The sequence below is a fragment of the Notamacropus eugenii genome, chromosome 5 (genome assembly GCF_028372415.1).
Source record: "Notamacropus eugenii isolate mMacEug1 chromosome 5, mMacEug1.pri_v2, whole genome shotgun sequence".
Classification (NCBI taxonomy): domain Eukaryota; kingdom Metazoa; phylum Chordata; class Mammalia; order Diprotodontia; family Macropodidae; genus Notamacropus; species Notamacropus eugenii.
In genome coordinates this window covers 21,367,822-21,431,172 of record NC_092876.1, presented here as the reverse complement: position 1 = coordinate 21,431,172, position 63,351 = coordinate 21,367,822, and the positions used below count along the sequence as shown (strand labels likewise).

At 40.3% G+C, this 63,351-nt stretch overlaps 1 protein-coding gene, 1 long non-coding RNA gene and 1 pseudogene across 12 annotated transcripts; 1 reads left to right on the top strand and 2 right to left on the bottom strand.

Annotated features, from left to right (window-relative positions):
• Positions 1 to 12,635: 12,635 nt before the first annotated feature.
• Positions 12,636 to 43,355, bottom strand: LOC140508356 (uncharacterized). Of its 11 annotated transcripts, none has more exons than XR_011968390.1 (8): positions 43,140 to 43,355; positions 41,706 to 42,743; positions 35,961 to 36,087; positions 34,935 to 35,030; positions 25,502 to 30,311; positions 16,021 to 18,736; positions 15,191 to 15,300; positions 12,636 to 14,543 (listed from the first exon to the last, which is right to left on the bottom strand). XR_011968390.1 is itself a non-coding variant. In XM_072616206.1 (6 exons), the coding sequence occupies exons 3-6, from the start codon at positions 41,736 to 41,738 to the stop codon at positions 28,207 to 28,209; spliced, it is 2,361 nt and encodes a 786-aa protein (XP_072472307.1). In that variant the 5' UTR covers positions 41,739 to 41,858; positions 42,644 to 42,743; positions 43,140 to 43,355; the 3' UTR covers positions 19,274 to 28,206. The 11 variants fall into 11 exon arrangements, 4 of the variants coding, with proteins under 4 accessions (XP_072472307.1, XP_072472306.1, XP_072472308.1 ...); XR_011968389.1 differs by having other exon boundaries at positions 15,191 to 16,152; positions 18,678 to 18,736; XR_011968388.1 differs by having other exon boundaries at positions 15,191 to 18,736.
• On the bottom strand, positions 26,404 to 27,031 carry LOC140508379 (large ribosomal subunit protein uL1 pseudogene; annotated as a pseudogene).
• A 180-nt stretch (positions 43,356 to 43,535) lies between the features above and the next one.
• LOC140508386 (uncharacterized) lies at positions 43,536 to 46,483 on the top strand. Its single transcript, XR_011968418.1, has 2 exons — positions 43,536 to 43,676; positions 43,928 to 46,483. It is a non-coding gene; the product is annotated as an uncharacterized lncRNA (long non-coding RNA).
• The last annotated feature ends 16,868 nt before the right edge of the window (positions 46,484 to 63,351 follow it).

Genomic DNA, 63,351 nt, shown 5'->3' with positions numbered 1-63,351 from the left:
TAAAAAAATTCATTTTGTACTTTTCTCTGCTATCTCTTGTTTGTCCACAAATTGTTCACCTGTCCATAAGTCTGAATGGTAATATGTTCCATCATGTTCTTTTAATTTCCTGTGATATCTCCCTTTATATCTAGGTCATGTGTCCATTTTGACCTTATCTTGGTAAATGTAGTATTATATTGGTCTCTGTCCAATTTCTGACAGACTACTTTCCAGCTTTCCCCACAATTTTCACCAAATCAAGAATTCTTATCATGAAAACTTGTCATTTTACAAACAAAAGATTACTGTAAGCATTTGGTATTATGTCATATATGCTTACTTTGTTCCACTGATCCATCTTCCTATCTCTTGGCCAGTACAGACAGTTATTTTTAGTATTATCATTAGTTTTTTAAAATTTTAATCAATTTTATGTTTAATTCAAGCATTTCCATAAAGATGACAGCACATGAAACAGCAAATTATGTACAGCTTGTCATTCTTTTAAAATAGATAATAAGTTTATGGTGTAAGTTTCTTTTTTTCTTTTTTTTCCTCCCTGCTTTCTTTGCCCTAGAGATGGCTACCATCAGAAACAAATATGTACATATGTTTAAAATCATTCCAAACATACTTCTATTTATCAGTTCTTTCTCTGGAGGCAGAGAGCATCTTCTTCCTTCATATGTCCTTTGTATTTTTTTGGTTGCTTATAATAGTGAAAATGGCGTAGTCACTCAAAGATCTTCTTTAAAATATTTTGCTATTACTGTATCCAGTGTTCTCTTGGTTCTGCTCCTGTCCCTCTTCGTTATTTTGTCCAAGTCTGTCCATGTTTTTCTAAGATCATCAAAATCACTTTTTCTTATATAGTACAATAGTATTTCATCTCAATCATCTACCACATCTGGTTTAGTCATCCCCCAATTGAAGGGCATCCAATTCTTTTCCACTACAAAACAGGTTGCTATAAATATTTTAGAACATATAGGTTCTTTTCCATTTTCCATAGTTCTCTTCGGAAATAAACCTAGCAGTGCTATTGATGGGTCAAAGGGTATGCATACATCCAGATTGCTCTCCAAAATGGTTGGATCAGTTCACAATTCCACCAACAATGAATGTCTCACTTTTTCACATCCCCACTAACATTTGTCACTTGCCCTTTCAATCATTTTTGCCAGACTGATTGGTGTGTAAAAAGTGAACTGAACTTCTGTTTCCACAAGAAAATATGTAATATGCCAGAAGTCTTGTATTTGCTGGGGAAGGCAGGGAAACGAATTAGAAATTAGAAATCCACAAGGATTTGGGAGCCTACTTATTAACATATCCAAAGGTCAACAATTTCTTTCTTGGCTTTAGATAAAATCCACAACTTCAAAGGCTGGAAAAGAATTTCATTACACTTCTTATATAAATGATGAAGAAACCTTAAACATCCTGAGTTTGGCCTTTTATCAATTAAGTGAATTCTTATAAAAGAATTTATAACATCTTTCTATAAAGAAAATAAGGAATGTGTCAGGAATGTAAACCCATGTGGAGTAGGGTTTAGTGAACCCTGAAGTGCCTACCTAATGGGAGGCAGGTGGGAAATGCAAATTGGAAACAGGGCAGAAAAAGACTTGGACAGTCCATTACCCATTCATTCAGGGAGGAATGAACATAAAATTAAAATCTTTCCTGACTTCACAAAGATTGTTGTCCTTTTTAGAGTGATTATATTTCTCACAGGTATAAAATGATATCTCAAGGTTGTTTTAATTTGCACTTCTCTAATCAACAGTGATTTAGAGTATTTTTCCATATGACTTGTTTTTTCTTTGGAAAACTGCCTGTCCATTTCTTTTTGATGTGGATGCAAACAGTGCCCTAAGAGTTGAAAATAATATTAAGGATTGGCTTTGTGAAGCCCCTGGTTTCTTTTCTAACCTGAAGGTGCCCTAAAATCTATCCCCCTTATGTTGAAATACCATAAAACTTCCCCCTTATCCTGGACCATAAAATTCCTTGTCTTCTCCCATCCTGGCTCGGAAGGTTTCCCCTATCTCCCTTATCTTGTGTCATCTATCTTCCTCATTCTGTCCCTAAATCTCCAACTCCCATTAGAAACCCTAAAATTACATCATCATCCTATAGGCTGTGTATATAAGTCTAGTCTTTTCCTATATCACTGCCTTTTGTTTAGCTCCTTGCTAAATCTCAGGCTTGCTGCTTTTGTGTCAAAAAAAACTCCCAATGGCCAAAGAGAATGTCTAAGTGGATTCATTCACATCTGAACCAACTCTCCCATCCCTCTCTTCAACATATTGGTGCTGAAACCCAGGAGTCCAAATATGAATTGGCCTCTGATGATCTTCTCCTAGCCTCTGTGATAAGAGGTAAGTGCCCTTTTCTTTGTTCTCTCTCCCAGATCTTTTTGCTCCCACTGTCTCTCTAGCAGAAAGATCCCTGGAGTGTCCAGTCACTGCCAGTGGCATCTGAAGCTTCACTGACTTCTGGGCAGTCAATCGGACTGTGGACTCTCGTATAAAGACACCCTTGTGCTGGGTCGGTCACATTTTTTTCTCCCCTCTCCCCGGGATACTGGGAAAAATGGCGACAGGCTGCTTGGAGACTGCTGGAAGGGGAATTTGGAGAGGAGAGCTTAAGGAAAAGTGGCTGTTGTTCCACTGTAACATAGCCTGACCTCAATATAATCTAGAAAAGTAAACTGTGAAGGGGATTTCTAAACAAAACAAGCTTAGTAAGAAGTTTGGTCTCCAAAACTTAAAGAAAAGCCTCCTTGCTCTGCTTGAGGAGACTTTTTACCCTGTGTTGCTCTCCCTGCACCTTGGTTTCCCCTATATTATTCCTTCCCCTCCCCCGAGGGACATTGGGTGGGCCTGTGCACCTGGTTTTCTTTGGGGGTCCCTGCGATGGGGTTCAGACTCTGGGAATTTCCTTGAGCTCCCCTGGAATCTCCTCACTTAACCTGGCTTTTCATACTCAAATTGAGCTCTCCTTGTATTTCCTCACAGAATCTGGCCTTTCATACTCAAGTCTGTGACCATTGTCTGTTGCCCTACCTGCTTCCCACCTAGGCGTCCCCTAGTCTGATGTTTGTTGATTACCTCCAGTTGTTTCCAGCCTTTGATCCTCCTTGGAGTCCCTTCCTGAACTTCTCCCATCACTCTAGACTACCAGACCCCCCCCCCCCCATACTCTTTTCTGTATTTAAGTCCCACCTTGCCTCCATGAAGGCGCTCAGATGCAATCCAGCTCAGACTTTGTCTAGCTGGGATTCTATCTGGCCCGCTTGTGAATACAAGCGTTACAAATACTTAGGCTCCTTAAGAGGCAACCCAATTAGGCGAATCCTTAATAAACTTTGTTTTCTTTGGCTTTAAGAAGGCTTGAGTCGAATTCATTCGAGCACAACCCAGACTGTCGGTATTTTGGGGTCCCCCATCACCCCTATAACCTCTTCAGGTCCAGCAGTTGGAGGCCATGGACCTGGGTACACCTTCCGATGCTCTATCTGGAAAGGTAAGTCCATTTCTCTCAATTCTCTCATCGCTAGGGAATTGGGAAAACTGGGTGCTCCCTTCTCTCTGTACCCCAAGACTCCTTGTCCCCATGCCCATGCCTGCAGGATCGCCCTGCTCTCCTGGCCTACTGGGCACCAGATCCTTGCAACTGGATTCAGCTGGACTTCCCTGAGAGTTGCCCCTGGGTTAGCAAAAAAAAATGTGAATTTATGTATAATAATCTTTTCTTTTAAAATGCTACGAGTATTGGGCTTTAGAAATTAAAATATTACCACTACTGGTTATGAATCCAGATTTGATTTGTTTATCCGACTAAGTTACAGTCACCTGGTTAGTAATTAATTGGTTCTGTTTCAAGTTTTAAATACATAATATTTGCTTGTGGTATAGTTATATTTCTGAATTTTCTTAACTGTAATTTGATATTTCCTATGTCATTAGAAAAGCAATTTCTCTTATAATCTAGATGTTGTTAGATTAAGAATTGTACTCTCAGATTATGATAAGTTGTTAATTAAAACAAGAATTTTTGAACCATCTAGTCATAAATTCTTATCAAGCCTGTGAAGTCTTTTCTACGGCAAGAATTCCTACTGAGTAAATTTTTAAAGGACTGGTAAACTGTTACTATGATAAGGCTATTTGATTGGGTATAGGAAAAAACTGAACTTCCTCCCCAAGGTAAACACTTTTTGGTACTTAAGAATTTGTGATTATTGAAAATTTTGGTTTTATGGCACTTTGGGGACTTGGGATACTTAAGAGACATTTTGCACCAACTTGGTTTCTATAAATGCCAATCTTTAAGGTTTCCAGCTAATTTACTTAATGAAAGTTTAGTTATGACCCTTTTAGCATCGAGAGTGAATTGTGAGCTTTTTGAGAAAGGGAAATACTTTTTACAAAGAAATGCTTTGCGCATCTTTTTGTGTGTGATGCTAAAGGCCTGCTAAATTTCCATTTGCAAGTTAATTTGTTTCAATAACTTGATTGATACTAATAACAATTATATCCAAATATACCACAAGTTTTCTAAGATTCACTTCTAGGTTTGTTGGATCAGCTTTAAATAGGTGCTTTCAGAGAAACAGAGTCATTGGTTTGTGCTTCAGTTATCCTAAGAAAGGGCACTCTTGTGAAGTGTATGAAAGGTTCAATGCCCCACTCTAAATTTTTAAGGGGTGGACACAGAAGTGAAAAGTTGGAATCTTAGGAGATTCTGGAGGTTTTTTTCATTGATCTTTAAGGAATTTTGAAACACCTCCTTACAACTCTGGTCACTCCCTTCCTGTACTCTCTTCCCCTGAATCAAGAGGGTGAAGGGATAGGTCAAGATAAAGAAGCCAGCCAGGCTGAACTTGATAAAATAGACAGCCCATCCTTCTGGCAATTATTGTTATATGATTTCGAAATGCAATTGATGTCATCTGAAGTTTATTGTTTTTCTCTTCCTATGTCTTCATGCAGGGTTTTGCTGGTGATATATAGGAAAGCTAATGACTAATGTGGGTTACTTTGTATCCTGTAACTTTGCTAAAATTATTAATTGTTTCAATGAATTTTCTAGTTGAGTCTTTGGGATTTTCCATGGATATCATCATATCATCTGCAAAAAGAAATATTTGTATTACGTCATGCCCTATTATGATTCCTGCTATTTCTTTTTCTTCTTATTCCTGTTCCAGGATTTCCAATGCAATATTGAATAATACTGATGATATTAACTCTTATCGTGAAGGTTCCAAGCTCATCCCCATTATAAGTAATGCTTGCTGACAGTTTTAGGGAAATGCTTTTTACCAATTTAAAATAAAATCTATTTTGGCCTCTACTTTCAAGTGTTAAGAATAGAAATGAGTGTTGATTTTCATTAAAAGCTTATTCTTCACGTATTGATATAGAAATATGATTTTTGTTATTTTTATTATTAATGTAGTATATCATGTGAATAATTTTCCTTAAGTTAAGGGATTCCTGCATTCCTGGTATAAATCCCAATTGATCACTATGTAGAATCTTTGTAATATATTGTTATTTTCTTAGCTAGAATTTTAATTAAAATTTTTACATCCTTATACATTCATGAAATTGGTCTATAATTTTCTCATTTTTTTCTTATTGATGTGAATATCAATTTATTTGTTTCATAAAATGAGTTTGGTAGACCCCTTCTTTGCCTGTTATTTCAAATCATTTATTTAATAATAGAATTAGGAGATGTTTAAATGCTTGGCAGAATTCCCTTAGAAATCCATCTGGTCCTGATACTTTATTTTTAGGTTTTATGACTGCTTGCAATTGTTCAAGGAATATACTCATGCACTGTGTATTTTATTATAGAGAAACGAAAGTAACCATATGGGGAAAGGAGAGATCTTTGTTCAGTAAAAATGTAATATTTTATGAGCTGGGGTTGGAGATTGAGCTAATGTATAAAAAAGACACTGACACTGAAAAATAAATTATTTCAGTAGCCACTAGAACTCAAGAACTTTGGTGATCAGGAGTCAAGAGACTGATGGATATCATACAAGAGTGGTGACATCTGTAAAGCCTTTCACACTTAGGATGGTTCATTTATTTATCCAACCTGCTACATGTAGAACACATTCAATCAATACACTTGGCAACCTGATGCTCTTCCATTCCATTTTATTTTTTTCCATTTCTAAGGAGAATATTTCACTTTTTCTGAGGTTCTGTTGTTTTAAAGCAATTATCTTCCATGTAGATAAAAAACTTTTTTCCATTTTTAATTTTGATTTAAGATCTCTGATTTATGTTCTATTTGTAATCTATATTTTATTTTAGCTTCCTCTTTTTCTATTATCAAACTTCTGAGCAATTTAAGAATTCATTAAACTTTTCCTGATTCTTTCCATTCCCAAGAATTTACAAAATTTACTTTTTACATGGTGTTTTGAGTCCTGATCCTTCATTGCATTCTATTTATTCGTAGGATGATCAATCACTACAGGAAAGCTAAGCTTTTCTTAATTTGTAATTCATCTCTTGAATCCCTGAGTTGTTCCTATCAGAAGCTCTCGCCCATCTCTTTCCTTCCCCATCCTTACTAGCTGTGTGACCCTGGGCAGGTCACCTTAACCTGTTGGCCTTAATCCATTGGAGAAGGAAACGTTAAACCAGCCCAGAACAGTTGCTAAGAAAACCGGTGCGCTGTGCTCACTTGAGGTAAGGGAGAAAGACTGACCTACAACCACGTGCCAGGCTCCGTGCTAAATACTGGGGATACAAAAAGAGGCAAAAGACAGCCCCTGCCCTGGGGAGCTCACAGCCCCATGGGGAGACAGCGTGCCAGCGCTTAGAAGGTGAGCTGTGGAGAGGATCAATAGGGAATAACCAACACTGGGAGGAAGAGAAGCTTCTTATAGAAGGGGGGTTCTAGCTGGCACTTAAAGGGAGCCAGGGAGGTCAGTGGTCAGAGCGGAGGATGAAGAGTGACCCAGGCTTTGGGGGACAACCAGAGAGAATGCCAGGAGCTGGAAGCCGGAGGGGCTTGTGGTGAAACGTCCAGGAGGAGAAGTAGGGGACAACGGTGTAAGAAGCCCGGAAAGGGGGGAGAGGACTGGATGATGCGGTGCTCCGGGTGGTGTTCGCTCCCCGAGGCAAGCGGAGCCCCTGGAGTTTATGGATTGGGGAAGGGGTGACGAGGGGAGACCTGCCCTGGAGGGGCTGGATTGGGGAGAAACTTAAGGTGGGCCAAAGTCTTTGTCTCCTCTCCATTATAGAAGAATAATGGATCTCCGGGGAGTCCTCAATCTGACTCATTCCGGGGCGGGGGCGGCTCTGGGGTCGGATCCCCCACCTCGGAGGAAGGAGGGGTCTTTGGTTGGAGGCAGCACTGACCCCAGGCCACGCCACTGGCCCAGGCTGGGTAAAGGGAGCCTTGGACGTAGGGTCCTCCCCCCTCACCACTCACCTGAGCTGGGAGGAGTCAAGTTTAACCTTACCTGGTTGGGAAGCAAAGGTGCTGAGGGAGGAGAGATGGAAATACTGGGAGCTATGGGAGGTGGGAGAGTAGATTCCACAGAGCAGTCACTGTCAAGTCCAAGCCGACGGAGGAGACGTCAAAGGACCCGAAGTCTTTGGCCAGAGAAGTAAGTCTGGGTCTCAGGTACCGCCCCCCCCCTCACCTTCTCTACAGCCCTGCAGGGATCTGCCCTCCCCCTATCTCCTTTGCTAGGTAGATCACCTCGGGACCAGGATATAAAGAATTTTTCATAATCCTTTTATTTTGTGTCCGCCCCCTCTTCCAAAGAATCCTTTCCTCCCAAGAGAGAATTCTCCCTCACCCTGACCCTTCCCCCATGCTGGGAGGCTGGGTTCAAATTCTACTGCCCCAGGTTCCAGTACTAGACTCCATACAATCCTTTACACATGTGATCTCTTTTGACCCTCACAACATCCCTGCCAGGTAGGAGATGTTATTCCCATTTCACAGATGAGGAAACTGAGGCTGAGAGGGCCAGTGAATTTCCTAGAGTCGTAGCTAGTATAATGCTGATGGAGGACTGACTCCAGGCTCTCTACACTTAGTCTTGGCTGCTAAATCACTGAACGTCGGTGTTCTCATCTGTAAAATGAGGGGAATCGACTTGGTGACCCAGAACTGAGCTCCTTTCAGGTTTCAGATATAGGTGCATTCCTGTGATCTGGAGATCAACTCAGGGGAAAAAAAACCACCCCAGGGAAGGTTAGAGTACGAAGGATTTCAGAAAATGATCTTGGAATTCCAACTCTTCAGTAAATCTGCAACCCAGGCTGGAATCCTGGCTGTGCCTTAATGCCCTTGTGACTCTGGGTCAGTCACTGACAACTCTGAGCCTTGTTCCTCCAGGCAAAATGAGGGCCTAGAGCTCTGAGGTCTCTGGCTCTTAGCTCAGGGTCCTTTGAGAGCTGGCCATTTGAAAAGTGGATTCTAGCCTGTGAAACTATCTCTATCCTGACTCAGTTTCCTGCTTTCCTACTACTCTCCTATCCCAGAAAGCCCTCCAGGCCCTGCTGGGGCTCAGGCTCAATTGGGAGAATTCTTCAAGCACATTTTGGGAACCTGAATGAATCCTTAGCCAATCACCAGCTTTCTCCCCTGCTCCAATTTTCCCAGGCTAACTAGATTCCTGGGGGGTCTTTTTATTCACTCCTCTGTGCCGTGCCCTTCTCTCAGAGACAATCTCTGGCCTCCTAGTCATTCTCTCACAGAATCTTAAAATGAACAAGCATAAAATACCCTCCTCCCCTCCCCCCAGCACTGGCCTACATTTGAAAATTGCTTCAAGAAGCTTTGTTGGCCTTAGCACAGTGCTTGGCACATAGTAAAGAGGCTTTGTCATTGCAATCTTAGAGGTTTTCAGTTATGTCTGACTCTTAGGGACTTCTTTTTGGATCTTGGAAAAAATACTTGAGTGGTGATAATATTTAAGATAAATTTTAGACTTTAATAAGGGCCAAAGTTTGAATTAAGAAGAGCCTGGACCTAACAGTCTCCTTTGTTAAACTCAGAGAATGCCTTTTGGTGTCAAGCAAGCAAATGGAACTTTCTTACCAGACCCTTCTCCTGGCATCTTAGTGATAAGGAAAAACACACAGATGTCCTGGGTTGTAATTCAATTGAACGTATGTTAAAGGTACCCTTTCCTGTGTCAGCTATTTTGAGTACCTGTTTAGGACAGGAAGCCTGACACTAGTGGTGGGATTTTCTCCTTGTGGTATGTCATTGAGACATATATTTACACAGCCTGGAATCGCAAGGCCCAACCGACACTACTTTGTTAATTGTCTTGTCTTACTAAATTTATGATTTGTTCAACTAAGAGAGTTCCTTTCTCACGGCAAAATGTATATAAGCCAGAAGATCTCTGTACTGGGTAGCCAGAATATTTTTCTGACTCCATAATGCATTATGTTACCATTTTCTTTAACAGGGAATTGATTAATTAAATCATAAAATGAGTGCATTTAGCCTGTTGCCTTTTCTCTTAACCAAGTTTTCAGGTCAATAGTGGCTTGCCATAACCTCTGATAACGTTTAATATAAAATTTTGGAATAATCTCTTTGTTCTCTCTGAAGCAAACTCAGAGAATGCCTCTCCTTTGTCAACAAAGCCAGCCAAGGCTGACTCTACATTCCTTAAGAGACCTTTAACCTAAGACACTATCTTGAATAATGGGATGTTTTCCATGTCTTAATATTTGTAGTGTTGTCCTGAAAACTTGTTGAAGAAAAGGCAACATGGCTAAATGCATACATTTTATGATTTAATTAATTAATCAATTCCCTATTAAAGAAAACGGTAACATAATGCATTATGGAGCCAGAAATGTTCTGGCTACCCAGTGCAGAAATCTTCTGGCTTATATACATTTTGCCGTGAGAAAGGAACTCTCCTAATTGAGCAAATCGTAAATTCAGTAAGACAGGACAATTAACAAAGCAATGTTGGTCAGGCCTTGGGATTCCAGGCTGGATAAACATATGTCTCGGTGATAAGGAAATCCCACCACTAGTGAGTGGCAGGCTTCCTGCCCTAAACAGATAACTGACATAGGAAAGGGTAAACAAAGTACGGTAGAAATTACGACCTAAGATGTCTATATTTTATTTACCATTAACATGCCATAACATAGTATATGTCTACAAATATTAAGATATGGAAAATGTCCCATTATTCAAGATAGTGTCTTAGGTTAAAGGTCTCTTAAGGAATGTAGAGTCAGCCTTGGCTGGCTTTGTTGACATAGGAAGAGGCACCCTCTGAGTTTGCTTCAGAGAGAACAAAAAGATTATTCTAAAATTTTATATTAAACATTATCAGTAGACATATACTATGTTACGGCATGTTAATGGTAAAGAAAACACAGACATCTTAGGTCGTAATTTCTATTGAACTTTGTTTACCCTTTCCTGTGTCAGTTATCTGTTTAGGGGAGGAAGCCTGCCACTCACTAGTGGTGGGATTTCCTTCTCTATCACCAAGACATGTGTTTACCCAGCTGGAATCCCAAGGCCTGACCAACATTACTTTGTTAATTGTCTTGTCTTTCTAAATTTATGATTTGTTCAACTAGGAGAGTTCCTTTCTCATGGCAAAATGTATATAAGCCAGAAGATTTCTGGCTCCATAATGCATTATGTAACTGTTTTCTTTATGGGGAATTGATTAATTAATTAATTAAATCATAAAATGTATGCATTTAGCCTATTGCCTTTTCTCTCTAACCAAGTTTTAAGGTCAACATCTCCATCTCCTTTTTTCAGATGAGGAAACTGAGGCAAATAGGGTTAAGTGACTTACCCAAGGACACACACCTCTAGTGTCTCAAGTTGGAATATGAACTTAGGTCTTCCTGACTCCAGAGCAGTCACTGGGTCCACAGCACCACCTAGTAGGTACTCAATGTTTATTGATTGATTGGCCTGTTTAGCCTTATTGGCTAAGGGGGCATGGAAGTTGGTGATCTCTGAGGTTCCTCCTTCATCTAAGAACCCAGGAGTCTTAGTGCTGTGACCTCTTTCTGCCCCAGCTCAGCTTTACTTCCAGGGACCCCAGAGTCAAGGAATCTCTGGTTACTTCTTAAATGACTGGACCTGGAACTTGGTTCTCAATTCCTTCTCAGTGAATGAATGAATGAATGAATGAATGAATGAATGAATGAACTGGAAAAGTGATTTATTCAGCTCATCATTAATCCATGCCAGGATTTGCAGTTAGTACTATAGACTCTAGGACCAGAGCCCAGATCCTCCCCGCCCCCCACAATTAACCTAATGACAGGCACTGGCCTTTGGAAAGCCTTTCCTGAAATCCAAGTCTGATTATTGAGCCCCAGACTGCAGAGGAAATGAGAGTGTGGGGGTTGGGTTATCACCCCTCCTCCCACCTCGGACCCTTCCTCCATTCCCTTAGATTAACATTTGTTACTGCTTCATCCTCCCCCCAGTCCTAGATTCTGAAATTCCCTTTTTCTCTTCCTCATTTTTCTGGGCCTTCGTTCCTCCATCCTCTTACCCCATTCCCCTTTCTCTCCTGCCCTCCTCTTAATCTTGGATAGACCTGGGGGGGCTTGGGGCTCTGCTGGCCATTGAGACCTCCCCCCCAGGTATTTCTTTGACTCCCTCAACATTCACCCTAGTTCTTCCAAATCTAGAAAGCCCAGATCCCCTCAGGTCTCTTTGTTTTCATCTAAAATACAAATGAGCCTCCCTCTTACCTTCTGGTCTTTGTTGGGGATCTGCTGGGACAAGGAAATGCTAATGGTTCTCCCCAGACTTTGTTCTACCCAAGTCCTCCGAGTCCCCCTCAACCTTCCCCCCCGCCGTTTTTTTTGTTTTTTGTTTTTTGTCTCCTCTATAGCCCCATTGTTCTTCCTCTTTCCACATCTCTTACTAGGTTCCTGTCTCTGCCTATGAATTTCTGGAGAGAGAAAAAAAACCAGTCCTTATCCTTGGGGAGTTCACTCTAAGGGAATGCTGTGGGGGAATATTGGGAGATCTGAGAGTGGAGTGTCCTGTCTCCTAGGAGATGATCTCAGATCTCTAAATATCAGAGCTAGCCTGGATCTTGGAAATATTCCAGATCATTAATCTTTTCTCAGTGACTTGCTGAAGGTGTCTCAAGCCTAGTCTGAGACAGGGCTTGGAACCTGGCCTTTCTGACTTTGATTATGGATCACTATTCGTAACAAGTGAAGAATTCCTTAGATGAAGCCTGTAGAGAGAGGAGACATATGGAAGGTAATCTCTGAGAGGAAAGCTCTAGCAGCTGGGGATGGAGGAAGAAAACCAGGTCAAACCTGCAGAAGGGAGGATTTCAGCACCATGTTGAAGGATGCTAATGCTGAGGGGAGAAGGGAAGAGCCTTTTAGACTTGAGGGAACAGAGCTTGGGGATGGTTTTCTGTTTTTCTGAGGGTGGGGAAGGGGCAGAAAGGCCAGTGAGTGGAGCCTATGCCGTGAAGGGGGAATAATACAAGGACTGAGAGGTCTGTGGCTCACTTGTATTCAGTCTTGTGGTCTCATTTTCCAATTAGTGAAATTTAGGGGGTTGGATTAGATGTGTTGACCTGAAAACTTGGTTACAAAAAAGGCAACAGGCTAAATGCATACATTTTATGATTTAATTAATTAATTTATCAATTCCCCATAAAGAAAACAGTTACATAATGCATTATGGAGCCAGAAATGTTCTGGCTACCCAGTGCAGAAATCTTCTGGCTTATATACATTTTGCCGTGAGAAAGGAACTCTCCTAGTTAAGCAAACCATAAATTCAGTAAGACAGGACAATTAACAAAGCAATGTTGGTCAGGCCTTGGGATTCCAGCTGGGTAAGAAAATCCCACCAGGCTTCCTGTCCTAAACAGGCCTTTGAAGTTGTTATCTTAACAGAGTTTGGCAAAAGCTGAAGTTACAACCCCAGGCATCTGTGTTTTTCTCTTAACACTAGGATGCTAGAAGAAGGGTCTGATAAGGAAGTCCCATTTGCCCATCAAAAGGCATCCTCTAAGCAAAGGAGACTATTAGGTCCAGACTGTTCTCAATTCAAACTTTGGCCCTTATTAAAGTCTAAAATTTATATTAAATATTAACAGATGACATACTATCCCATTTGTACAGGGCATAGGGTTTGTAAAAGCCTTGGTTTCTGTGACAAAGGCTATATTATTATAGAGGAGTGGCAAGTCTCTTACTCAGAATGAACATAAAAGTGTCTTGGTGGAATTTGAACTCAGGTCTTCTTTTCATCTGGGCAAGTTGATGGAGAAGAGGATGGAGCCCCTGGTATGGAAGACTCACCTTCCTGACTTCAAATCTAGTGGCAGACCACTTACTGGTTGTGTGACCCTGGGCAAGTCACTTCACTGTTTATCTCAGTTTCCTTATCTGCAAAATGAGCTGGAGAAGGAAATGGCAAGCTACTTGTGTCTGCCCAGAACACTCAAAATGGTGGTTTGTAGCACTCAATCCACTGAAGAACTAACTCAATATGAAATGCCCACATTTCCCCCATCTCTAAAAACATTTCTCTTAACCCTATGGTCCCTAAGCTATCCTCTTTCCTCCCTTTGACAGACAAATTCTTAAAAAGCCCCAACCTCTTTGTGAGGCAGCTAGTGGACACAGCAGTGGCTTAGAGCCAAGGGAATCTGAGTTCAAATGTGGCCTCAGATCTTGAATCAGTCACTGAATCCTTACTTCGACTCAAAAAATAAATAAAACAAGTCCCAGTATTGGATTCTCTCTCCTTTTCCCACCCCCTTGCCTCCTTTCTCCTCCTCCTGCAAATCAAATCTCATTCAGTCACCTGAAAGCAATGGTTTCTTTATTGTAAAAACCCTAGCCCCTTCATTGGCTTTTCCTGACTTCTCTGTTGTTATGGTCAGCCATCACCACCTGTTGGATAATCACTTATTCTGGGAGATTCTCTTTTCCTGGGTCTCCTCCTGCCTGTCGGACTGATAACCAAGGGATCCAAAAGTCTTAGAAAGCTTCTCCTGTGATCTGACCTGGTCTCCTTTTCTTCCTGCCCACCTCCTTCCCCATGGGGGTAGCTCTCCCTCAGTTCTGGGTCTGCATTTTGTAGCTAACCCCCATCTGAGCTGTGCTTTCTGAAACAGAGTTTGAATGCTTGGCATTTTAGTTCAAGCAAGGACCTCAGTGTCTGGTACTTTTTCCTGCCAGGTGATCTTTAGTCTTCTTAAGACAGTTCAAATGGAAGCAAATCAGTTTCCTGGCATGGCAGCTAGTAGAGTGTCCATGTTTCACAGGCATGCAATAATGAGGTCAGCACAACAGCTCTGTAGACCTTCAGTTTGGTTGTCAGTCTAATATCTCTTCTCTCCCAAACCTTTCTTCGGAGCTTCCTAAACACTGAGCTAGCTCTGGCAATGCGTGCATCAACCTCATTGCCAATGCCTGGAAAGTACACTGCCAAGCTTGGTAAGTGAACTTATCCACAGCATCCAGAATTTCTCCATTTGCTGTAACTGATGGTTCCTGTTAACCTGAAAACTTAATTAGAGAAAAGGCAACAGGTTAAATGCATACATTTTATGATTTAATTAATTAATTAATCAATTCCCTATTAAAGACAACGGTAACATAATGCATTATGGAGCCAGAAATGTTCTGGCTACCCAGTGCAGAAATCTTCTGGCTTATATACATTTTGCCGTGAGAAAGGAACTCTCCTAGTTGAACAAATCATAAATTTAGTAAGACAAGACAATTAACAAAGTAATGTTGGTCAGGCCTTGGGATTCCAGCTGGGTAAACACATGTCTCGGTGATAAAGAAGGAAATCTCACCACTAGTAAGTGGCAGGCTTCCTGCCCTAAACAGATAACTGACATAGGAAAGGATAAACAAAGTTCAATAGAAATTACAACCTAAGATGTTTGTGTTTTCTTTACCATTAACATGCCATAACATAGTATGTGTCTATAGATAACAAGATATAAGGAAAGTCCCATTATTCAAGATAGTGTCTTAGGTTAAAGGTCTCCTAAGGAGCGTAGAGTCAGCCTTGGCTGGCTTTTGCTGACATAGGAAGAGGCATTCTCTGAGTTTGCTTCAGAGAGAACAAAGAGATTATTCCAAAATTTTATATTAAACATTATCATTCCACATATGCATGAGTGGGGGTGGCTGATGAATACCTCTGTTTTCTTGGTGTTAATTGTTAGGCCAAAATTAGCACAAACAGCAGACAGCTGATCAGTACTTCGTTACATCTCAGCTTCAGAGGCTGCACTGAGTGCACAATTATCTGCAAATAGAAAATCATGCACCAACACTCCTTCTGTTTTTAACACAAGCTGTAAAATATACCCTGGGACCAGATGTCCTGATGTCCTGGTCTCAACTCCTCATTAGGATTCAGCTGTCTTCCAATGAGAGAACATTTCATAGAAAATCAGAACAAGGAAATAAAATCTAGACAGAGGGAAACATCTGCTCAGTGTCAGGATTGGGGTATGGGAGGTCAAGAATGGAGATGGGCCAAGGTGGTAAATGTGTTCAGGAAAAGGAAAGCTCAGGGCGGTGGGCATGTCTGGGCCCAGGCTGCAGAGAAGAAAGGGAGCCTGAGGGGAGAGTGAATCAGGAGGACAACCCAAGAGAGCCAAGGAAGCTTGATCCTGTTATACACAGGCTGTCCCTGGCAGTGCTGTCAGCAGAGCTCATGTCCTCCTGCCTCAGGCCACACACACCTTCCCAGGCCTCTCTGAATCCCTCCCATTGTTCATTTCTTAGGTCAAGTGTATAAGCATTTAGAAAGTGGCTCCTCTGTGCCAACCTACTAGGTATGCAAAGGAAGGTTGAAGAAATGACAGTCCCTGTCCTCAAGGAGCTCACAATCCAATGGGGAGAGAACATCTCATGAGCTGTCTCTGTTAGCTCTGTATACTATTAATGGGAGGCACCCTGAGAGGGAAAGTTCTAGCAGTGACAGGGCCCAGGAAAAGCATGTTTTCAAGTGAGATGTTACCTGAGATACAAAGGAGGCCAGGAGGTTCAGGTGAGGGGGAAGACATTCCCAGAATAAGAGACAGCCATTGGGAAGGCACAGGGTCAGGGGGTGGAGGGTCTTGGTCAAGGATTAGCCAGGAGGCCAGTGAACCTAGGTCAGAGAGAAGAGGACCAAGGTGTAAGAAGGCTGGAAAGGGTTGAGGGGCTGATTACATGGTGTCTGTTATGTTACAGGAACCACATAAATATTATTTTAGTTAATCCTGTTGTAAGAATTGTCAGAATAAGGGAGCCCAGGTTATAGACAGTAAACTGGGGTTCATTTGTCCAGGCAAGAGTGTGACACATTCCAAGAGTGGGTGATGGACATATGTGTATCACAGTTTCCCAAAGGACTCAGAGACATTCTCTGCCTGGACAAGTAACAGGGGCAACCACCCAGTCAGGGCAGCCATTCTTTGGGTAGGATCTGTGGGGTCTTGTAGCTAAGCTTACAAAGTAGTTTTGGGCAAGATCAGGTTAGGGTACACAGAGAGAAAAAGGTACATTTTTAGGAAAAGGAAAAAACAATGTGAATTTAGAGGTAGAGTTGGAAAGGTCTACTAAAAGTTTTTTTAGCATAGCTACTTGGACCAGTCCAAAGATCACACTATTTGCTTGAAACTTTCACAGAATATCATTCTTATTTTTCCTTAAATTCTAGAGAATGTTACCCCAAAACTCACTAAAATATTTCACAAGGGGATGACTTCCTGGAATTATCCAAAGTCCCAGATGTTTTCTTTCGCAATCTTAAATGAATAATCTCCAAACCTCCAAAATCTATTCAGATGTTCTTAGCACTATTTTTTTCAACTTAATCCCCCATTAAAAGACTGAAGTGGGACTGAGCCCACTTAATATATTTTGTATAATGATTATATCTCATATGATAAACTATTTCATATAATGAAACTTCATCATTCTCAGTGTAATAAACTCTTTGGATGCTGTTTTTTAGCAGTTTTTTTCTGGTGGGCTGCATTTTCCCTTTAGAAATCTTTCAAGGTAACAGAATCTACAAACAGAATCCAACACTAAACACAACACAAGACAAAGATTTTCCAACATGTTACAAGAAACAAAAACATAGAACAATAAAACATATTTCTTTTCAATTTGCAATAGAAGCCAAATTAGCCAAAACAAATTACCAGATGAATCTCTTGTAGATTTATATCAGATAGCACTCCACAGAGGGCTGGTTAGTCATTCTCTTATCAGGAGCAACCCCTGGTCCCACACTTACAAAAGCCTATTCAAGGGGAAACCCACAGGTATCTTACTACTACTGGAACCCATATTCCTTCATAATCCCTGAGAGAAAACTTGAAAAAAAATTAAAACTTAAGTCTTAATGCTAAACCATTCCAATCTCAGAGGAAAACAATTTCAAACTAAACCACCCCAATATCTGGGGCAAACAATCCCAAACTAAACCTTACCCTGGCTCAGAAAAAAATAGGGATTGAGAACAGGAGGCTAGCCTTCCATGAAAAAGATGCTTGGTGAAAGGGGAGTTTTTCTGGAACACTGTCAACCGGGCTGGCTTCACCAAAAAAATGTGAATACATAAGAATGGACAAAATAGACACGGACAAAAACTGAACAAGCAATTTTAAAGGAAAAAAATGCAAATTACCTACTAGTGTGGGGAAATATACTTTATAATCCTTAATCCAAAGCACTAATTAGAAAGATTTTTTGATAGGTATAGGTGATAAAATGAGCATCACAAATACTGTAGATCATTTATTTTCCTCAACTGTGTATTTTAACTTTGTATTTGTGCAACATGGGAGACACTGGCACAGGACTGCTCAGAATGGCGTGCCCACATAAGAAAAGGTACTGCGCTCTATGAGCTAAGTATAATTGAGACAGCACAAAGTAAACGCAGGATGCGCAAATTTAGGATATCCACCCCAAATATCCATATGGACTACCTGTGCCCAACTTGTGGTAGAGCATTCTGATCAGCTGCAGTCAGACACTGAAATTTCACTTTACAATGGTGATGTCATCTTGGTTCTCTTTGCAGATGAACAACCATAACCATTTGTTACAACAGTATTTTTCCCCCTCTTTCATCTGGGAGAGGGCAGATCAGCAGGAGAGGAAAATGTCATTTAAAAAAAGTTTAAGCAAAACTGCTCCAAATCAATAATTAGATAAATGCAAGTTAAATCAGCTCTCAGGCTCTACCTCATCCATAAGCATTGGACAAAGAAAAAAAATAAGTGTAGAAAAGGCAATGTGAAAATATACACATTAATTCACTCTCTATTGGTGAAGCTGTGAGATCCCTACTGCATCAGAAATTGGGTATATTCTTTGACTCGGTGATACCAGTGGAGGGCATATTCCCTTAAAGGAAGGAAAAGGAACCAAGTGTACAAAAATATTCTTACCAGCTCCTTTTGTTCTATCAAAGAACTGGAAAGTAAGATGTGATGTCCTACAATAAGGCAACAGGTGTACAAATTTTGGTATGTGAATGTTACAGAACAATAATACACCATAAAACAGGCAATTTCAGCAAAAAGCAGGAAGAGTAGCATGGACTAATGCAGATTACGGGGAGTAATTGATAATGATAACATTATGAAGGCCAACAACTTGGCAAGAATATCATACCTCTTATCATTGTAATTATCAACCACTGTATCAGGAACTTAAATCAGGATCTCTGCCACCTGAGAAGAGATGCGTATAAGATGTAGAATACAAAGTACACTTTGGGAAATGGACAGTGTGGCAATTTCTTTTCCTTGACTATGTTTTCATTACAAATATTTTGTTTGATGACTTTTTCAATTTGGGATAGGAAAGCGTAGCAGTGGGAAGTGCACTATGAATAGGACTGGGGTAGGGTTAGGGTTAGAATTGGATAGAATTGGAGAATCGGATTTCCCTCCCCTCTCCCTCCAAATCTCAAAATAATGAAGAAAATTGATGAATTGTAATAATATATAATAATAATAATTGTAATATGCAACAGAACAGAAGGCCAGGAGGAATGAGAAGATTTGAACGTCATGTTGCATTTTGTTACTTTAAAAAGTCAGGCATTATGCATATTAGAACTTATTTCACATATAATCCTTTTATAGTGCATATAAAATGTTCATTTCATTTCACACTTGTGAATTTCAAAATTTTTAAAAAATCAAATATTGGTTTTCTTTTTGTCATTTTCACCAAATTCACAAAAATGACAAGAAATGACAAAATTATTTTCATATTACTTTATTTATTTATTCATTTATTATCAGTGCTTTGGAAATCTTGTTTTCATGTGGCATTTATCATTGTCAGGACTTTGGAAAACTTCCTATTCTTTCACCACTCTTCTATTGGCAATGGTTTCAGGTACACATGATGTAAATTCTCTCAATATCTTGGATATATGTTCCCTACCTTGGTCATGTAGTCATCTTAGTTCTACTAATAGCTTTCAAAATGAGGGTTTTTACCTGTTACTGGTACCATGTTCAGAATCATACTGGGATTGAGTTGTTCAGGACTTTAGAACGAACACAGGCCAGCTCAATATTGCAACAGAAGTCTACCTACACCTTCCAAATACAAAGGTGTTGGTAGGTGAGGCAGCAGTGGAAGAACCTCAGTAAATGGAAGATTCTCCATCTCAAAGCTCTCTTACCTTTTCCTTTTTTTCTGGGGTCCCACTTCTGAGCACTTTCCTCTCTGAAAAGGTGACCAATACTTTTTTCCCTCTCTACGTACCCTTAGATTTTTCCCTTCCTCTTGAGGCTCTGGGATCCAGTTCTCCACATTAATGTCACATTCCCTACAAAGAAACCCACCTCCACTAACCTCTCCCTGGATCTTTTTTTATTTAAAATATTATAGATTTATTTAAAATTTAATTCTCCAACTCGAGTGCGCAAATAAAAACTCCAACAAAAATGTTTATTTTTACTTTGTAGTATACAAATATACAAAATGGAAATTAGCTTAAATTTATGTTACAAATTTATTTGGTAAAAAAACTAGAAAAAACCATTTGTTCTACTTAAGGCATATTTGAGGATCAACCATTGTACAAATTATTGCACACTCAAACCACAGAGCACTATAGTTTAGGCTGCATAAATTTTTAAAGAAATAAATGGGGGGGAGGGGGGGAGAGCCAAGATGGCTGAGTACAGACTTTCTACAGCACTGCCCCCATACCCTGCCAAATACCTGTACAAATGACTAAACAAATTCTGGACCTGCAGAACCCACAGAATGATGGAGTGAAGCAAATCTCCAGCCTAACACAGCCTGGAAGGTCACTGGGAAGTGTCTATTGTGCCATGCAGGGAGCAGGGCACAGTCCAGCGTGGGCTGAGCTGTCCCAGACAGGACCTGAGCAGGCCTTGGGGAGACAGAATCTCTCACAACTGTGGCAGTTTCCAGACTTCAGTACCCCAAAACGCTGAGGACAAATTGGAAGGTCAGTGGTAAAAGCCAGTGGGACCAGTGCAGAAGAGTGCAAAAACTGGGAAGAGAAATGAATGATGCAAGAAAATCTTGAAAAATAAGTCAACTGCTTGCTAAAGGAGACCCAAAAAAATGCTGAAGATAATAACACTTGAAAAAATAGACTAACTGAAATGGCAAAAGAGATCCAAAAAACCAATGAGGAGAAGAATGTCCTAAAAAGCAGAATTGGTCAGATGGAAAAGGAGATCCAAAAGCTCAGTGAAGAAAATAATTCCTTAAAGATCAGAATGGAGCAGATGGAAGCTAATGACTTTATTAAAAATCAAGAAATTATAAAACAAAAACATAGGAATGAAAATATAGCAGACTGTGAAATAACTCATTGGAAAAACAACTGGCCTGGAAAACAAATCCAGGAGAGACAATTTAAAAATTATGGGACTACCTGAAAGCCATAATCAAAAAAAGAGCCTAGACATCATCTTTCATGAAATTATCAAGGAAAACTGCCCTGATAGTCTAGAACCTGAGGGTAAAATAAATATAGGAAGAATCAACCAATCACCTCATGAAAGAGATGTAAAAAGAAAAATGCCTAGGAATATTGTAGCCAAATTCGAGAGTTCCCAGGTCAAGGAGAAAATATTGCAAACAGCCAGAAAGAAACAATTCAAGTATTGTGGAAATCCAATCAGGACAACCAACACAAGATCTAGTACCTGCTACATTAAAGGGTCAAAGGGCTCGGAATATGATATTCCAGAAGTCAAAGAAGCTAGATTAAAACCAAGAATCACCTACCCAGAAAAATTGAGTATAAAACTTCAGGGGGGAAAATGGTCATTCAATGAAATAAAGAACTTTCAAATATTCTTGACAAAAAGACTAGAGCTGAATAGAAAATTTGACTTTTAAATATGAGAATCAAAAGAAACATGAAAAGGTAAACAGGAAAGAGATATCATAAGGGACTTACTAAAGTTGAACTGTTTACATGCCTTCGTGGAAAGATAGTATTTGTAACTCTTGAGACTTTTCTCAATATTTGGGTAGTTGGAAGGATTACATATATATAGACAGAGGGCACATGGTGAGTTGAATAGGAAGGGATGATATCTAGAAAAATAAAATTAAGGGGTGAGAGGAATATATTGAGAGAATAAAGGAATGGGGCAAATTATGTCTCATAAAAGGGGCAAGAAAAAAATTTTTCAATGAAGGGGAAAGGAAGGAAGGTGAGAGGAAAAAAGTGAACCTTACTCTCATCACATTTGCCTTAAAGAGGGAATAACATGCTCACTCAATTTGGTATGAAAATTTATCTTACACTATGGGAAAGTAGGGGGGAAGGGAATAAGTGGGGTGTGGGGGGGATGATAGAAAGGAGGGCAAATGGGAGGAGATAATTAGAAGTAAACACTTTTGAGGAGGGACAAGGTCAAGAGAATAGAATAAATGGGGGGCAGGATAGGATGGAGGGAATGTCTTTCACAACAAGACTTTTATGGAAGTCTTTTGCATAACTACACATGTATAACCTATATTGAGTTGCTTGCCTTCTCAGTAAGGATGGGTGGAGGAGGGAGAGAAATTGGAACTTAAATTTTTAAAAATGAATGTTAAAAATCGTTTTTACATGCAACTGGGAAATAAGAAATACAGGTAATGGGGTATAGAAATCTATTTTGCCCTACAAGAAAACAGAAGAGATGGGGATAAAGGAAGGGAGGGGTGTGATAAAAGGGAGGGTAGATTGGGGGAAGGAGTAATCAGAATCCATGGGGTCTTGGGGCGGGGGAAGCGGAGAGATGGGGAGAAAATTTAGAACTCAAAATCTTGTGGGTAATCAATGTTGAAAACTAAAATAAATTTTAAAAAAAGGAACAAACCAGATTTATTTACCTGGCTTAGGTCTTAAATGGAGAATGAGAGACAAAATACATTTCCTTTTAGAATATGCAGCAGTTTGAGAACTTGGGCTTCCTTTTATTGGTACCTTTAGAAGCATGAGTCACTAAGCACCATTAATTAGACTTTCAAAATATTTTTTGTACCTTAAAGTCTTCCTCTACTAACATAGTAATGGCTTCAAAAATACAAGATGAGCTTTATATTTGTATTGCATTGAAACACAATTTAAAGGAATGTATACTTTATACACAATCTGTTATGGGGCAAATCCCTTGACCTGCAGTTGAGCTAAGTACGTTGTAGAATGGTCTGGGTATAACTTATTGCCAAAATTTGAGGTGTGGACATGTCACAGGCTTAATGGAGTGTATCTAGGGTGGGACGTTAGATTCATTATTCTATTGGGCAGGACTCTACATCCACCATACTATTTAGGGATGATTCCTGTAGTTGGAAAGCTCTACAGCTGTAGTACATGTGGTCTGGAGTGCTACCTTAGCTAACCAGACTAACTCAAACCTTAGCTCTGCAGCTGATGAGCTGTGCAAAAACAAAACAAATAAGTGACAATTTTATCGGGATATTGATTCTAAAACACCACCTAATACTCTTGTGCACAAAATGGGAGCTTGGTACTACAGAAGCTGAGGGTTGCAAGAAGTCTTACAGAAAAGGAAACTGTGGGTTGGGAGATGTTACCTCCTTCACATCAAGCACTGACGATGACTTCATCAACAATTACCACCACCCTTTTTCCAGATATTCTCATAAGAATCTGCACAAATGTAACCATAAAAATTGAGAATGTGGATTGCATTGCTAGCCTGAACAGGGGAGTTCAGGGGAGTGTTCCAAATTTTCTGTGAGAAACATTTTAAGAAAATAACTTAGTCACTAGTAGGTTTTGGCCTTGGAAGTATGTGAAAAAAACTACCCACAATTGGGAAAAAAACCTACCCACCTTGAAGTGATGTAATTTCCCAAAGCTGTTACTGATGGAAATAATATAATGACCCTTCTGACCTCAGTTTGTCCAGACTATTTGTGTCCACAAAGTGTCATCACTAATTGGAGCCAATCCCATTCTGCTGAGAGTGCCAGAGTCTAGGTGAATTAAGGAGGGGGCTGTGGAGTAGAGACAGTTTGTATGATAAAAACATGTATGCTGGCTACTTTTCTTTTTACTATATTGTTCTTTGTACAATAAGGGTAAGACTACCAAGAGGACGTGACAACAACAAAAAGATCTTTGTAGTAAATTTCTGTGACAAAGGTCTGATGTTCAAGATACATAAAAACCTGATTAAAATGCATAAGGATGAGAGATATTCTCCAATAGACAAGGTTGAAACATACGAAGAGTCAGTTCTCAAAGACAGATTTCCAAAATATAAAAAGTCATATAAAAAAGTACCAAATCTCCTATAATAAGAAAAATGCAAGTTAAAACTTCCAACTCACAGCCATAAAATAAGCAATGATGGGAAAAAAAGTTTGGAAGGTCTATAATTTGGTCCTTCCATTTGTTTTTGTTTTGTTTTAAATTTAATTTTTCCCCCAGTTATCTGTAAAAATAATTTTTAACACAAGTTTCTTAAAATTTTGAGTTCTCCTTCTCAACTCTCCCCCTTCTTGAGCATATTTTGTGAATATATGTGCAAAATGTATTTCTCATTTCATATTATGAAAGAAAACCCAGAACCCAGAAAAAAATCCCAAGAAAATAAAATTTAAAAAAAAATTTTTTCAACCTGTAATCAGGTTTCAACTGTTCTTTCTCTGGAGATGGATAGGTTTTTTTTTTTTCCATTATAAGTCCTTCAGAATTATCTAGGATAATTGTACAGCTGAGAATAGTTAAATCATTTTCAGCTGATCACCATACAATATTACTGTGACTGTGTTCACTGCTCTCCTGGTTCTTCTCATCTCACTTTGCATCAATACATATGAATCTTTCCAGGTTTTTCTGAAATCTGCCTGCTCATCATTTCTTATAACACAATAGTATTTCATCGATCCAAAACTTGGCCAGCTACTCCCCAACTGACTGAAATGTCCTCAACTTCCAATTCTTTGCCACCACTAAAGAAACTGCTGTATTTTTTTAAATATAGGTCCTTTTCCTTTTTTTTTATCTCTTTGGGATATAAACCTAGTAGTGCTATTGCTGGGTCAAAAGTTATGCATTTTCATAGCCCTTGGGACATTGTTCCAAATTGATCTACAGAATGGTTGAATCAGTTCATAACTCCAGTGTTTCAATTTCCCCACATCCCCTCCAACATTTGTCATTTTCCTTTTGTCATATTAGCTAATTTGACAGGTGTGGAGTGGTACCTCTGAGTCATAATTTACATTTCCCTAATCAATAGTAATTTAGAGAATTTTTTTTAACAATTATAAATAGCTTTGATTCCTTTGTCTAAAAACTGCATGTTTATATCCTTTGACTATTGATCAACTGAAGAATGGCTCTTATTTGGATAAATTTGACTCAGTTTTCCAAACATCTGAAAAATGAGGCCATTAATAGAGAAACTTGCTATAATTTTTTTCAGTTATTATTTTCCTCCATAACATTTTCCCCATTTATCCTACTCTCTCCTTTCAAACTGTTCCTCCTCAAAAGCACTTTGCTTCTGACTACTCCCACAATCCACCCACCCTTCTGCCACACAATTCCACACACAATTATCTCCTTCCCCTCTTCCTTTCCTACAGGATAAGACAGATTTATACACCAAACTAAACGTGTATGTTGCTCCTTCTGATGAGCCTAAGGTTCATTCACTCCTCCCATACCCTAATCTTCCCCCTCACCCTATAAAATCTTTTTCACACTTCTATTTTTGTGAGGTATTTAGCCAATTCTACTTTTCTCCCTTTTCCCTTTTTTCAGTGCATTCTCACCCCTTATTTTTTCTCACCCCTTATTTATTTTTTTAGATAATCATCTCATATTCAACTCATATCTGTGCCCTTTTTCTATGTTTACTCCTTCTAACTGCCCTAATGAGAAAGTTCTTAAGAGTTACAAGTATCCCCTTCCCAGCTTAACCTTATTGAATTCCTTATGATTTCTCTTTCCTGATTACCTTTTTATGATCCTCTTGAGTCTTGTATTTGAAAATCAAATTTCCTATTCAGCTCTGGTCTTCTCATCAGAAATGCTTGAAAGTCCTCTATTTCACTGAAAATCCATTTTCTCCCATGAAAGAATATACTCGATTTTGCTGGATAGGTTATTCTTGATTATAATACCAACTCCTTTGCCCTCTGGAATATTCCATTCAAAGCCCTCTGATACTTTCATGTAAAAGTATATAAATCCTGACTGTGACTCCACAAAATTTAAATAGTTTCTTTCTGGCTGCTTGCAATATTTTCTCCTTGACCTAGGAGCACTAGAATTTGACTATACTATTCCTGGAAGTTTTTATTTGGGGATCTCTTTCAAGAGGTGATGGGTGGATTCTTTCAATTTCTATTTTACCCTCTAGTTACTGAATATCAGGCCAGTTTTTCTTGATTAGTTCTTGAAAGATGATGTCTAGGATTATTTTTTTTTATCATGCCTTTCAGGTAGTCCAGTAACTTATCTCTCAATCTATTTTCCAAGTTAGTTGCTTTTTTAAAGAGATTTCACATTTTTCCAATTTTTTCATTAATTTGATTTTGTTTTATTGCTTGTTGCTTCATGGAGACATTCATTTTCACTTGTTTAAGTCTAATTTTTAAAGAATTATCTTCTTCTGTGAGTTTTTATATCTCCTTTTCCATTTGAAAAATTCTAGTTTTTAAGGAGCTCTTCAGTGAATTTTTGTATCTTTCCATTTGGTTAATTGTGTTTTGAGGCATTCTCTTCATTAGATTTTTGTGCCTCTTTTACCATTTGGCATATTTTGGTTTTTTGTGAATTTGGTTTTTTTTTTGTTAGTAGCTTCCACCCTTTATTAATTCATTAGTAGCTTCTGCCATTTACTACCACCATGTTGATTTAATACAGCTGCTAGGGCTTGCCCATGGTGCTCTTGATATACAACACCCTCACATTTTGCCAGCTTTTCTTCAGCAAAGAAATCAGGAAATTGACAGCAAATGGATGTTGTAGACAAGCTAATCATCTGCCATCTTCACATGACCAACAGTCACTGCCAAACAAAGCACCTTCTTCATCTGGAACTTCACAGATTTACTCTCATCAACCTGTTACCATATTCTCACTGTGGGTGAGCAGAGATGAAAACTTGCCAGCTTTGTTCAGGTCAGGAACAAGGATTCGAGAATTTGAAAAAGGACTCAGAGGCCATAAAGGCATCATATTTTGGGGGCAGTTTCTTGACCAATTTCTTGTTTTTATTCAACTTCTTCAGGATCTTGAAGATTTCTATAGCCTTGGCTTCATCACAGTACTGCTGGTCTCCCAGTACACACACAGAGAATTTAGGCCAGGGTGTGGATTTGAACCTGACGATGCCAGAGAAATGTTTGTCCCTTGGGGATCCTAGTTCTTCAGATTGATCTGCAGCTCCAGTTTCCAAAAATTTTCTTTGTTTGCACTGGGTTCCATGCAGGACCTCCTGCACAGCTTCATAGAGTGTGTCACAAGGGACTTTCCTACTCATGTCTGCTAACTGGTCACAAGCTGTGAAAAAAAAACCCAAAATATTCTGGTTTTTAAGAAGTTATTTTCTTCAGTATGTTTTTTTGTGTGTGTGCCTCTTTACCAAGCTGTTGACTTTTTTCATGATTGTCTTGCATCACTAGCATTTCTCATCCCAATTTTTGTTCTACCTCTTATGTGATTTTTTAAAATCCCTTTTAAGCTCTTCCAGAAACTTTTTTTTGACCTGAAATCAATTCCCATTATTCTTTGATGTAGTAACTGTGACTCTGTTGTCTTCTTTCAAGTCTGTTTTCATCTTCCCTTTCATCTTTCATCACAGTAACTTTCCATGGTCAAGAGTTTTTTTTTTTGTTGTTTCCCCATTTCCCCAGCCTATTTCTAAGCTTTTAACTTTCTATCAAAGTTGGGCTTTGCTCCTATATTGGAAGATGCACTGTTTCAAACATGAATTTTTTGTGTAGCTGTTTGCAATGAGTTTTGGGGATTTTAAGTTTTCAGTTGTTCCAAGATGGTATGATTTAAGGAGAGATATGTTTACTACTCTCCTGGACTGTTAGCCACCACAAATTCTTTTATGTCCTGCCAGGAATTCTGAGGAGTAATGACAAACATTAGGATTTCAGAGAAAAATTCATTATATAGTGTTTTAGGCAGTGTGAATTCTGGAATACTTAATGAGGTCTCCTTTGTTGAGATGTCTAATGAGGTCTGTGCTACAGCTGGGTACCTTCCCTTGTTAAAAAGATCCCTAAGTTTTATCTCCAGAATGATTCATCCAATGGACAGAGCTCAAACACGAGCTCTAGTTAAAGCCCTTCCCACAACTATTGCTTTTATATGCCACCATTCCAGTATGAATATTCTTCTCCAGAGGAAAACACATCCTCCTTGTGTGCATTCTTAAGGCTTCTCTCCACGGAATCCTCTCATATAAAGAGATGACCTCTGGCTGGAGACCTTCCACACTGAGTCCTCATGGAGCTGCTCCTGAGAATTAATTTTTTAATACTGAACAACTTCTGAACTCCATTTGGATACCTTTCCTCATTGATAAGTGATAATATTTCTATGATATGAATTTTCTGGTGAGGAATAAGAAGCAAAGGCTTCAGCACATTATTATCCTAAGATTTCTCTCCACTGTGAATTCTCCTTAAATAAGCTGCATGGTAACTAAAAGCTGTCATGTATATGACACTCATTAGGTTTCTCTACAGTGTGCATTCTTTGATGTGTGACAAAATTGGTCCTCTGTGTAAAAGCCTTTTCACACTGACTACCTTCAAAACGTTTCTCTTGAGTGTGGATTCGTTGATGCCTACCAAGACTGGAGCTGTATCTGAAAGTCTTTCCACATTGATTACATGCAAAAGGGTTCTCTCCAGTGTGGATTCTCTGATGTGTAGCAAAATGGGACCTCTGTGTAAAAGCTTTTCCACACTGATTACACTGAAAAGGTTTCTCTCCAGTGTGGATTCGCTGATGTATAGCAAGATAACTCTTTGTGAAAGCCTTTCCACATTGTTCACATTCATAAAATTTCTCTCCAGTGTGGATTCCTCTGTGTCTAGAAAGACTGGATCTCTTTGTGAAATTCTTTCCACAATGATCACATTCAAAAAGTCTCTCTCCAGTGTGGATTCTCTGATGTGCAACAAGACTAGAGCTCTTTCTGAAAGTCTTTTCACACTGATTACATTCATAAGGTTTCTCTCCAGAGTGGATACTCTGATGTGTAGCAAAATTGGCCCTCTGTATAAAAACTTTTCCACATTGATTACCTTCAACAGGTTTCTCTCGAGTGTGGATTCGCTGATGCCTACCAAGACTGGAGCTGTACCTGAAAGTCTTTCCACACTGATTACATTCAAAAGGGTTCTCTCCAGTGTGGATTCGCTGATGTGTAGCAAAATTGGCCCTTTGTGTAAAAGCTTTTCCACATTGACTACACTGAAAAGGTTTCTCTCCAGTGTGGATTCGCTGATGTATAGCAAGATAGCTCTTTGCGAAAGCCTTTCCACATTGTTCACATTCATAAAATTTCTCTCCAGTGTGGATTATTTGGTGTCTGGCAAGACTGGAGCTCTTTGTGAAAATCTTTCCACACTGATCACATTCAAAAAGTCTCCCTCCAGTGTGGATTCTCTGATGTGCAGCAAGACTAGAGCTCTTTCTGAAAGCCTTTTCACACTGACTACATTCATAAGGTTTCTCCCCAGAGTGGATTCTCTGATGTGTAGCAAAATGGGACCTCTGTATAAAAGCCTTTCCACACTGATTACATTCAAAAGGTTTTCTTCCAGTGTGGATTCGCTGATGTATGGCAAGATAGCTCTTTGTGAAAGCCTTTCCACATTGTTCACATTCATAAAATTTCTCTCCAGTGTGAATTCTTTGGTGTATGGCAAGACTGGACCTCTTTGTAAAAATCTTTCCACATTGATCACATTCATAAAGTTTCTCTCTAGTGTGGATTCTCTGATGCCTGCCAAGATGGGAGCTGTATCTGAAAGTCTTTCCACACTGATTACATTCAAAAGGTTTCTCTCCAGTGTGGATTCTCTGATGGCGAATAAAGAGTGATTTGTAGCAGAAACCCTTTCCACATTCATTACATTCATAAAACTTCTCTCCATTATGAATCTTCTGATGTTTAGTAAGATCTGAGTTACAATCAAAGGCCTTCCCACACTGATCACATGCATATGTTTTCATTCCAGTAGCAAATCTAGGATGATAAGGAAGAAATAAATCATGGGATAAGGTTGTTTCACAAACATCATATTCATCAGGCTCCTTTATAATGTGAAGTTCTGGATGAACTATAAGGTTAGAGTTTTGCTTGAAGACGTTTCCACCTTTATTACTTACATAAAGCATTTCTCCAGTATTTTTCTTGATGACATCTGAACTCCAGTTAATGGTCATTTCCTGTTGATTACCTTGATACATTTGCATTTCAGGAGGCTTCTCTAGGGGCTGAAAAAGCTCTACTTGTTCAGTAGAACATTTGCTATATCTACTATCCTGAAGACAATCATATTCTGAGGTCATTTTTTTACAGTGATTTAGGACTGAACACTGTCTCACTCTCCTTTCAATTTCATCAACTTCACAGTGACTCTTTGGATTTTTATCCACTTTCATATTAGAGTTGTGGATTTCTCTCAAATAGAAGTCACACAGACCATCACTCATAAATCTTTGCTGGTCAGATTCTTCCACAAAAATTCTCAGCTTTGTAGTTGTCTCATTCACTTCAAACTTGGTCTCTGCATCTGAGGAAAACAAACAAACAGGCACATACAATGAAAGGCAGACATACATGTATGTTCTTTCCTCTGGTGGCAGAAAATAAATTCATCTATACTTTTCCCCATTTCAAAAGAAGAGTTTTCAAACTTAAACAGGCAGAACCAATGTTTGGAAACCCCATTTGGTGACATCCATTGGGAGTTTATTTTAGAAAGAGCTTCACATACAATATTGCATCCTCACAACACACCTGTGACATAGGCTGACCCAGCGTTCTTGTTCCTCTTCTCAGTTCAGGCTAAGAACTCATTATAACTGAGTTACCTGGCCACTGTCCTCATAGCTGAGACTAACAAACCCTGTGACTGATTGTGATCTTTCCACAGTACCTGAGGGGCTTTCTCCATTTCATTTTCTATCTTTTCTTCCAATGTCTGTTGTCTATACTCACAATACTGTCTATCTCGGGTAATTTCCCTGCTATTCTGTACTGATTAGTATGGATGCACTGGCCATTCTTGGTAAATTCTATATGCTAAATTGAGAAAGAGGTTTACTCTTCTTAACTATTATGCAATAATTTTCAGTGTTACATTCAACTTTTCTTCTTTTCTATTTACATCTAGAGATACACTAAACATTAATATAAATGTATTATCATATACAATGTTGTGAATCATACCATATACAACATATTGTGAATCCATTATCTTTCTGTCAGGAAGCAAACAGCATGATTCATTATTGGTCCTCTAGCACCATGACCCATTTAGTGGTTTATAGAACCTTTAGAGACTCACGATGATGTCCAAGGGGTTTCAGGCAAAAATTATTTAATGGCATTTTAAGTAGTAAAGAACTGTTCAGTTTTGTTGTCAATATATTTTTCCCCTGGGACAAGAAGTACATTAATGTTTGAGGTATAATAGGTTTCTCTGTGCCGTGATTCTAAATCATCATGATGAGACAGAAAATGACTTTGATGTTCATGCAGTGATTCCACCAAACTCAGACCACAGCTAAGTGCAACATTTTCTTTCAGTTTCTCACCCTACCCTCAAACTGTATCCACACTGCCATAAAAGACTAACATATAAGCGCAAAACAATTCCCAGGGAATGATCACAGGGATCTACATTATCCTCAATTGCCTTGTTTACACTGCACCAGAATAGCTGCCTCAGTCCAAGATTACCTTGTAATCTTATCTAATCAGTGTTGTAATCACCACATCAAGAAGTTATGAATGTTTAAATTCTTCCAATACAGATGGTAGGGTTTTTGAAAAACATGATCACTAGGCATACACATTACAAGCCATTCTGAATCCCCATGGACCATCACACACATTCTACAAAAACATTCCTTCCATTGCATCTCATCTCACTGTTAAGGCTACTTTCTGATTTGAATTTATCTTCCCTCATGATACTGTCCTTCTATCTAGCAAATTTTCAAAGGAACTAGTTGGCAATTCCAGTTAGTCTTTCCACAGAGTTTCTGTAAGAGTCTGGCCAGTGGCCTGATGGTAGAAAGAGGAAAAATAGGTCTGAAGAGTTCTTTCTTTAGAAAGATTTTTTTGACATATAGAAATGGCTTATTAAACATCAAAGCAATACCTGCAATGGAACTTCAAGTACATTTGCCATTTAATACACTACTTGTCATTAGCCAATAGAAAACTCAATCTTTTTATATAATAGCTAATTATTCATTTTGTTGAGTGGTGAAAAGGCTAAAAACAATCAATTTCCATCTCTCAACAAGAGAACTTGTAAAATTACCTCACCATTTTCTCTTATCCATGTGTGAGGAAACATTTTAACTATAGTTTGGGTATAAATAAAAATACAGCCAGTTCTTCTTAAGGTAAGTGGACTGTTCTACAGACCTTCCCCTCTCAACCTGCCACCTCCACAGCTTTGTAGTCTCTTGGCTTGAGTTGCTTCTAATGCCTGGGATACCACAGCCAGAGTGACTTCATTGCCTCAGGCCAAGAACCCCTGTTCCTTTGGGAGTTGTCCCTAGGGAGTTGAATATGCATAATGCAATTTATGTAAAGTGGAACTGCTTGCACATCTGTTAGCACAGTGGATAGAGAGATGGGCCTAGTAGCCTGCAAGAGCCAAATTAAAATACCACCTCAGAAAGTTAACAACACTATGTCCCTGGGAATTCACTTACCCTCACTGTAAAATGAGGAATGCAAATATAAAATTCCTCCACTGTAATATGGAGATAATAATAGTATCTACCTCCCATCACTGTTGTGAAAATCAAATGAAATTATTGGTGTAAAGAACTTAGCCCAATAATAGGTACAAAGCAAACAAACTGAAATGCTAGTTATACTTGTAGCCATCATTATTAAAGCAACTTGATACAGAAACCAAATGCTACAAACTTCTATCCAGAGAAAAAGGTCCAACTGTAAAATTAATTTCATGTATTATGTTGTAGGTGACATCTTCCAAACTGTAACCTATTTGACTAAAAATGCTGTTCCTATTCAACACTTGTAAGATAAATTTGAAAGGAACTCTTGCGGTTAACAGTAAGCATGAAGTCTCACTGGATTTAAAAAAAAAATTATTACAGAAAGCCCCAGAGTAAATTTTTATAATTTGAAGTAGAATAAAATGTTATTATTTTATAACTGCACAGGAGAATGAAAGCAATAATTTGGATCTTTGCCAGGTAAAAGTCATCCAAGTTATTATAGCAATATTTAGATGTATAAATTTAAAATGTTACAATATGCAGAATAAATGACTGGGTGGGGGAGGGGAGTTTCACAAGTTCTTTTTGTTCTTGAAATAAGTTTTAAGAAGAGGTTAGAGAACTAGTGCTCTGGAGTCCTGCTTGTCCATGACACTGATGAGTGCTGCTACAGTACAAACTCTTCTTGTTCTGCTCACTTCTCTCTGTATCAGTTAAGATAACTCATTACAAGTGCCTTTTATCAATTCCTAATGCTCCAAAACCTTCCATTTTATTCTTGGACCATGATTTCTTTAGTCCTGTCCAAATACATAGACACTATCTTTGTTCCCAGATATTTGTAATAATAAAAAAGCATAAATAAAACAATTTCTCCTTGATTCTGAAAAAAAGCCTCACATGATCCATTCATTCCCCATTAAATAATGACCTGTATCCTTTCTTTCTTTCATGGCTAAATACATAGAAAGGCCCATCTACAATTAGTGTTTCACACTCCTTTTGACTTTCTCTGTTCAAAACTGCATTCCAGATTAAACCATCACTGTTCAACTGAAACTGCTCTCTGAAAAGTTACCAATACCTCCTAATTGCTAATTTCAATGAGTTTTTCCCTCAATTTTCATCCTTCTTGACCTCTCTGCAGCTTTCCCTTTTCCTCTCTAGGTTTTGACAACAATACTTTCTCCTGGTACTCCTCCTACAAGGTCCAAAACTAAACTCATCACGAACTTTCCCCAAACCCTCCTGTCTTCTTACTTTCTTATTACAATACAGAGCACCACCCTCCAATCATCCAGCCTCATAACCTAGGTGTCACCCATTCATTATCATCTCTCACACTCACATTCACCTACATTGAACATGACGGAAAGTCATGGTGCTTCTGCCTTTGTAACATCTCTCTTGTACATCCCAACATTGTCTCCCAACATTGACATTTCTTGGTTTAGTCACCAATCACCTCACATCTGACTACTACTGCAACAATCTTTTGCTTGGCTTCACTGCATCAATTCTCTCTCCCACTCACTCAATTCACCACTCACGTATAAAATTCTTCTTCCTAAAAGGCACTTCTGATCATGTCACTGCCTACTCCATAAACTCCTTTGGCTCCCTATCCCCAGGATCAAATATAGAATCCTCTGCTTAGCTGTTAAAGCCCTCCATCATCTGTCCCTCTCCTACCTCCCCAGTCTTCTTTCACCTTACTCCCTCCTCCATATGGGCAATAATCAAGGGTTCAGGATGCTTCTTTGTTCCTTGACCAGGACACTCCATCTTCTGACTTCACATTTCCTGTCTGCCCCTCATGTTCATTCTGGCTTGTCTGAAGTTCCACCTAAAATCCCTCATTCTACAAGAAGTCTTCTGCAGTCTTCCTTAGCCTTAGCACCTTCCCTCTCTTGATTAGCTCCAGTTTATCCTGGATGTAGTGGATCAACATATAGTTGTCTGCATTTTGTCTTACCACTAAACTGGGAAATCCCTGAGAGCAGGGCTTATCCCCTGCTTTTATTTGTATCCCTGGTACTCAACATAGGGTCTGGAACATAGTAGGTGCCTACTACTTACTCAGTTGAATAAAGCCTAGGAAAGAGTTCATATTGGATTGGATATCCTGATGCTTTCAGGAGAGTTCTATGCCCCAAAGCTCTAAACAATGACTTCTTAGAGGATCACAGACTTATCACTAGAAGGGAATGGAAATGCCAAGGAGTCCAGCTCCTTCTCCTTTGTTACAGAAGACAAAATTGGGGCTCAGAGGTTCAGGTACTTGCCCAAGATCCCACTGCAGAAATGTGTCTAAAAACAAATTCCAAATCAAGTTGGCATACTCCCAAGTCTAGCACTCCCCTTTCATTACAACACGATACCTATTGTGATAACTGCCTTCATACACCCACTTTCATCGCACTCACCTGGCCAGGAGTTCCTTGGGCCTTTTGGCTCTAGCATCCCAGGTGTTTCCCCTTGATTAAAAGAGGAGATCAGATCTTCTTTAAGAACTGGAAGTCCTGAGAATATAGAATAAATAAGAGATAAGGAAATAGAAAAATACACAATTTCATCCATTTAGGGAAAGGACACATGCAAGCAAGGATCACAAGATGGTTAAGCACACCTCAAGAATGGTTTCAATGGCATTGATCATCGGGATCTTGGAAGGGGGACAGAGATCATGCAGCCAGTTGGGAATTAGAAAATTCCACCTTTGTTCTCCTCTTTCACAAAAGAATGGGCACATACCATAGCTTTCATTATCTAGAAATTAGAAGCAGCTCTTACTGCAGTGGTAAGAGGTCTGAACCTGGAGTCAAAAAGGAGAGTCAAAAGCAGCCTCAGGCACATGGTAGCTGTGTGCCCTGGAAGGTTATGCAACCTCTGTTGGCCTCAGTTCTATCAACTATAAAATGGGATAATAATAGTACCAACCTCACAGGGCTGTTGTGAGGATCAAATGATAATAACCAGGCAGGATTAGGCGCAAGGAGCTATAGACTGATGCCTGTTAAAAAGAAGATTTCTAAAGTCTTGATCCATCCCAAAAAGGAAGGGGTGGCCTTGAATGGCAGAGGGTTCCCTTCACTGCCCATTGTCAGGGAAAACCTGCATAAGCTATCTTCAGAGACAAAATTCATATCCAATTTGAAGATAACCTCTGAAATTAGCTCCACATCTGAGATTCTATAAAACTGGTTTGAGTTTTGACCTCAAGCTCCGCAAAATAGGGAAGAAACAATTTCAGGAGCAACATAGGAAAGTCCCAGCTTCCAATAATGTGATTTAAAGATCTTTCATAGGAAAACAAGAAACCAGGAATGGTTTTGGAATGATCAGCAGTTTCGCCTTTTGAAAAGTGATAAATGCTGAAACTCTGCACACTAGGGAGGAATGAAGACATTCCTTTGATGGCAGATTCAGTTTCCAGAGGAAATGCTCCTTACCCAGGGACAGCAGATTCTGGACATTCTCCACCATGACGTCCTTGTACAGCTCTTTCTGAGAATGTTCCAAGAGACACCACTCCTCATTAGTGAAGTGCACAGCCACATCCTTGAAAGTCACCAACTCCTAAACCATCAAAAGTCACACAGTTTGGAGCTGAGACTACAGAATTCAACTAGTCCAATCCTCATCAACTTACAGGAGGAAACTGAAGCACAGAAGGGATTTGCCCAAAACTCATATCACCTTTATGAGTATCAGAGCCAACACTTTAAATCATGGTCAATCAGAGTCCAGTGAAATGTTTAGAAAAGCATTTTCTATTTGAAGTGGGAATCATGTTGGATTAATAAAAGCTGAAAATTGTCATACTATGAAATGCTTCTCTCTATGGAATCAGGAAGAACCTACGTGCTCCATAAGCGAGGTATGAAAGTCTGTGCGGGACAGAAAGAAGGTGATAAAAAATTCCTCTTCATCGGAAGTGCCATAAGTGATATATTAAGAAAATTCTATGAAGAGTTTGTGACACCTAGCAAGTATTATGTATTCTGGGGGGAAAAAACATTACTAGTTATCACTGGACAGCAAAGGAAATTATCTACTTAATTTCTTAAAAAGCTGAAATAAAATCTTATGGAAACAAAAGCATGAAGAAGATTCTTGAGAGATATTACTCACAATCTAGACTGAACTGCGTGATACTGGGACTGTTTCCAGCCAAGTGCAGAAGAAATATCTAGTTATACTGACAGCTTAGAATGACACTGGGTGTGATGTGTCATACCCAAAACATCTTGTCTTTCCTTTATGATTTCACTTATTAAGGGAACATATTCATTTTTATTATTTAGATATATAGGAAGAGTAACTATGATAAGGAGAGTTTGTTCATTTATTAAAAATGTAATATCTTATTAACTGAGGTTAGAGATTAAGCTAATTCATAAGACACTGACAGTATACTTATGAATAATAAATGATCTAAACATAACCCTAGAACTCCAGAACATTGGGGATCACAAGTCAAGAGAATGAGTTGAGGCAAACTTTTAAACAACACACAAGAGGAAGGTCATATCTAAAAATACTCTGAAACATAGGAGGGGTTAGCTAGTTTTCCCACCTGCTACCCATGTTTGGTCAGTTTATTTAGTATCTGATGCTCTTCCATTTCTAGAATGATACTGTTCGGCCTAGAGGCCGAAGGGCTACCCGAGCCTTTCTTACCCGTCGTCCAGGTCTTCGGGGATCAGCCGGATAAACGTACTGAGAGAAGAGACTTTCCAGAGTCGAACAAGGGTTAGGCTTTATTCAGGGTCTTGGTTGCATGTGCAGGGTGAATTCTTCCTCAGGAGAGAGGAATCCTCCTCCTCCCAAGGGGCAAGGATCGTACAGCAAGAGGATGGGAGCGGGAGAGGGGAGGGACCCTCTGCCCTCTAAGGGCTCCTCAGCGCGAAGAGCGCCTTCAGGCTTTCCTGACCCTACTTAAGCTCTCCTGCCGCATAGTTTGCACATGAATACCGTGCATGCTCTCAGCCCTTAGCTAGTCAACAACAGGTGTGCTCAGACCACGGGCCAATCTCAAGGGTGGGATGCTCTCCCCAGCAAGTTTCCCACTGAGAAGAGGCGGAAATGCACGAGATAGCCCGTGTTTCACGCCTCAATTCCCAGCTGTTCCCTGGGGGGCCTCATGAGAACTCTGAGGTTTAGAAGTCCTCACCTTTACCTGCCCGAGACTGTCCACGTGAAAACTGAGCTTACACCCCCAACATGATATGATTCTCTTTTTCAGAAGTTCTGTTGTTTTGGAGCAATTCTCTTTCATATGGATAAAAATCCTGTACTTTTTCACCATTTTGATTTCTTATTTAAAACACTGATTTGTTTTATTTGTAATCTAGATTTCATTTTTAGGTTCTTTCATTTCTATTACTGAGCTTTTGAACAATGATTTATTAGTCTTTTCACACTGCGTGAGATTGCCAAGAATTTACGAAACATTACTTTTCCCTGGGCTCTCTCCTGAGGTCACAATCCTGCATTGTATTGTATTTACTCATCCTGTGAGCAATCACCATAGAAAGATCATCCTTTGACTGCCTGATTTCCTTTTCCTTTACGGCCCCTAATAAAGGCATTAGGAATAGACCATATGTAACATTTCAATATATCTGACTTGTTTTCTGCACTAGACTCAAATGATGAGTGAAAATACTCATTCATTAAGCCATCTGAATGCATAGCAGTTTTGATATTAGTGGTATTCGAGTTCTTTTGCACCTACAGCCTTCTATAATCTGCAGATCTAGTGATCTTGGCCAAGACATTTTACCAGAGCCTCAGTTGTTCATTTGTAAAATAAGAGTTGGATTTTTAAAAAAAAATTGTAGTATTTTATTTTTTCCAATTACATGTGCAATTAAAGAGTTAGATTTGGTGTTTGATAAGCTCCCTTTCTGGTTCGGTTACTTAAAAGTACTCTTTGTTTTTATGGAAAAACCTGAGTGTGAGTAAAGGAAAATCAAATGCTTAGGGAAATAGTTTAGCGTAACTTACATTTTGAGTGACTAGTAACTGGTTAACTCGGAACATCAAATGACTTTATTTCTTAAAAAATGTTACTTGTTTTTCAATTTACAAGTATTCATTTTCTCCCATTCCCGTTACTCATTCCATTAGCAGGAAAAAAACATCCCGAACCTTTGTAACAAACAAGACAAATTCCTACGTTGTCCGTATATGTCCACATATGTCCAGTAAACTCAAACGAAAATAGGCAGCTTTTGACCATGGCTCAAGAATCAAGCCTTAGCCCCAACTCAGTCTGGAGCTCATACACTGGACAGCAAGTCCCCACCCACCTAGCACAGAGTGGATGTAATAACTAAATAGTAATTGTTTCTCTTTGATTCAGGAACCCTGAGTGTCTTCCCCTCTCAGTTTGATTTTTTTGTTTTTTGATTAAAGGGGCTATCCCTTGAGTAACTGAAAGAAGCCTATTCATTGATTGAGTATATCTTACTCAAAGTAAGATTGTGATAAGACCTAAGCCAGAAAGGGCCAGCATCTCATATTGCCTCCTGGGCCATTTCCAGTCATCCTGATGAATATCAGGCCACTGGATCCAGATGGCTCAGGAGAAGAAAGGGAGGTTGGTGACCCCGCACAGCCCTCCCTCACTCAAATCAAAGTCAACTGCAAGTCATGTTATCATCTTGATGCCATGGTCCTCTTCAAGAATGAAGGACAAAAAACACAATTAATCTCTAATTGAATCTTTAACTTGCTCCCAACAGAAGCAAGCTTCTTTCCTTTTCCATTTCCCCACATCCATCCTTCACTACTATGGGGTGAGGACATGAACTCCAAGTTTCATTTAAGGATAGATATTTCTCACCTAGCTCCACTACCATGGGACTTCTCCATCAGTCTTCATCACTCACTGGGATCATCTTGTGAGAAGTCACCAACCTTGGTACTAAATCTCATCACTATCCTCTGTGTCTCTGATTAGAGGGGTGGAGAAGTGCAAACCTCCATTTAAGGAGGTTCAGCTCACAGATCTCCCCATTTCTCAAAAGGCTAACTACTTGGGTCTTCTAACTTCCATGACCATGACCCAGTACCTGATGTCTTCTGCCTTCCTCCCCTTGTCAATTTCATTTTGTGTGTTGACTTTCCCCAATAAAGTATAAGCTCCTTCAGGGAAGGAACCATCTTTCTTTTTCAGTATTTGAATCCCCAGACCATAATACAGTGCTGGGCACACAGTATGAGCTTAATAAATGCCTACCAACTACTAACTACCCAAACATTCTCATCTGAGAATGTTGCTTCTAATTTTATGTAAAAGCCCTCTGTGAATTAGATATCACACTTTTTCAATCTTCTGACACTTTACTTCTTGGATCCAATGACACTGTCCTCCATGTTACATCAAGAAGATACTCCATCTCTAGGTTCTGGGCCTTTTCTCTGGGTCTCCAGAATGGCTGGAATTCTCAGCCTCATTTTGGCCTCCTGAGGGCCTTCAACTCTCAACTAAACTCTCACCTTCTACAGGAAGCCTCTCCCAGCTCCCCTTCACTCTAGGGCCTTCCTTCTATTAATCATAGCCCATTAAACTGTCTATAGCTTATCTCTACATATTGGTGCTGTCTCCCCCTTTAGACTGTGAGCTCCTTGAGGGCAGACACTGCTGGTTGCCCCTTTTTGGATGCCCACCATGAAGCACAGTGCCCAGCGCACAGTAGGCACTTAGTGTTTATTGAATAATAGCTTGCATTCTCTCCTTTTCAGAATCTCTCCATATGACCTTACATTGGCTTCTTTCTTCCATTTTGCAAGAAAGTGGGAGCCTGGTCTTCACCAAGGCTTACCACCTACAAAGGTATTTGATGCCCCCACCCCTTCCTATCTTCTCCAACAGTCTATACCCTCAATCATCCCTACCTCCCCTCCTCTGGTCTCAAATTTTTGCCCTTTCTCTATCAGCTGGTCCCCTTCCTACTGACTTCAAATGTACCCATCCCCCATTCTTGAGAAAACCTTTGCTAAACCCTCACCACCCCTTGAGCCATCATCTAATCTTCCTGGGTATGTTGGGGTGCTTACTGATACACCAGAGGAGTACATCAGATATGCTAGATGACTGATTGGGTCATTTTACCCGACCTTTTCCTCATTTTTCATTCTTAATTATTCTCCAAAACTGACCCTGGGCTTGGGGCCTAGAGTCATTCTCTCACCCCATTCCTGCCATTTTTCCTTTCCCCCTTTTGTGTCCACTAGTGGGCTATCCGTCCCCTTCTCTCCACTTTTTCCATGCACTGCCTCCCATTTCCTCTTGTCCAGACCACAAGGGATTGGCAGCTTTCCTGATGTCCTTACACAAGGGAAGAAGGGGGTCTCTGTTGGGATCCCTAGAGCACACCAACATAAGGTCAGTTCCCCTAAAGCAGGAGGGAGTCAGGCAGCGGTGTGCTAGTAAAGGCTGTAAACACATGGATAAGGTTTGTGTTCATCAGTCTTATCACTTTCTTGTGTCCAGAAAATCCAGCCTTGATTTGTAGCACTGGCCAATTCTCAAGGCCCACAACAGGGTCTGGCACAGAGGAGCCACTTTCTAATGCTTATTGACTTAATCTAAGAAATGATAAATGGGAGGGATTCAGAGCTTCCTGGGGAGACGTGTGTGAGCTGAGGCAGAGTTGGTGCCCATGACCAGGAGGACAATTTCTGCCCTGAAGGCAAGAGTCAAGGCAAGAGCTGGGGAAGCCTTCAGGCCTCTGATCCAGGCCTGTCCAGTCAGTGAAGGGGTTTTCCTTGACCTTCAGTCACTACAGGGGAGAGCTTGGTCACAAGAAACAGATGAGAGGAAAGGACTTGTGTGGAGGTGGGCTAGGCAAGAAAAAAGAGAGAAAAGCCATGATGCCTACTGCTAGAGACTAAAAAGCCAAGTGATCACCCTTGTCAGTCAGTTGTAATGAAAGCAAACCTAAAAAACACCCAGAGAGCAGTAACTGGGGAGACTGGGCATGGTTAGTGCCACTGATAGACTTCAAAGCAGAGAAGACAGCAAGGCAATGTGGTTACTACTATATTCAATTTTACATCATCAACTCTTGTAAAGAAATGATCCACAGGTAAAGAGATGGCCAGCCTCAAAGACAATCTTCCATGTTAATGGAATTAGCACCATTGGTTGATGCTGGTCAGGTCTGGGGATGGGCTATACTCACCTGGGGTTGAGGGCTCTGGGTCCCAGGGGCCATTTCCTCTGCCTCCAGATGCCCTGCTTGGGCCAAGCCTTGATCCTCTGCAGGCTGGGCTGAGGAAGGACAAGGATCTCAGAGAAAATGTCTTTCCTTTCTCTTCCCAGGAAGGAGGCTGGCCTAGAAAGATTTACAGATTGAGGTCTCAGAGGAATGACCAAGCCCCTGGCCTTGCCTTCAGGGAATAGATTCCAACAGAAAAGGAGGCCACAGGTAGGGTCAGACTAGGACAGGCCAGCACATCATACCACTGCATCCCCTGTCAAAGGATATCAGGCAGCCCTGGAAGGGCAGGGTTTCAGGCTAAGATCTACCTGGGACCTGCACATGCAGAGCTGGCTTCCAGAAGGCAAAGATCTTGGCCCCAAGAAAAGGAAGAGTAATCCCCACTCCAAGAAAAGGAAGCTAAGGCTCCTAGGGTGCTCTGAATGGGTGCTCCTGGTTCTAAGCACACCCTGCTGCCCCCTCTGTCCTCAGGGAACATACCTTCTAAGGTGGGGGAGGGAAAGAGAACACCTGGAAAGATAGGTGAAAAAGGGAAGAGGAGGAAGAGGGAATGAGGAGGGAGGGAGGGAGATGGTGAAAGAATGGGGAGAGGGAACTCTCAGGTGACCAGACTTGTGGGGGGGGTAGCCTGGGTGGGATTCAAGTCTTGGGGTGCAATTTGGAAGCCTGGATCGAGTATAGGACAGAAGAGGGTTCATTTCGTGGCAATGGCATTTCACAGGATGATGGGCTGGGTTTGGGGGACTAAGGCAAGAAGAGTTGGGAGGGTTTGATCCTGGGTGCCACTGGAGGAAAGGGGGGATTAGAGGCAGGGCAGAGTGGGGCTCTCGGAACCAGGGAGGCTCTGGGGACCCCTCCCCCACTGGCCTCTCCATCCTCAGGGGCCACACTGGACAAACCTGAGGTCCCTGGCACAAGGTCTTCAGGCTCCAGCAGGACTTCGGGGCTCTGTGAGACCCCAGGATGTCACGGGGGGAGAGGGGGGCTGCTTCCAATCCTCTTACAAAAAGGAAAGCCAGGGTGGAGGGTATTGGGGGAGGGGCTGGAAGTGGCTCCCCAAGGAGTGGGATCACCCCAAAGGCCAGCCCTCCCCCTCCCCCTGGGGTCCCCCCAAGAAGCAGCTGCTCCAAAGAAGGAGCCCCACGGGGTCCTCGCCCCTCCCCCCAAGCGCACGGGGCCAAGGGAGGCTCCCCCAGTGGCCCCAGTCCTCCCCCCACCCTCCGTCCTCCCCCCAACTTCCCCAGTCCTCCTCCCACCCCCTCGCCCCCCTGCCCTCCGGCCGTCCTCCCCTCCACCCCGGTCGCACAAGGATGCCCGGCCCCTCCCCCACTGGAGCCCCCGCCCCCACGCACGTGCAATCCCACCCAGGTACAAGCGCAGCTCACCCGCACTTACACTCAGGCACCTCCCCCGCGGCCCCGCCCTCTCTTGCACACGCACTCCCACACTATAGGCCGGGCCCAGGCCAGTCCGGCCGCTCCCACGCTCACTAACCCGAGCCGGGTCTGCGGGGGTCTTCAGGCTACCCCGGGAGGGAGGAGGAGGAGGGGCTGCCCTGCGGGGCTGGGAACCGGGCCGCGCCTGCGCACTCCCTCCGTCCGCACCTCCCCGCGGCGCTGGGAACCGGGCCGCGCCTGCGCACTCCCTCCGTCCGCACCTCCCCGCGGCGCTGGGAGCCGGGGCTGCGCCTGCGCACTCCCTCCCTCCGCACCTCCCCAAGGCGCTGGGAGCCGGGGCCGCGCCTGCGCACTCCCTCCGTCCGCACCTCCCCAAGGCGCTGGGAGCCGGGGCCGCGCCTGCGCAGTCACCCAACGCCGGCCCCACACAAAGAGCCGAACCAGCAGCGAAACAGACTACTGGGAACCTCTGGAGAATCTGCGCCTGCGGACCCCGAGATTCCCAGCGTGCCCTGGGGTTCTTGCGGGGCGTGGGGTAGGGAGAAAGGAGGGCACAGGAGGGGGGACCAAGACAGAGGCGTGGTGGGGGAGGGGTGACGTCATTCTCTAGTCCCGGTCCGGGCGTTCTCCCCCCAAACCCCCTATTCTGCTTCCGGTTCTGTACGGTCCGTATTTAGACTGTAAGCCCCTGGAGGGCGGGGCCCCTCCCTCTGGGTTTGACCCCCAGGCCGGTGCCTGGCACACCGTGGGAGCCTAATAAGTGCCTCTTGCCCCATTTCTCCAAAGGCCTCGGAGGTGCTGCTGTGTCATCATCCCATTCTTACAGAGAAGGAAACTGAGGCAGAGGCCAGCAGCTGACCGGTGGAAGGCCGGGGCTCAGTTCTTTCCTCATGGGCCCCTTGGAGAATACTACACCGGCTCTTTGGGGGAGCAGGGGGGCCCCCAGGAGGGGGAGACCACTCCCTCAAAAATCGGGGCTCCAGACACACCCGAGCCCCCTTGTTCTGGTCCCTAACAAGGACCCCACAGTTCTCAGGACAGAATCAGAGACAGCTCTTGATGTGGCTCCCTGCAGGCAGCAGACACCACGTGACCTTTCCAGTCTTCTCCCAACTTCCTCCCCTCCCCCTCCTCTCTGACCCACAGACACTGACCTCTTGGCTGATACTTGACCAAGACCCTCCATCCCCTGATCCTGTGGATGGCCTCTCCCCCACATGGGCCCCCTGGCTCCCTTCACATCTCAGCTAAAGTCTCTTCCTCTGAAAACAAGCTTTGTCTGGTCCCTGATATTGCCTGAGCCTTCCCTCTCAGGGTGCCCCCCCATCCCCCTCACCCCTGACACTGTACAGAGCTTGTTTGGACCCAGCTGGTGGCAAGTTCTCTCCCCATTGGATTGTGAGCTCATGGAGGGCATGGCTTCAACCTTCCTTTGCATCCCCAGGAGGTTGGCATAGTGCTTGGCACAGAGGAGCCACTTTCTAAATGCTTGTTGACTTGACCTAAGAAATGGGCAATGGGAGGCATTCAGAGAACTGGGGAGGCTTGTGTGGCCAGAGGAGGAGGACATGAGCAGAACCAGTAGGCCAATTTCTGCCCTGCTGACAGCACTGCCAAGGGCAACCTACTTCTAACAGGATAAAACTTCCTTGGCTTTCTTGGATTCCAGGACTGTTGATGCTGGTCAGGTCTGTGGATGGACTGCACTCACCTGAGATGAGGGTCTCTGGGTGCTAAGGGCCATCCCCTCTGGTTCTAGGCTCCCTCCTAGAAATAGGCTTTGGTCTCTGCAAGGTGACCTGGGGAGGGAGAAGAATATCAGAGTGGAAGAGACATTGTCTTTGCCTTCTCTTCCTAGGGTAGATGCTGACCTGCCAGAAATGACAGAGGGTGAGTTCTCAGAAGAGTCACAAAGCCCCTGGCCCTGCCCTCAGGGCAGAGACTTCACCACAGGAGGAGGGCAGCAGGGAGGCTTAGGCTTAGAAGGGAGTTTGGTCTGAGCAGGAACAGGACTTGCCATCTTCTCTTACTCCTTCCCTTTGACCTCATGCCCCTCCCCCACCCTCCTTCAGAGACCCAGGAGGCAAAAGGGGCTTGGGCTCCCAGATTGAGACAAAACCTCCATGACCCCAGACCCAAAGCTCTGCCTCCACCTGATACTTACTACAGGTGAGATATGTAGGTCAGGTCACTGTGACCCAATGGTAAAAGTGGAGATGGCACCCCATGACCTTTGGGGTGTGTCAGGGAGCCTGGACAAGTAGCAAAGGCAACTCCCAGAGCCAGGTCTTGGAGGGAGGCCTGCTCTTGGCAAGTCTAGATGACAGTCACCAAGAAGTCAGAGGGGGAAGATGAGGCCCAATGGAAAGGGCAGCCAGCAGAAGGGGAGTATGGGGATGGTCCCTTGTTCAGACTACCTGGCACCTCCATGTGCAGAGCTGGCTCAAAGAAGGCAGAAAGAGGCTAACAGCAGTGTCTTCTCTCAAGGAGCTCACAGTCTAAGGGGATGACAACAAGGATACAAATAAGTACTCAAAAGATATGGGCAAGTCAGTTGGATATAATTAATAGAATGAAAGCAGTAGAATGAAGGGGAGCTGGGAAAAACAGAAGGTGGGATTTGGGTTTAGACTTGAAGGAACCAAGGAGTACTAAGTGAGGAGGCAGAGAATTCCAGCCATTTTTTGGAGAGCCAGAGAAAATGTCCAGAGCTTAGAGATGGAGTGTCTTCTTCCTGGTATATAAAGGAGCCAGTGTCATTGGATCAGAGAGAATGGCAAAAAATAAGATGGAAGAACTTACAGAAGTAAGTGATGTTTAGGTCATGATGGACTTTTAAAGCAAAATATTCAGATGAGAGTGTTTGGATAAGTCAGTAGTCAACAAACGTTTGTCGAGGACCTTCTCTATGCCACGAACCATGTTAAGGCCTGGGGATTGAAATGGAAAAGAAGAAAGACTGTCCTGTCCCCATGGAGTTTACACTTTCTAGGAGAAGACAACACCCCAGAGGAAGAGATTTGGGACTAAAAACTCCAGACACTGAGACAGGGTAACAAAGTCATTGAGAACTTCCAAAGTAGGGCAGCCAGGTGCAAATGTGAAGATGTATGAGCTGTGCCTCATTATGTGGAAGGTTGGGAGTACATGAGTTCGTCTCATGGTGGGGAAGTGAGAATGTAAGAAGATGAAGCAGGAAAGAGATATGGAAGTGTTTTTGGTAAGAACAAGTTAGGGAATCGATAGATGAATTTATCAGTGAATAAAAGCATGGCCTTCCTAAAGTGATTATTCATACTAAGAATAAACATAATGCAATAAAGAATTATAACTCAACACCAAGTGAAAAGGAAAGTTTTGTAAATTCTTGGGAATCTAAAAAATCAGAAAAAGTATAATAAAATCTTTAATTGTTCAAAAGTTCAGTATTGGAAATGAAAGTAAAATATAGATTATAAAGTACATTGGCTAAACATTTTCTACATGTAGCAGGTTCAATATATATATATCTCGAACCTGCTATGTCGCCACTCTCTCGTATGATATCAGTCAGGCTGTCTCTTGACTCCTGATTGCCAATGTTTTTGAGTTCTAGCAGCATGTTGGAATAATTTGTTTTTCATAAATAGTGTCAGCATCTCTCTTACTCATTAGCTCAATCTCCAGTCCCCATTCACAAAATCATACATTTTTGCTGAATGAAAGTATGAAAAGGATTTTAAATAGAGATTACTCGCAAGCTGGCTTCCACTGAATGAAATGAGACTGTTTCCAGCCAAGAGAGGAAGAGTTCTCTATTCATATACTGAGGGATTGAGATGACACTGGCTATGACGAGTCATGGTCAAAAGCATCTGCTGCCATTGTTTTATGATTGTTTTCGATTATTCAAGAAATGTATTCATTCATTTTTGTATATGTCTGTGGGGAAAGGAGGTTTCCTTCTTTCAACAAAAATGTATTATTTTATGAGCTGGGTTAGAGATCAGGCTAATCTGTAAGAGAGACATTGACATGATTTATGAAAAATAAATTATTTCAATGTGTTGCTAGAACTTGAGAACATTGGAGATTATGAGTCAAAAGGCAGACTGATAGATATCATAGATACCATATCATATAGTGGTGACATCGGTAAAGCCTTTGATACTTGTGAGGGCTCATCTGTTTATCCAATCTGCTACACAGAACACGTGTTCTTTCAATGCACTTGGCATTCAATGCTCTTCCATTTCATTTTATTCCATTTCCAGGAGGATGAGTCACTTTTTCAATTTTTCTATTATTTTAGACCAATTCTCTTTCATGTAGGTAATAATTTCTTTTCACTTTTTTGTCATTTTGATTCTGTTTAAAACATCTTAGGTATCTTCTATTTATAATCTGTATTTTACTTTCAGCTTCCTTTGTTTCTATTACTGAACTCAAAGAAATTATTAGACTTTTACTGATTTTTTAGATTCTCAAGAATTTACATTTCCCTTTTCACTTGGTGTTCTTAGTCATGATTCCTGATTGAATTGTATTTATTCATAGTATGAGCAATCAGTTTGGGAAGCCCATGCTTTTATTCACTGATCATTCATTTATTGAAGCCCTAACTTGTTCTTATCAGAAGCTCTCCCCCATCTCTTTCCTTCTCTGTCCTCACACATTCTCTCTTCCCCACAATGGGGTGAGCTCATATCCTCCAACCCTCCACATAATGAGGAGCAGCTCACACATCTCTATATTTTGTACCTGGCTGCCCTACTTTGACCTTCTCACTGACTGCCACCACATCCCAAGGCCTGGTGTCTTTAGCCCAAATCTCTTCCTCTGATGTATTGTCTTCCCCTAGAAAGTGTAAACTCCATGGGAACAGGACAGTCTTCTTTCCTATTTTAACCCCTAGGCCTTAACATGGTTCATGGCATAGAGAAGGTCCTTGACAAATGCTTGTTGACTACTGACTATCCAAACACTTTTGATGTGGGTAGAAACAGAGCCCCTAAGAGTTAAACGTAATATTAAGGATTGACTTTGTGAAGCCCTTGGTTTATTTTCTAACCTGAAGGTGCCCTAAAATCTCCCCCTACCACAAAACTTTCCCTTATCCTAGACCATAAAATTCCTTGTCCCCACCCCTCATCCTGGAGAGACCATGAAATTCCTTGTCCCCACCCCTCATCCTGGAGAATGGGATTTCCTTATCTCCCTTATCTTGTGTCTTATCCAGTGGCTTTATCTTGCAAGACTTACCCTCGATCTCCAACCCCCATAAGGAAACCCTAAAATCATCCTATACAAGTCTGTCCTTTTCCTGTATCATGCCTTTGTTTAGCTCCTTGCTAAATCTCAGGCCTGCTGCTTTTGTGTCAATAAAGCTCGCAATGGCTACAGAGAAGGTTTTAGTGAATTCATTCACATTTTGAACCAGCTCTCCTATCTCTCTCTTCAACACTTTCATCTGAGTATCTTTTTAAATTTTGCTTTAAAAGCCCATAATGACCTAGACATCACTTACTTCTGCAGTCTGCTTCCACCTTATTTCCTGCTGTCGTCTCTGAACTAATGACACTGATCTCCTTTATATGCCAGGAAGAAAACACTCCATGTCTAGACTCTGGACATTTTTCTCTGCCTCTCCAGAATGGCTGGAATTCTCTGCCTCCTCATTAGGCCTCCTGGGGTTGTTCAATTCTCAACCAAAATCCTACCTTCTATTTTACCCAGGTGCTCTTCATTCCAGTACCTTCATACTCTTAATTATGTCCCATTAACCTGTCTATAGATTGTTTGTACATAATTGAGCTCTTCTCCCATGAGACTGTGAACTCCTTGAAGGCAGACACTACAGTTAGCCTCTTTTTCACATGATGCCTACTAAGCACACTGCGTGGCACAGAGTAGGCACTTAATAAGTGTAGAGTGAATAGCTGCCTGAATTCTCTCCTCAGAACTTCTTCATGGGCTTGTGCAGTGCCTTCTTTCCTCCATTCTCTCAGAAAGTGGGAGGCTTGTTTTTACAAAGGCCAGTTACATGCATGGCTATTTGATTCCCCCCCATCCTATCCTTCCCAATAGTTAGCACACTCACTCCCCACACCCAAGTCCCTCACATTGTTAACCTTTCTCTACCAGCTGGTCCCGTTCCTAGTGACTTCAAACATACCCATCTCCCCCATCATTAAGGAACCTTCCCTAAACCCTCTCTACCCTGTCACCTCCTTTTCTCAGCCAAACCCCTTAAAACATCTGGCTGAACTTTCTACTTTCCTCTCTCATTCACTCCTTAGTTGTTATTCAGTAGTGACCATTGGAGGGTTTCTCAGCAAAGATACAGAAGTTTTCTTCCATTTCCTGGTTATGGTCATTTTAGAGATGATGAACTGAGGCAAAAAGAGTTAAGTAACTTAAGTGATTCAGGATCACACAGCCAGTAAGTGTCTGAGGCCAGAGCTATACTCATGAAGATGAGTCTTCCTGATTCCAAGCCCACCTTGCTGTCACCCCCTCACTGCTTAACCCTTTACACCTTGGCTTTCATCTTTCCTTTCTGAAAGTACTCTTTCCAAAGTTAGCATTGATGCTTTAACCACCCAATCTGATCATCTTTTCTCAGTCCTCATCCTAACTGACCTTGCTCAAAAGAAATCCTGTAATGGTAATTTAAATGGGAAGATCTTTCCCATTCATTAATAGGCCCATGTGACCTGCTTAAATCACATGTAAGCCTGAGTCACATGAGTCTGTGGTGGGAAGAGCTTGATGAATGGGTAGAACAGGAAGGGATGGAGCAAGAAAGGTGGAGAACAGCTGAGAGGAAATTGGTCTCAGCAGTTAGAACTGAAGGAAAGAGAAAGCAGGCATCTGACTGTGTGCTCAAGGAGGGCAGGTACTGTCATTTCCTCAAACTTCCTTTGCATCTCCAGGAGGTTAGCATGGTGCTTGGCACAGAGGAGCCACTTTCTAAATGCTTGTTGACTTGACCTAAGAAATAGGGAATGAGGGGGATTCAGAGAACTGGGGAGGCTTGTGTGGCCTGAGGTAGGAGAACATGAGCAGAACCAGGAGGACAATTTCTTCTTTCTTGACAACACTGCAAAGGACAACCTACTTCTAACAGGATAAGGTTTCCTTGGCTCTCTTGGATTCCAGGGTTTGCTGATGCTGGTCAGGTCTGTGGATGGACTGCACTCACTTGGGATGACGGTCTCTGGATGCCAGGGGTCATTCTCTCTGGTTTTAGGCTCTCTCCTAGGAAAAGGCTTTGGTCTCTGTAAGCTGACCTAGGGAGGGAGAAGAATATCAGAATGGGGAAAATAAATCATAAGGGACTTATTAAAGTTGAACATGGAAAGATATTTATAATTCATGAAACCTTTCTCACTATTAGGATTGTTGGAATGATGAGTTGAATATGAAGGGATGACATCTAAAAAATAAAATTAAGGGGTGATAGAGAGGAATGTAATGGAAGAAGGAGAAATGGAGGTAGAATGGGGTAAATTATCTCACATAAAAAAGGTCAGAAAAATCTTTTACACTGGAGGAGAAGAGGAGGGAGGTGAGAGGGAATGAGTGAACTTTATCCTCATTCAATTTGGCTTAGGGAGGGAAAGACATACATACTCACTTGAGTATGAAAATCTGTCTCACCCCACAAGAAAGTAGAGGGGAAGGAGATAAGAGAGGGGGAGGATGATAGAAAGGAGGGTAAATGGGAGGAGGGGGTGATGGGGTGCTTAGGTGCATGTGCTTGAACCTCAATTCTAAAATCATATTTTTCTTAAAAATCACATTTCTCTCTAACCTCAAAACACGACCTCAGGCAGTCTCCTTCCAGCTCGAGATAGCCTGCCCCAGCAGGAACCATTATCTCCCTTCTTGCCATAGTAGCCAGCTGCACCTATAGAATTTATATTTTAGAGCCAGCTGCAAACTGACTAAACTAGCTGTGCACTGGGTCACAGCAACATTTACTACTCACTGACCAATCATATGTATCTTCTACCTAGATGTGTATGTACTCCCGTACATTAATCTTGTCTAACAAGACATTGATGAGAGAAGCCTATTTTTCCTGGTCAACCTTGACCGCTGGTTGACTTAGTGAGTTTCAGGCCTAAAACCACACCTCCATGTAGCCCTACCAGGGCTATTTCCTGATGAATTTTGGGCAAAATACCTGCATAGTAGATACCAGAAGTGCATGTTTCTTTAAGAACTGACCACTCCCTAATCATACCCCAAAACACCTAATTAGCATATTTGGCACACCTCTTACTATAGAATAATCTATATAAACTTTATCTATAACTTTTAAATTGCAGGTTCCCTAAGAACTCTTGCCCACTGAAAAGCATAATAATAATGATAAACTTTTTTGCCTACTTGACTTAAGGTTGCTTGAGTCCAGTGAATTCTTTCCAGACTAGGTTGACAGGGTTCTCTAGTGGTTCCTGCACCTTTCTTGACCCTCATCAGGGGTAATCAGAAGCAAACACTTTTGAGAAAGGACAGAATCAATGAAAAGAATAGAATAAATGGGTAGAATAGGATAGAGAGAAATATAGTTAGTCTTTCACAACATGACTGTTATGGAAGTATTTTGCATGACTACACATGTATAACCTATATGGAATTGCTTGTCTTCTCAATGAGGGTGAGTGGGGAGGTATATCAGAAAGAACCCCGGCAGAAACAGAGGGCCTTCAGATTCTTAGATCTGCTTTTCTCAAAGGAAAGCAATTTTTGAGGGCTCACCAATTACTTTAATCAAGTATATATATCATTCACTTAGTGCAAGGTAAAAAGTCAGCACCCTGAACTTCAGAGAAAATACAGAAAAATAAAGAAAACAGACAGGGCTTCCAACATAAGTAATACATGCATAGTAACCAGAGAGAGAAGCATCAACATCTGGGGTTTCAAAGCCCGGGGGTGGGTTGGGTGGACCCCCCTCCAACTCCAAGTCTCATCTGGCCAAACAAAATATTTCCAATGACTAAGCTCCAAAGTAAAACCTCACCTCAGAGTATTTATACACTCTTCAGAGCCAGGGAGCACGACCCTCTGACCCAGTGCCTCAGTAGAAGTTAACAAAAGGTATTGAGCCCTATTAATGGGCAGGGAAAGATCTTTAATTCTTCTCTCCTTCCCTGTCCACCATTAGCTTTACATGAACATTACAGGAGGGAGGAAGGGAGAGAATGTGGAACTCAAGGTTTTAAAAACAAATGTTCAAAATTGTTTTTACATGCAAATGGGAAATAAGATATACAGGGAAAGGGGTATAGAAATCTATCTTGCCCTACAGAAAAATAGAAGGGAAGAGTATGGGGCAGTTGATAGAAGGGAGGGCAGATTGGGGGAAGGTGCTTTCAGAATGCTTGTTGGGGGTGAGGGGAAAGGAGAGATGAGGAAATTTGGAACTCAAAATCTTGTGGAAGTTAATGTTGAAAACTAAAAATAAATTTTAAAAAATGCTTAAAAAAGAAAAGAAAAACTACATTTATAATCACTAATCCAAATCACTAATAATTAGAAAAATCTTCAGATTGGTAAAGGTGGTAAGAAAATGAGCATTACAAATATTGTAATTGGAATTGTTTTCCTCAATTGTATACTTGTTATAAGAGCTTTTATTTATTTTTCTTTCTTTTCCTGTCATACAAGGGAGATCAAAGGAAAAGAAAATAAATGTTACTTCTTTTTTAAAAAGCCTAAGCAAAAATGGTCCCAATCAATAATTAGTTAAATAGAAACTAAATCAACTCTCAGGCTCCACTTTACCTCCATGCATGTGACAAAAATGAAAAGAAAATAAATTAGAAGTGTAGGAAGAATTATGGGGAAACAGATAAATCAATTTCCTGTTGAAGCTGTGAAGTTCCTCCCAAATCATAAAACCATTGACTCAGTGATGCCACTAGAGGGCATATACCTTTTTCAAGAGAAGAAAGGAACCCGAGTATACAAACATACTGATAAAAATCTCCTTTTGGTATATCCAAGACCTAGAAAGTAAGATGTGACATCCTACAATAAGTAGGACAAAAGTTGAACAAATTCTGGTGTGTGAATGTTATGCAACAATAACATACAATAAAACTCAGGCAATTTCAGTGAAATTTGGAACAGATGGACTGGCTAATGCAGACTACAGAAAGTATTTGCTAACAATACAACATAGTGAAGGCCAACAACTTGGTAAGATGTCCCGCCTCTTATTATTGTACTGGCTAACCAGTATAGTAAAGTTGTATCAAGATCTGTGCAACCTGCCTCCTTACCAAGGGGTGATGGATAGAAGATGTAGAATAAAAGGCACATTTTGAGAAATGGAGAGTGTGGCAATTTGTGTTCCTTAACTATGTGCTTTCATTACAAATATTTTGTTGGTTGGTTTTTTTTTTTTAATGTTGAGTAGAGACGATAGGATTGTCCTGCCCTTGATCCTCCACACTCCAAAATATTAAGGAAGGATATTGATGTAATACATGAAATAGAACAGAAGGAAGGACAGAAGGAAAAATACTACTTTGAATTCGTTATTACTCCAAAAGAAATTCAAACTTACCACATTTGTTTCATTCATCCTCTTTTGCTATTTTGTGGTGCATATGAAATGTTTATTTTATTTCACATTTGTCAATATCAAAATTTTTAAAACATCAAGTATTGATGGTTTGCTATGTGTCATTTTCTCCAATTCTGGAGGCATGACAAGAAACGATAAAATTATTTTTATATGACTCTTTTTATCAATGCTTTGAAGCATGTCTTCATGTGCCATTTATGGTTGTCAGGACTTTGGAAAACTTCCTGTCCTTTCAGCACTCATCTATTGACATTGGTTCCTTGGTACACATGGATATCATTTTTCTCCTATTATCATGAATATAAATGACTTTTTGAGATCATTCACTATGCAATATTTGATACATTCTGCATGATACATTTTCTCTTCTAATTTGATTTTCATTTATTTTATTAAAGATTTTAAGTTTTATGTAGTTCAGATTTTCTATTTTTTAACCTAGATCTTAGATCAAGAATTCTCCTAGTCAGAGCTGTAAAATTATTTTTTTGCTCGTATTTTGTAAAAATATTTTTTTTCACCCACCTCCAATTAAGTAAGTAAAGAAAACAAACCCCCTTTTACAAGTACATATAAGCAAGGGCAATATTCCCCTATTTTCTGTCCCAAAAATATGTTTGTAGAAGATATATATTGTTGAGAAATCGTATATTCTTGAGCAATTCCCATTCAGAAGATACCATAAGTCTTTTTGCTTTAGTCTCACAGGCACCTTACTCAGGTCTACTTTGTTTTTCTTATCTTTATGTGAAACTTTTACAGAATTGATAGGAATATTAAAGTATTTTAACTTTTATTGTACTGGTCTTCTTATATTTCAATTATTGTTTTCTTCATAAATGGAAATGTTAAGGCATTTGGAGCCTAGCATTTTCATATCGATATGGGTTGGCTATTTGTGGATCCTTCAGAATTATGTCCTTTCCTTGCTTATCTCTTTCCACATTTTAATTGGAAATTGAGGGGATGCCCAGCAATTGGGGAATGGCTGACGAAATTGTGGCATATGAATGTAGTGGAATATTGTTGTGCTATAAGAAATGATGAGCAGGGGGGACTTCAGAAAACCTGTAAAGACTTACATGAACTGATGCTGATTGAAGTGAGCAGAACCAGGAAAACATTGTACACATTAACAACCACATTATGCAATGATTAACTTTGATAGACTTAGCTCTTCCCAGCACTGCTATGATCTAAGACAACTCCAAAAAACTCATGATGGAAAACATAGATCACATCCAGAAAAAGAACTTTGGAGTCCGAATGCAGATTGGGAGGATACTGTTTGCTATCTTTTTTTGTTGCTGATTTGTTTCTTCTTTCTCGTGGTTCTTCCCATTGGTTCTAATTCTTCTTTACAACATAACTGATGTGAAAATATATTTAATATGAATATATGTAGAGCCTAGATCAGATTGCACACTGTCTTGGGGAAGTGGGTGGGGAGGGAAAAAGAGAAAATTTTAAACTCAAAATCTTATGGAAGTGAATGTTGAAAACTAAAAATTAATTAATTAATTTTAAGAGAAGCCCCACAAAATAAAAGTGTTGAAGAGAAATTTTAAAATATATCATTTTGCTGTCATTCTACCCAGTGTTTTCATGGTTCTGCTACTTTCCCCTCTTCATTATTTTGTGTAAGTCTGTTCATGTTTTTATAAGATCATCAAGCTCATCATTTCTTAAAGTACAGCAGTGCTTCATCAGTCATCTCCCACAACTTGTTAATTCATTCCCCACTTGAAGGGTATCCGTTTCTTTGCCACCATAAATAGAGCTGCTATAAATATTTTCAAACATATCAGTTCTTTCCTTTTTTCCCTAATCATCTGTGGAAATACACCTACTAGTGGTATTGCTGGGTCAAAGGGTATAGGCAATTGAATAGCTCTTTGGGTATAATTCCACATTGATCTCCAAAATGGTTGAATCACTTCACAATTCCACCAATAATGAATTAGTGTCCCAATTTTTCCACATCCCCTTTCAAATCATTTTAGCCAACCTGATAGGTATAAAATGATATCTCAAGATTGTTTTAATTTACATTTCTCTACTGAATAATGATTTAGAGCAGTTTTTCATGTGACTAAATTGTTTCAATTTCTCCATTGGAAAACTGCCTGTCCATATCCTTTGACCATTTCTCAATTGGGGAATGACTTATATTCAAATAGATTTTACAAAGATATTTATCTATTTAGTATATTTGAGATATGAGAACTTTCTCTGAAAAACTATATAAATTTCCTGCAGGTCTTTCCACTGTCCCCAATTTTTTCTGCTTTCCTTCACATCTTCATTACATTTCTTATATTTATACAAAATCTTTTTAATTTAATCCAATGAACATTATCCATTTCACATTTCACCCTCTTATCTCCCTTTTATTCATAAATTGTTCTTCTGTCCACAAGTCTAATAATTAACATGTTCCATGATCTGCAAAGTTTCTAGTAATATCTCTCTTTAGATATAGGTCATTTATCCATTTTGACCTAAAATGTTCATCTATGCATAATTTTTGTCACACTTCCTTCCAGTTTTCCCAACAATTTCTGCCAGATAATGATTTCTTATTCCAACACTTTAAGTCTTTACACTTCTCAGTACAAGTTTCCTTTATTTATTTTGTGGCTGTAAATTTTACATCTACCTGGTTCCATTGATCCACCTTTCTTTTTCTTGGCCAGTAAGATAGTTTTGATAATTACTGCCTTATACTAGTAAGGCCTCATGGGTTGTGTTATGTATAACTCAAATGATAATGCAAAGTGATTCTTCCCTACAATAAATAGTACTATTCTAGTATATATTATTCAGGTAAAAGCCACTGGTGGGGTTTATCTCCTATATTTATTACAATGAAGAAATGAGGCATCATTGTTTACTTGCCCTTATCAATAGAATTTGCTATGGGAGGAAAACAGGAGGGACACAGCAGCATTAATACTGTCCTTCAGTTCTGTTTGATTTCAGGTGTGAGTGAAAGTCAACAGTCAATCATACTGAAAGGCTTCCCATGAATCCCAGGGTATCATAGCCAGGCTCAGATATATCTATGTGGAAAATGTCATGCTTATATCTATATTCATATGAAAAAATGCTCTAAATCACTATTGATTAGAGAGATGCAAATCAAAACAATTCTGAGATACCACATTACACCTATCAGATTGGTTAACATGACAAAACAGGATGATGATAAATGTTGGAGAAGATGTGGGAGAATTGGAACACTAATTCATTGTTGGTGGAGCTATGAGCTGATCCAGCCATTCTGGAGAGCAATTTGGAACTATGCCCAAAGGGCTACAAAAATGTGTATACCCTTTGGTCCAGCAATATCGCTTCTAGGACTGTATCCCCAAGAGATCATAAAAATGACAAAGGGTCCCACATGTACAAAAATATTTATAGCAACACTCTCTATGTTGGCCAAAAACTGGAAATCAAGGGGATGCCTATCAATTGGGGAATGGGTGAATAAATTGTGGTATATGAATGTAATGGAATACTATTGTGCTATAAGAAATGATGAACTGGAAGACTTCAGAGAGACCTGGAAAGACTTATATGAACTGATGCTGAGTTAAGTTAGCAGAACCAAAACACTGTACATAGTAACAGCTGTATTGTTTAAGGATCAACTGTGAATAACATAGCTATTTTCAGGAATGTGATAATTGACCATAATTCTAAGGAACTTAGGAAGCAAAAGATGATCTAGCTCCAGATGGAGAAAAGATGGACTCATAATAAAATTGAATCAGATTTTACTCTTAATTTTTCTTGCTTCCTTTTGAAACATATGAATGTCATAAATCAGTGAAGACTTCTCAGAGACCTAAGTCTAAAGCAGATCTGACCCTAGGCCTAAATTTCAATTTCTTGAAAATCAAGTGACAAGGGGGAACTCGAAATTGTGAAACCACCCCACCATCCCTCTCCCCTTGTTTGCTCAATTTCATTTCCTTATTCCTTGTATCTGGGGCAAATTTCTGAAAATAAGTTGCTTGCTCAGGCTCTTGACTAAAAGGGTAAAGGGGGTGGGTTTGTGTTTTTTGGCTATATAACCATGCTTCTGCTTCTGTACTGTGCCTCCCTCTTCTAGACTGCCTAGGGGAAGGTGATGCCTGCTTCTGGAAAGAACTGAATAAAGGACTTCCTGTTTGTACCTTGAGATGCCTCTGAATAGTCAATTTGAGTTGGGGTCTGGCCCACGCACATAGATAAAGTGAAAATATATTTTTGTGACTTTACAGTTACAATGGATATTATGGTTATTTTTTGCCTTTTCAATATGTGGGAGAGGGATGGAGGAAAGAAATGAATTTGGAACTGAAAATAAAATAAGATTTAAAAACCAAAAAAAAAAAAAAAAAGAAAATGTCTTGCTTACTAAGATGGAGAAATCAAGTCAAGAGCCTCCTGCCTTCACCTTGGTAAGGTCATTTCCTCAACTTTCCCAGAGACAGGATTTCCCTTGAATGATGAACAAGTGGCATTAGGAGAGGTGAAACACTTATGTTTTTATGTTCATATCAAACACTTTGATGTGAGATCAAAACTTAGAATAATAGCAGACTAAAGTTCCAAGACACATTTTCTTGGGAGAGGATTCTGGGAAGATGGCCAAGTAGGTCAGAAAATTTCAAGGCCTCAAGATTTTCCCCCACACAAGAGTTAAAATAGCACCTTAGGGTGAACAAAGTGTGGGTGCAGATAAATAAGAATAGGATCACAACAGAGGTCTTCTTACGACAATTGAAGATCTGAAGAAAAATCTCAGGAAGAGGTTTAGTACCTGTGAAAAGTAAACACCTCCAGGCTAGGTTCCCTTCTAATAAGCCCCAAGCCACTTAAACAACCAGCAGCAAGCTTTGGGGTCAGTTGGTTTGAGAGGCTGCCTAGGCCCCAGCCACAGGAACTTTCACCCCCTGGATATTGGGAGAGTTGGGCATTTGAACTGGGGAAGATTGAGGGAACCTCCGCTGATAAGGAACACCAGAACCAGCTGTGCTGTGTAGAGGGGCTGGGCAAGAAGCATCCAGCACATGCCTGGTGAGTGCAGAAGCAGGGTAGAAAGCCTCTGGTTGCAGGCACATATAGGAGGCTGGAGGTTTGGCTTTGGTTCCAAGTAGAGGAGAGAACTGAAGATCTGGGGCAAGTGGCAGCATTCCCCATACTTCAGGGCTAGAGGTGATTATAAAAAGTAAGCTATTAGCACAAAAAATGTACAGGCAAAGAAGAAAGAATCCAACCATAGAAAACTATTATGGGAATAGAGATGCCCTAGGGTTCATCTTCAGAGGAGGATATTGAAGCAATGAAACCACCAAAGAGTAACGTCAAATGGTCACCTGCCCAAAAAGAATTCTTAGAAGATGTTTAAAAAGACTGTAAAAAATCAAATGACACAGATGGAGGAAAAAGTTAAAAATGATGATAATAATCCAAGAAAAACAAGAAAGTTATGAAAGGAAAGTCAACCAGTTAGAAAAGGAAAACCAGAATCTTAAGGAAGAAAATAACACTTTCAAAATTAGACTTGGGCAAAGTGAAGCCAGTGAAATTCTAAGAGGTCAAGAAATAATTAAACCAAATATGAATAATGAACAAATAGAAGAGAAAGTGAAACATCTTATAAGAAAAACAACAGATTTGGAGAATAGAACAAGAGGAGAAAACATAAAAATGAGTGGACTAACTGAAAGTCATGATCAAAAAAAGAATCTTGACACAATAATACAAGAAATAATTAAACTGTCCTGAAGCATTAGAACAAGGAGGAAGTAGAAAGAGAAAAAAGCCATTGATCACCACTTAAAAGAGATCCTATGAGGAAAACTCATAGGAATATCATAGGCAAATTTTGAAACCCCCAACTCAAGGATAAAATATTAAAAGCATCAAGATTAAAACAATTTAAATATAATGGAGTCGCAATTAGAATTACACAAGACCTAGCAGCAGAGACATTAAAGGACCTCAGGTCTTGGGACACAATATATCCAAGAGTGAAAGAACTGGGGCTCTGGCCAAAAATATCATACCCAACAAAGTTAAGTATTATTTGGAATTTCTTAAAATGGACATTTGATAAACTCTCAGGCTTTCAAGACGTTGTTAACAAAAATCCTGAACTTAATAGAAGATCCGATATATAAGAATTAAGAGAAATATAAGGTATATACCAAAGACTGATTATAAGGGATTCATAAAGTCAGACTGTTTACCTTTTATATATGTAAAATGTATGTCTAAGACTCTTATTAATAATAAGGTAGCTCATAACAAAGATTGGGGTAAACCTGACTATGATATTAATTTTAAAAAGTAAAACCATTTAGGAATAGCTAAAAAGAGTAATTATTTTGTACAAATGAGGTGCAAGAGGAAGAATTGGTAGAGAGGAATTAGCTGAGGGAGGAGGGCTGGTAGTTCTAGTAACCTACCTTCATCGGGAATGGGTTTAAGAGGGAACAATACATATATATTTAGAAGAATATAAAAATCTTCTAAATTCAGAGGAAATAAAATGGTAGGGCATAGGGAGGGGAGAGAAGACAAGGGAGGGATCTTTAGATAGGAGGGTGAGGGAATAGGTAAAAGGGGGGTATAGAAGGGTGATTAGATTTATGGGAATGGGATGATAGGGGAGGGATCCTTGGAAGGGGGTGGGCAAGTAATAGGAGGGCAAGGCAGTGGGTAGAAGTTAAGTAGAGGAGGCAGGAAGGATAGGAAACAAGAGACATGCACAAACATAAAAACCAAAGATCAGATGTAGCACAGGTTTGGGAAAATATGTCTATATATGTATGTATATACATATACGTGTATATATCTATCTATAGCCAAAGAGAAACATATCTAAACTTCATTGTAGCCTAAAGGTGGGGGGTGGGGGCAGTGGGGAGGGAAGGGGAAAAAAGAACCAAGTAAAAAAGTGCACAGCAGGGAATAAATGAACTCACAGGAAAGCAAAGAAAAGATGGACATTTTTCAACACAAGTGTTAGTCATCATACAGGCTTTCTTGAAATGAAAATATATTGTTACATAATTTGAATCCTTTCTTATGTTGTGCTGTGCACAAGACATGGTTTTTTTCTTTTTAACTTTGTATTCAAGTTTATATGTTTTTTTCTCTCTTTGTATTCTGATATTTGAGTCAAATAAAATTTTTAAAAATTTTAAAAAAGAAACATTTCCTTGAACGGCAAAATTTCACTAATTACAGCATAGGGTTATGTTATTTTTATTTTTTCATGTCTTAATGTCTATTGATCTTTCATGAAAAAATAATTACATTCTGAACTTTTACTCATATACAGCACATACATTTACTCATATACAGTTCATACATAGAGCAAATGGTTCAAAAATGTAGCTTCACTACATTACTAATTATTAATAGATACAATTTCATGATTTTCCAAGTGATCATAAATGAAACTCAATCTTTCTTTAAAGTGTAAATTGTAAATTTCTCCACTTTGGGTAGGAGAGGTCCCATTTCCTCAAACTGAGCACTATAAGTTTCACAACATGCTGTCAGAAGGGTTGGTAAGATCTTATGACCCTGGTTGTGTAGTAAGTCCCAATGAACCTCAAAGAGAAGGATCCCTTAAGAGAATTTTGCTACTGTTTTCTCCCAATAGGAACAACCAATCAACCATAATCCAACTCTCATAGTCATACGTTGCTACTGGAAAAAACATAGTTTTTAGTATATGGATCTTGGTTGGCAAGGTGATATATCTACTTTTCAGCATGCTGTCCAGATTTGCCATAGCTTTCCTTCCCAGGAGCAACCATCTTTGAATTTTATGGCTACAGTCACTGTCTGCAGTGATCTTTGAGCCCAAGAATATAAAGTCTGACCCTGCTTCCATTTCTTCTTGCTCTGTGTGCCAAAAATTGATGAGACCAGTGGCCATGATCTTAGTTTTTCTGATGTTAAACTCATCAGCTTCTACTCTTGTCTCTTTCACCCTCATCAAGCAGCTCTTCATTCCTCATTATAAATGCATAGTTCATTCCAATTTCAGGTCTTTTGAGCAATCAGAATTGGTTACAATCACATAGCTTTTAATATGTAGTAAACCCAAATAGAACTCACTCAGCACACCTGCAAAATTTAAGGGCCCTTAAGGTTCCTTATTGATGACTTTGAAAAAGCGGTCATCCATCTTCTCACATCAATGTCTTCTATGCTAGAGAAGCATTTATCCATCTATTTCACAAAGGAATTGACCTGGCAATGACAAGAGGAATCAGCTATAGCCTAACTATGATCTTTTCAATGTACAGTCTTTATAGTAAAAGCAGCTTTCATTTTTGTGCTCCTACTTCAATGTGTAAAGAAACTTGTATTCAGGTTTTTTGTGAATGATCTTCATTCTTAATTTCCTTTTCCTTTTACAAAGTTTACGATATTTTCCAATACTGTAGGCTATTAAGTTATTGTTCACTGGTGCAGGTGGGCAAGATTTTAGGAATCTGGACTTTGGTAGATGAGATTAAACCTTTTTGTAGGGAAAAGATCTGTGGGAAGGTTTGGATGGGAGTGGACAAGTAGTCTGGGATGAGTGGAATAGGTTTAGTGAAGACTTCTCAGATTGTAATTCTTCTCCCAGGGGTGAGGTAAGACTGAGAGGCTCAAGGTTACAATGTTTTTAGAGTGGATAGCTTATATCCATATAAGGATATAAAACTGTGTAGTACATTAGGGTCTCAGTGATTGGATGAAACTTACATAATTCTTCTATGTCTTCATTTCAAAAGGGATTGGTTAATTTCGCCTCTAGAATGTAAGATCATATTCTCAGCCAATAAGGATAATGGACAGTGGAGGGAGGTGGGTCTTGTGTTAGGGTCTATAAATACCACTGCTTCTCCTTTGTCTTCGGTTTTCCTACTCCAGGTGAACGGGTACAGGATTGTCCTGCTTCTCAAAAATCGAATAAATAAACTTTCTGTCATCACTTTGAGAGGCCTCTGAGTGATTAATTAAGTAGGGATCCGAGCCATCCCGCACAGGGGTGACTGGGAAGTTAACAGTAAAGGGGTGGAGATGGAATTAAGCAGTGGTGTTCTGGGGTCGGTCCAGGTGCAGACAACGAGGGGCCACAGTGAAAGAACAGTTGAAAGCATTATTAACTGAAGGGCTGGGTGCTACAGGGAAACACCAGGAACTTAGATCAAGTGGGAAAGCGCAGGACCTTTTAGGGGTCCATCATTAGTGCCCCATTATAATCACTAATACTAGTGATTTAAAATCTCAATTTTCACAAGAGTTATTAATTACCAGAATCTCAAATTTCAGGGCCTGTTGAAATCAATTTAGTTTATTCTTTAATCTTTGGAAAAAATTAACTCAGATTGAAAAAGGATGGTGAGATTATAACTGCTGGAATATAACTGTGGTTCGATGAAATGTAGAGGAAAGTTTAATAGTACCCGTATGCAAATCCTTTGACATTTAAAGAGACTCACATAGTCTTGAATGGAGCCTTCCCTAATAATTTTGTACCCCTTTCCCTAACTCTTTAGTAGTAAGATTATTATCCGTTATGATCTATAAGCTTGAGCTTGGGAAGGAATGTTTTTACATTTGA

Excerpts from the sequence above, each read along its gene's own strand:
- LOC140508356 (XM_072616205.1), bottom strand. The coding sequence starts at position 41,738 with ATGGCCCCTGGGACCCAGAGCCCTCAACCCCAG. Across the intron at positions 35,031-35,960 it reads CCAGAATCTGCTGTCCCTGG|GACTTCCAGTTCTTAAAGAA; the intron begins GTAAGGAGCATT and ends CTATATTCTCAG. Across the intron at positions 30,312-34,934 it reads CCCAAGGAACTCCTGGCCAG|ATGCAGAGACCAAGTTTGAA; the intron begins GTGAGTGCGATG and ends TGTTTTCCTCAG.